This window comes from Phyllostomus hastatus, unplaced genomic scaffold, assembly GCF_019186645.2.
Source record: "Phyllostomus hastatus isolate PE091 unplaced genomic scaffold, TTU_PhHast_1.1 phas_contig_29, whole genome shotgun sequence".
In the NCBI taxonomy this organism is placed as follows: Eukaryota; Metazoa; Chordata; class Mammalia; order Chiroptera; family Phyllostomidae; genus Phyllostomus; species Phyllostomus hastatus.
The window spans coordinates 33,891,218-33,963,306 of record NW_025333835.1 but is presented as its reverse complement, the minus strand read 5'-3'; the positions used below and the strand labels follow the sequence as shown (position 1 = coordinate 33,963,306).

General features: G+C 33.2%; 1 non-coding gene across 1 annotated transcript; it reads left to right on the top strand.

Moving 5' to 3' along the window:
* Window positions 1–49,565: 49,565 nt before the first annotated feature.
* Window positions 49,566–49,697, top strand: LOC123818953. The gene has a single exon (XR_006785731.1). It is a non-coding gene; the product is annotated as a U11 spliceosomal RNA (small nuclear RNA).
* Window positions 49,698–72,089: the final 22,392 nt, after the last annotated feature.

Here is a 72,089-nt window from a genome sequence, read left to right as displayed (position 1 = left end):
GGGTCTTCTTAAATGACTTAAGAAACCTCAACGTTGTAACTACTAGACGGAAGCATCCTAAAATACACAGAATAGCCACCTACAACATAAAATTATCCATCCAAATAAGATCTGGGCTTTCTGTCATATCTGTCCTACTGCAGTTAATGAAAGACAGGTTTAACTAAACAAAATGATACTTAACTCATTCATTTATCATTTTGTCGCATTATCTTCAGAAAATATGTTTTATTATTATTTGGAGGGTACTTTTATATTAGCAGAATAATTCCACATCTTTGATTTCAAGAACATTTCAATCTAGTTGCTTTGTTCATACAAGAGTGTTTGAGTTACTTATTTTTCAGACCATAAGACGTACCTAGGTTGTAGTGGAGGAAAATAGGAAAAAAAAATTGTGAAGCAAAAACATGTGGTAAAATATTTAACAGCATAAATGACATAATATTTTAGCAATGTAAATGTAAACAGAACTCAACAACAGCATTAACAACCATCGTTCTTCCCAAATTTGCGGGGGAAACATGTCTCATATCCAAAAAATATAGTATATACAGCAATACATATTTATACCTTACAGTTAAAACATTTTATAGAGAATCAGTACTTTAGGAATGGACTTTTTTCCACTTGTATTTGGCCTTGTTGGTACAAATGTATAATACATTAGTTACCTACCATTTTCATATGATTCATTTCATAATTTTATCATCATTCTATCACTATTACATATAATTATTCTGATAAAATATATTTAATATATGTTAAAACTATTATTAGTAAGTCATTAGCCTATGACTTCAAATGAAAACATTTACCCTAATGCATTTGGGTAAAGAATTAGCAGTGTCACTCACAGGCTGTACCACATGAGACAATCAGCCCACATTTCTCTTTTAAATTCTTTATGTAAAATCTGACAACAGAAATGGCACTCAAATTAGAGTATTTGAGCACAAAAATTCGACACAAAGGACTCCAAGTTCACCTGTTATCCATAATCAATCAATTAATAAATTACTCAATTAGTCATGTTAAACACTAGCATAATCATCATCCTCAGCATTATTTTAAGTATAAACATTCACAGATTTTTATTTTACCTAATTAAATAAATTATATAACATATTTCTAAATTGTAAAATGTGCTTATTTGCAATCTCATAATTCATTTTCCCTCACTTTACTAATTTTATTTTTGTAACTCATTTAAGATTAACCATAGCTTATTTGATAACACACACACACTAGCAAGCATATAAAATTTTATTGCTTTTGAAGATGATTGAATTTTCCAGTCTGGTTTTGGATACTTCTTTATTTAATGATTTGAGTAATGACTTATGAAATGTAAAAAGTATCTTTCCTTTCTTATGGGGTAGACTTTTGTGTGTGTAATACATTAAAAAAATATTGTAAAGAACTGACAGGATGTAATTTGCATAATGAGGCCATAGGTATTCAGCCAGATTCTGGAAATACTTCTCTCTGGCCAGAGCAAGATGTGAACCTTAAACCCAGATGAAGAAACAGTCTCACTTGAAAGGGTGACAGTTTTCTTTCACAATATAATGCATGCCAACGTTATATATTTGGGAGAGAGGAAAAGTGTAAGGGGCTAGGCTCAGGTTTACAGCTAGTCCGAATCTCCCTGGAGGTGTAAATGGATTCAAGAAAAAATGGCATTGCCACTCAGTATCCTTCTAATACTTGTCATTGGATAAGAAGTGCATCTTTTTTGTTACTGGGTCTGTTTCAAAGCTGCTTTGAGATATAGACTTTTTGCTTTTTATATATTATAAGTAATATGAAGAGACACAAAATGAAATGCAAATTGTACTTCCAGTGACTCACAGAGATAAACTATTTCGTCTAGGTCAAACCATCAGTTTAGTAGTAATACAAGTATAATTAGAAAAGTCCCATGTAAGGAAAAGTCAATTATCAAGTAATTTCAAGTCTGAATGATCTGATGTACTCCTATTCCCATTTATCACCTCTATTAGTTTTTTTACTTTTTCTTCTTTTATTTTTAAAATGTATACTCAACTTAGACAAGAGTTTTATACTGATTTTACAGGGCTACCAGACGTGTTTTTAGGGAAACACGGTGTCGCAGAATGAAATCCTCTCTGTCCTGAGGTTAGAATGGCAGCCTCTGCTCTGTCGAAGCTACTACTACCTGCATGGGTGTCTGTCCCTGATAAAGCTAGCACTCAGTCGACACAAGTTAGCCAGTCTCAAAGCTAAAATGAGTTCATCGTTTCAATTCTTTACTAGGTCTCCTAGCGAGTCTGTCTGCCTAATTGAGCCAGGAAAAAACTATTATTCAGGACTCCCATGACTTAATTATATATATCAGAAACTTAGAAGTAACTAAAGATGTCAAACCTTCTTATAGGGCAAAAGAGATCATTTAATAATTTTAATGGTAACAGAAGAACAAAGATCTGTGCCTTAAAAATAGTAGAGATCGTTAAAATGTACCTTTTCTTTACTTTGAACCTGGCAGGGATATTTGTAGGGATAGCTTTTTCACTTAATGGCAGAGTCAAAAGGTATTAGATGTCATGGGAACATTGCAGCAGATGTAACTGAATGCAATGCACCCTGGTTTGCAGATAGATTGTACTATTTTCTGTAAAGTGGTTGGGCATTGATTCACCTTATGAGAGGATTCTAAACAACTACCACTAATTTATGTTTGTGTAATTAAATATAGATCATGTTGTGAGAGTTCAAATTTACAAGATACTGTGTACGGGTCAGTCATGCATGTAAACATGACCAGATATACATGTCAAAAGCAATTGTCATCATTCAACTGAGATGCACTCTCTATATGGCAAATACAGAGACTCAAAATCATTGTACAAGTGTATCACACAACTGTCTTTCCCTATGTATAGTACTGGGCTGGAGGACCTCTAAAATATTCACTTTTGGTTATCAATCATTTTACTGTTTTTATACCATCATTCAATTTAGCAACACATTACAAATTTGGGACCTTTATCATGTCAATATGGTTTACACCATTAAATTTGTGATGATGTGAAATAGCTTGACATTCAATGGTCTTCTGGTTGTGTAATTTAATGTCAAGCAAGTACTTGGTACACATAGAATTGGATTACAGTAATATTATTTGTAAGATGTTAACCCATTTTATAATAAGTTGAGAAATCATAAATTCTTCCAGTCGCCTTAATTGCCACTAATTTTATCCATGAAAATGTACCTTGCAAATTAGTTTTAGATTGTGAAAACTGAAAATATTGTTTTAATGTAGGTGGGATTCATTCTGAGGATTTTGGGGGGTTGGTGTTGATATTATACTACATCTGAATTTTTTCAGGGTTTTGTGCATTCATATTGGATTTTATAATGACTCGAATATGACTCCTACATCAACAGAGCTCAACATGGTTTTAGTACTATTCACAGACATTCATAAATAACATTCTAAAATTTTAGTATAAAATGATTGAAAATATAACTTTATTTGTTTTAAAAATATAAAATATTATAATATCGACCAGTAAGTTATCCTGAAAATAATGATATTATTTTAAATAGATGTTTATATTGTCTAAACTGGTCCTCAGTTTTCTCTCTTTATAACTTATTTTCCCAAAGTATTTTTAAATTTAAAAAATGCTTATATGCTTTAAGGACAAATTGAATGTCATTTTATTACAAATTTAATTTTAAACAACAGATTTATGTCAAAAATAAAATTATGTCAAAGCGAATCAAATTACAGTGCATTTGAATTTAGTGAATGCACATTTATGGGACCCAAGAATCTGTACCTGTGCTTTTAAGAACCACTTGGTTGCATTTTAGTTTGATCTCTTGATCCTTTAAGCTGAGAGACTAATTGCCAAATGGAAGAATAATACATTTGTCTCTCATGTAATAAATAACATCTAACCGATTCAAATCCATTTTTCACAGTAAACGCTAAGGTTCCTTGACGGTGTGCCTCACAAACATCACTACAGGATGCCAGCAGATAGACAGTCACATTTCATTTTTTTTTACTAAGAAATGTACGTTTTTATTGTAAATATATTCATGTTTTTGGAAGATGATGGAGGAAAATATATAAAATAATCTATACTGATTTTCAACACTTTGTGTGAAGTTTGTTATAATAAATGATTTAAGGAAAACTAATAGGTGAGAAGAACACACAGGGTTGGAATTAAAATCACACTTTTATGAATCGCATATCTTGCTTTACTAAAAACTTCAAGGACACAGGGGAGCAAGAGAGTGAAAATAAAAAGCAGGGAGGCAGGGAGTGGTCTAGGACCACAAAATCTGGTTTGCATGTCTTTTCTTTCCATGAAATAAATGACTTCTAAGAACAAACATAAGTTCAAACAATGTAAGAACAGTAGAAGAGACATTCAAATGAAATTTTGTAAGTTTGCCATATAGCCGGGAAGTGTTATATCCCCAAAACATTTATGCTTTTTTAACTCCAGCTTGTATACCATTTTTCAGAAAACCATTGCTTGTATCTCTACAGGTTCTGGATTATTTTATTCAAATATTCCTAAAAGGAAGATTCTGTTAAGAACATTATATAAATAAGGACTCTTGTGCTAGCAAGAGTTTACCCAGAACTCCAGTTATGCTGACAAGGAAATTAGATAGGTTTCTTGCCTTTACTTCTTTCTTCTGGGAACATATTCCTGGTAATTAGAAAATAAATGAGTCACAGGTCAGCTAATGTAACCCTTCCTTTTCTAATAATCAGGTGACTTAATATTATCAAGTGTATTTTAGTTGTATCATTATATATAACTATAAAATGATCATAAAATTTATTTACTCTTTAAAATATTAATCTATTAGTTTTTGAACAAAGAATTCAAAATCTACTGAGCCTTTCAGAATATAATTATTTCTAACTCTCAATTCTCTGCCTCCCCATGTTAATCTTAATTTATGAAGACTCAGACTTTTATTTTAATAATTGTTAACTTTCATCTTTTTTATTTTTATTTTTTAGATTTAGAAATTATTTATTAGCCACAGTTCCCCAATTATTAAAAATTAACATAAACATCTCTACCAATACAACATGAAAAGTATTCCTTTCTCATTAATTATAGAGACATCTGTTTCTTGGCATTCAGAATCACTTACAATGTTATCATTTCACATAATAAAATGATATTTAAGGCTTTTCTCAGAAGGCAAAATTCTTGAACATATGGTGACTCGATTACACACATTTATAAATATATCTATAATGTTATATATCTATTAGTTGTAATGTTTTTCCTTTCATAGAAGAAGTGAGTGTCAAATTTAGAAATAACTCAATATATAATGTGTTGGAAAACAGGGTAAATAAGAATTTATCTAGGGATGGAGAAAAATTGAAATGTGCCTCTTTGTTTTTTATGAACTTTATGGCAGTGACATTGGTGAATACAATTATATAGGTTAAAGCACACATTTCTATAATACATGGGCTGTGGCATTGTGTGCCCACCACCCAAGTTGAATATCCTTGTCAATTGTTCCCACAGATATCTTCTGTTATTTTATTGTTCAAGAGAAATAGATTTTTCCTTTCTAAATGACCTAAGATAAATTTATCAGACACTCTGTTATCATGCTCTGTTCTTTTCTTTATATACTCATAAAAATTTAATGGTGTTAGAAATATCTTAAATATGTGCATTAATGTAATATTTAATTTATTTATTATGTGGATCATCTACTAGGTAATAAATCTTTAAAACAATGGCCCATCAGAATGGATCCAAAAACTATGGTACATTTACACAATGGAATTCTATGCAGCAAAAAGAAAGAAGGAGCTCCTACCCTTTGCAACAGCTTGGATGGAACTGGAAAACATTATGCTAAGCGAAACAAGCCAGGCAGTGAAAGACAAATACCATGTGATCTCACCTTTAACAGGAACCTAAACAACAAAACAAAGAAACAAGCAAAATATAACCAAAGAGACTGAAATAGAGGACAGGCTGACAGTGACCACGGGGGAGAGAAGAAATTTCAGGGGACAATGGGAAGGGTTCATGGGAACAAATTTAAAGGACACATGGTCAAAAACTAGGGGGAGGGTGGTAATGGGAGGGAAGTAGGGAGGATTGGGAGGGTGGGCTGGATTGGGAGTAAAAGGGAGAAAACTGTACTTGAACAATGATTAAAATAAAATAAAAAAACAACAACAACAATGGCCTTAGTTTTTTTTCCTTACTTACATGAAACAGTACTTACCACATTGTATTTTTGAATATATATTAAAATTAATTAACAGATAAGCGCCTTTAATGGCTGCTGTGTGTAAAATAAAATGATATAAAATATATTGAAATATGTAAGTGTATACATATAATGATTTCAACAGAATAAACAATTGAGTGTTATGTAGAGTTTGAATTACATCCATATAACCAAACATAGGTAGATATTTACCCAATATTCTGTAAATGTGCTCTATTACCTAACTTAAAATAAGTTAGGTAAAATATGTAAAGAAATTTAATAAATTCAATAGTGAATTTAAAAAGTGATTATATTTTTAGTTTTAATAAAAATATAGTATTATATGTGAGGCACTTTTTGGACCTTGAGTATGAAATATAAAGAGATTCTATTTTTAAAACAGTAAGAGACAGTTAAGACAGATAAGTCCCTCATATCAATGAGTTTTTGTCTTGAAGTGTGTACTAGATAAGTACTTTACCAGAAGCTTTCATATGAGTGATCGATTCAAGAGAACCTAAAGAAAAACCAAAAACAAAAAATGATCAACTGTGTACAGTGATCATTTAATGATGATCACAACAACATTTAATGATGGTATTATTAGTAATTTAGGTAATTTATTGGTCATGAGTAGAAAAATCAATGTAGTTATAGTTATATAGGAAGGAATATTTAGCATATTTTACTCAAAGAAAGGAATTTTTAAATGTTGCTCTAAATCAATTATCTGTGTGCTGGCCTAAAAAGAAGAAATGTATAAAAATGCTTTCTTTTATAACAGAAAATATTATAAACAATTTGGAGGTTAAATCCATCAAAGTGGTGAATCAGGTCAATTAGTTGTTTGCATTATCACAGCTTTACAAAGGTGCAAGGCTAATTGGAATATATGAAATTATATATTTAATTGCTGTACTGTGTATATGAACTGAACGATACACATCATAGGAAATCACTCAATGAATTATTCTATGCGTGTGGAAACAACATCCAAGATATAGAATATTTTCAGTACCACACTCACCTTCTCTCCAGTTAAACCCTTACCAAAGAAGTAAACAAAATTAAAAAACAAAACAAAACTATCACTCTATAGTAAGTAAATGCTTTTGAATTTCATATAAATGGAAATATAAAGTGCATACTTATATTTTTGCATATTTTCCTCATGGTAAATATTTGGGGGTTCATTCATTGCATTGCTTGTATTACTATGTAATATATTTTTATTGCTTTATAAATTCAATTTTGATAATAGAGCAATATTTATTTTTTATTCTTCTGTTAAGCATTTAGGTAATTTCATTTATTTGGACAATTAAGAGTAGTCCACTATAAATATTTTGAAGACAGTTTTTGATGGATATAAGTATTAATTTCTTTTGGGTTTATTTCTGGAGATTGAATGACAGTAGATAATGTCATTCTTAGAAACTAAATGGGTTAATTTACATTCTATCAAAATTGAAAAGCAACAGTTCCTCCAAGTTCTTGTCAGCACTAATGATTTTCTGCCTTCAATTTTAGTCACTCAAATACTTAATTTATCATTTTAACTTGTATTTTTGATGTTATAATTTCAATAGTCTAGATATTTTGTTCATTAAATACCCATCTTTTGCCAGTTTTTATTTTTTAATTTTTTAATTATTGACCTACATGTTCATTGTATATATTCAATGTAAGTAATTTATATATATGAAATACATGAAGACAAAACCGTAGGCAGGCACCCAGCTAGTTTGAGTGCTCTCATTTAGTGGACATGAAGATGTAAGTTTGTTCATGAAATACACTTCAGCACAAAGCTTCAGGCAGACACCCAGTGAGTACAAATGCACCAACTTTTGGAATTTCAGGGATTTTATGCCTGCAGCCAGATTCTAGGTTCCCCCTTTCCAGGTCCTCCTCTCCTTTCCAGACCTTGGGATTAATACAGAGTTTCAAAGGCTTTCTTCCCCAGATAATGGAAATGATACAAACCGAACTTCAAGGTCCCCCTTCCTCTTACGGGATCACATGTTTGTTTGTTTATTTGTTTGTGATGTTCAGAATACCTGGAAATCTTATCTGACCAGGCTCAGGACTACTGAGTTAATTAGTGAGACTTGTTTCTAGCCTCTTTGTCTTAAATTCTTTGTTAGATTGCAATGGGAGGGGCAGGGGGGTGGCTGCTTTACCTCCCCTTCAATCATTCATTCCTAGCTGCTCCCTAACAGCCTCAGTCTCAGTCAGGTTAGTTGAGCTTGTTCCTGGATGGTCCAGTGGTGCAGTTCACCTGGCTGCCAGAGAACTTAGTCCTTCTGGAGCCCAGGCCACCTGTTGCAGGCCCAGCAGCTGCTGGACCCACCTGGTTGTTTGCTCCCAGGCAAGAGAGCCCAGGAACAAATGGGAGCATGTTTTGCCTGGTGAGCAGATGGTAACAGAAACACATATCGTTTAAAGGTAACCTATCTTGTTTATGTAGGATAAACTAGTAACCCAAAATGAAATTATATCATTTGAAAGGAACAAAGCAAAAGAGGCATACTCACAAACACACATAATCAGGTACTGTTTTGATGTTGCAAGCAGCCTCATAATTATGGGAGATAATTTTGAGAGAAGACATGTTTCTGAATAGTCTAAGATACCACTTTAAAACATTTCTTTTGCTAAACTCAATCTCTACATACACGTTTTATTCTCACTTAGGCATTTTCAAATTTGAGTGAGCACTGCCTTTTATTATGGATGTTATTTCAGTTTATGAGGTCAAACTACATTAGTTTGCATTCCAACACACTCTGAATAGCTGGGTGACTGGGAAATACATTGTCTAGTATTTTGAAAATTTTATCCCACTGTTTTATGGCTTATATTCTTCTATTGTTGATTTTCTAAATAGCATAATCATCATTCCTATAAAAGCTTTTTTTGTCTTTTTCCCTGTTTCTACTATGTCTACATCTATATGTATATTTTTATAGATACAGATATAGAGTTATAGAGAAAAATATCTGTTATTCTGAAAGTTTAGAAAAATTTTGGCTTAATATGTTTTTTTATAAGCATTTTTGCTTGGGTTCTTGGGGTTTATTAATGGAGAAATACATGCAGTTATGATTTTTTAATGTCAGAACTCCATTTAGACATACATGAGTCAATACATCCTTCATGCTGTTCTATCACTGTTTTATGTGGTCCATCTCTTTGCTGCTCTGTGATCCATTCTGAATAATTTCTTCAGTGCTAACTCCCTAATTATTTACATTTTTTCCTTTGACTCCATGAGTTTTTTTGGTTTTATTCATTTTTCAATCTTATAATTTTAATGAATATTAATTCACACATGCAGCTTTCATTGACCTTTGAAAATCTGCTTTTTTTAAAATATTTTTTTTTGTTTTTCATCGTTTTATATTTATGTAATTAATTCCCTAAATAGAAAACTCAGAGTTTTGGTTCTGTTCATTTGTGTTTTTTAATTTAATGCTATTTGGATTTTTAAAACAATCTTACAAACTCTGTCTCATCATCAAAGGTGTAAATTATTCACATAATATTATTTTATTTTTTAATTTAAAAAGGTTATTTTTGTTTGTTTTTTTGTTGTTACCTTTTCATCTATCATCTTGCTCTCTGTGTTTTGGGCCTAATAAATTCTTGCTCCACCCTTTTTGTCACAAATGCTAAGATTTCATTATTCATTAATATTTCATTATTTACATCACATTTTTTATCCATTCATCTATGGATGGACATCTAGGGTGCATATCTTAACTAGTATAAATAAGACTTCAATGAATACAGTGCATACGTCTTTTCAAATTACTGTTTTTGTACTTTCAGATAAATACACAGACTTGGATTCCCTGCATCACATGGCAGCTATTGTTAAGTTTTGTGAGAGATCTGCCTATTTCTGAAAATGGTTGCACCGGTGATAATCCCACCAACAGTGTATATGCCTTTTCTTTTCTTCATATCCACGCCAGCACTTATTCTTTGTTGACTTTTTTTTAATATATAAAAGCTATTCTGACTGGTGTGAATGACATGGTATCTCATTGATTGTGACATTGATTTGCATTTCCCTATGGAGAAGTGTCTATGTGGATCCTCAGCCCATTGTCCAGGGCTGTGGTGTGTGTGTGTGTGTGTGTGTGTGTGTGTGTGTGTGTGTGTGTGATGAGTTGTATGAGTTTCTTGTAGTTTGCATGCTAGTCCTTTATCAAATATATCATTTGAAAACATCTCCCAATCAATAGGCTGCTTTTGCTGTTTATTTTTTTTAATTTTTCATAACTCCATAGTAAGATAATGCATTTATTTATGTTAGTGATTTTGGATAGTGAGCTTTTCAATGCTAGAGTTTATCTTTGGCAATGCTGAGCAGCAGAAGGATTTTATTTATTTACTTATGTTGCCTCTGACAGGCAGCATGGGAACTAACAACATGTTACTGCTTTAACTTTAGCTTCAGTGTAAGGCTTTTCAGATCATATAGATTTTATAAACTGGATTTTAATATCCATAGAACAATAGGAGGGATAATTTGATGATATAATTTTGGAGGGAAATATTCCCCACCAACCAAATCCCAGATGAAGCAATTTTTTTCTTTCCCCCTCTTTTTCTTTATTCCCCACCCCCTCCTTTCTTCTCTGTCCTCCTTTTACATTTCCTATTCGCCTTTCTTCTGCATCAGTCTTTCCACTGAAAGTGAAATTCTTTTGGCTTGGAGCAGGATTGCTTACATCCTCTCTCTCTCACCAACGCCAACCCCTCTCCCAACACTCTGCATCTTCCAGTGCAGCTGTTATTTCAGCTCAAGATTACCAATGTACATTTTATTACCCTCCTGGACAATAGCCTAGACCCACTGCTATATGAATACTAGAGGGTATTTTTATATTATATTACTCAGTAAAAGAAGATGTTTATACCTGTTAAGAAAATAATTTTATAATACAATTTTAGGCAGTGTGTGTTTATTGAGGGAAATATTTTTATGCAAAACACAATTCAAATCAAGTTTAATATAAAGCTTCCTATAATTCTGATCACTAGCAGCTTCAGTGTTTTTCAAGTACTCTATAATAAGAAAAATGATTTCTAAATACTTTTTCTCTGATTGGCATTATATCATGTCCTTGCAATTCTGTGGAACCCAGCTAATGTTGGCGAGATGTTACTTTAATAATATGTAAATGGCATTTCTTCCTTGTTGAAGAGTTAGATATATTACTATTTTAATTTCTCTAGTACTTGTTTTTTACCACCATGTAGATAGAGAATTATGGCTGAGTTGCTTCTCTAGAATTTAAATGCTAGCATTTTAAAATAGCCAGCCAGATTTCCATCACATTGTATACTCTGGCCCTTAGTTTTGTCTTCACTGGAAATTTAAAATTTTTATCACTGTCCTCCATAATAGGGGCACTTGCACCTTATAAATGAAGAAATAAAGTCAAAAAGAAGTTAATTGCCTTGCTCAGGGCCACACAGTAAATCAATGATAGAAACTGTAATAAATGAATTCCTTGGTCACAAATAACCACACTTTCCTACAAGAACATAGAGCTGATGTAAATTAAACTTTAGTCAGCTTAAATAACAAAAAAGCTCTAAAAGCCAATGTGTTTTAAAGCATCTGAGCCAAGTATGAAACTGTTGAAACAAAAATATATTTTCTCTTTTATATTTCACTCCAGGATATCCAAAGCATTATTTCTGTTTAAAGCACTTCATTTTAATTGTAAAAAATAAGAGACAAAGGCCCATAAATTTTTACATGTTTTGAGGCTTAAAAATTAATTTGAATAACTCCTGTATAATTTTTGAAATCCTCTTAATTTAATTTAAACATTCCCTCCTCTCCTGATCCAGTCATACTTTTAAATTCTTATACTGTAACATTGAAATGCTAATATTTAAATATTAATATTTCAATGATAAAATATTAAATAACTATGCTTTTATGTATTTATTTACCCCCAAATTATTTCTGATAGAAATAAATGGAGAAAGAACAAAGACTCCAAATTTATCCCCTAGTTGCATATTAATGCTACAGATTTTCAAAGTCTGTATGGAGACATAACAAGAAAAAAAAATTTTTAACTGTGAAAACAGCTCTTACATGAACCCCCCGGGGGGGGGGGTGTACAAATACTATTACCAAAAGGACCCCCCACAAGGTTCACTATACCCGCCACCAAAGGAAAGATGTCTCTCAGTGCCAGAGATTTCTGAAAAGGAACTTGAAGTAGTGACCCAATTATTCATTAAAATAGTAAAGTCCTTTATGATACCCACAGACACACACAGTCCTTACTTCTCCCTCTGTCCTAGTCTGGGGTACCATATCTCAGGAAAAGAAGTAGAAGCCTGTGATTCAGGCTCTCAGCACCATCAGCTGTGTCACCACCAGGATCTGCAGTTAATCCAAAGCCATGTGGCACCTTCTCATGGCCCACCAGCAAGAGTTCTTTCACCCCTTTTTTTCCAGGCACCATCTCTCCTGCTTCCTAAGCCACGTGGCCAAAGGGAGCACCCCAAAGCCACATGGTCCTCAGTCTCGCCAAAGCTGCAGGGGTTCCCACTCTGCCAAAACCATGTGCTTCTCTCCTTCCAAAGCTGTGGGGGTCCCCAATCTGGCCAAAGCCGAGTGGTTCTCTCTCTCACCAAAGCTGCCGAGTCTGGGTTTAAATGCCCAAGCCAATCTTCCTCTGCAGCCCCATTTCCGACTCCTCCTACAACCAGTTGCACCTGCCAGCATTCTGGTATTATTCCAAGTTTACTAGGCTGCCATGGTGGGTCTGGGCAGGTGTGGCCCCATGTCATGGAGCCAGTCTTCTCCAAGTTCTCATGCAGGTGCTGTAACCAGGGGGAGCTTCCCCCCAGTTACATCTCGGGTGGAAGTCACTTCTATCCCCCTGGCTCAAGGCATGGCCACAGCTATTTAACATATCCTATCCATGAAACCAATTAAAGGTTACAGATATGTTAAATGAACATGCCAGAGGTTAGCTGCAAAGTTGTTGCTGTTCAAAACAGCTCTGCACGTTCCTGCTCCATGTGTCCCTTCCCCCAACTCACACCTGTGGAACGAAGGGATAAGGACATCCTATATATCTTTCTAATATGTCCTGGACACCTTGAGTTCTGGACCCCATTCCAAATCCCTATTTAGGTCCCCCCTCTGGGCTGCACCCTGTTATACCAAACACTCCAAAGGAAGGAACAAACAAAAACAAAAGCCTCCCTCTCCATGCTCGTGCTATCCTTAATGACTGCAGACTAGTTCTTAAGGTTTGTGAGCAGCTGCACTACCCAATTGGTGGGTCTCACGTCATCCCAGTAAAATGCCTAGGACTGCTCAGTAGCTGGAGGCAAAGTCTCTTCTGGGCTTTCTAAGAGAAGCTGCTTTAGTGAACCATAAAATAGAAAGAGAATGTAGTTGTTCATTTATCTTATCTGTTAATCATCTTGTTTGAGAATAACCTATTTCCTTTTTTAATCCTTTTTAATATAGCTGACTTATATAAACAGACACATTATAGCCATTAAAAGATGTCACAATATTCAGCCCCTGAAATAGGCACAAGGTTTCTAACTCATCATTGTTACATCTTTGAGTATAGGAGGAGTATGGCAATTTTTAAAAATTAATTCTTTGAGACATCATACCCTGGTTTCATATTTGCTTCCCTGCCTTTTGCTACCTTAAACCCTCTCCATTTTCAAAATGTTATTTAAATTTCACTTTATTCAAGAAACTGAAATTCTAACAGTCTTTCATAAAGCATACCTCTATTCCAGTAATGTCCTGCTTGTCTTATTTATCTGGAATTATATGGTTTGCTTGTTGTTATTGTTGTTGTTGTTGTTGTTTTCAGTTCAAACACATAACCTCTAGTTACTGTTTTAACTTATGGACAGCAGTTTCTTTGTTTCATCCTCGAGTTCTAAAAGTGTGTCAGGAGACAGGGTGCTCAATTCGGGATTCAAATGTTGCTCATCAGTGACATTCTGGCTGTAAACACAATGTCACCTCATTATAAAATCATTCGTTCCTGGCAAGTCTATCTGACCTTCAGATCTTTACCTCTTCATTTTAGTGCTCTGTGTTATACTTATACTAAAATTGAAAATATGCCAATTTTTCAATGTATTGCTGGCCATATCTCATTGTCAAGTGTTTTATGGTTCCTAGTCTTACATTTAAGATTTAAACTCACTTGAGTTCATTTATGTGTAGAGTGTAAATTAAGGGTTCAGTTTCTTTATCCTCTTTGAGTTTTTGAGGATCTGAGTTGTGTAGAAAAAAAAAGAGTGTAGTCTTATCTCTTAATTCAACTTAAAACTCCCAGTTACCTCTAATATTCATCTCAAATATGTAAGGACAATGAAAAGTTGCACCATTTAATAAGTTCTCATTATGAAATCAAGTATCAGGCACAGACTGTATTAGATGAATAAAAATTAAGCAAATCAAAGGCAAAAAAGAAATAAATGACACAAAATAACTTCAACTGACACTTTGCTGATGAGATTTGGCCAGCAATGCATAGAAAAAGTGGGATGTTTTCAAAGTTAGTATAAATGTAATGCAGAACATTGAAATTAAGACTTAAAGATCTAAAAGGCAAATGAACTTGCTAGGAGCAAATAACTCCATTAATGAGACAACACTTTGTATACTAATTGAATGCCACTGTTAGCAACCTTTGAGTTCTTTCTATAAACATGTACATACGAGCCCTGGCATTGTTGTTCAGTTGGTGAGAGCATCATTCTGATATGCCAAGTTTCTGGGTTCCATCCTGGTCAGGGCACATAGCGGAAACAACCAATAAAAGCATAAATAAGAGGACAACAAATCAGTGTTTTTCTCTCTCACATTCCCTAAAAAATAATAATTATACAAATTTGCAATTATACAATAATAAATCATAAAGATATAATGTATAGCATGGTGACCATGTGAAAGAGGACCCAAAATACCCAAAAATTTCTTGAGGAAGATGCGTGTAGGACAGGCTTCCTCCACAAGGTGAGTGTTCTAGGAACACATGTGTATCAGTGCACCAGCTGGCATTGTTGTGAGAGGTTGTGTTCGGCTTCAGTTAATTTTTTTAAAGTCTCTTTCACCATGTTTGCCCATTACATAATGGGTGATTTACGAGCGCATCTGCCCACACCGAGCTGAATGTTCAGCAGTTTTTGACCAAATGGCACGACCCCAATGCCCTACTCCCCCTATCCACTGGATCTCACCCCTCACCCCAAGGAACTTTATTTTGTTTCCTGGGATGAAAAAAAAGTCCTTATGGGGAAACTTTTGCCGATGTGGAGGAAGTGAAGCAAAAAATGGCAGAAGCACTAAAAGGCATCAAAATTGACAACCTCGAACACTCTTTGGGCAGTGGAAAATGGCTTGCTAGGTGTGTTGCATCAAATGGAGAGTACTTTGAAGGTGACTGAAATTTAAATGTGTAAGAATAAATATACATTTTAACAAGTAATTTGTGAGTTTTGTGGGTTCCCTCCTCATATTTAATAATATTGTATTGTATATTTGTAAGTTGCTAAGAGAATACATTTTGTAAGTCTTATCACAAGAAAAAAATTATAATTTTATGTGATGATGGATTTTGATAGAATTTTTATGATAAGAATTAATAATATAAACATTGAATTACTATGTTGTACATCTGAAACTATTATAATGCTAAATGGCAATTATATTCTAATTAAATTAAATAATAAAAATTATTATTTTGAATCAATAACACTTTAACTTTTTAATATCTAGTTTCACTTAGCATAGTTTTTAAAATAGCACAAGTTTATATTCTAGTGAAGACTGAAATATACTAGTATAAAAAGTTTAAAGTGACAGCTTAGTTTAAAACAATGTGCTTTTACTTCAATTTAAGGATTTTTTTGGGAAAACTTTTCATGATCAGTGATTTAAATCAGGAAACAACAAACTTTAGTTTTTGAGGACAATTAGTTTCTATCATAACACTCAATTCTAATTCCATAGTTTGGGAATAGCAAATGACAATATGTAAACAAATGAGCTGGTTGCAATCCATATCATTTTATTTGTTAAAGCAGGTGGTGGACCAGATTTAACTCATGGGTTGTAGCTTGTTCCTGGCAAGCCCCCAGTGTAGACCATGTGACATAATATATATTTATACATCTAATAAGTAAGCTTCAGAAATTATTTATAATACTTCTTTTAGAAACATGCAATATTAAGGATGATTCCATTCAAAATTTCTAAGAGAATAATTTAGAAATACAGTACAAATGATTAAATCAATACAATAATTGGTGCCACTGAGCTTTTTACAAAAGAATAAAACTATACTGGAACTAGTAAAGAAAAATAAACTAAGGAGAGCTATTAATTTAAAAACAAAGACTTTTTATCACAAACTTACTTATTTCAAAAACATTACAGAGCATGTTTTATAATACATGATTAACATCTTTTTCTTTAAGTAACAAACAAAACAAACAGTCATGAGAACTTCCATTTTTCATTCAGACATGGAAAGAGTTTGACACAATCAGTTACGGCTTTACAACAGAAAAAGAGAAAACTGAACAGAGGGAAAATTCATCAGATAATTAAGGTCTCAGGGCAACCTCCATCCCTGCAAACTAGAGAACCAGGCAGGTATAAAAACCACAGCTGATCTGGAGCAGCAGCCCACAGCTGGGGCCAGTACGGTAGGAACACGAGGAATTATAATTCATTAATCACCAAAGGTTTGGTGTAAACTAGTTGGAGAGATAAGAACTCTGAGGTGGGTCTTGTGAGTTTGCTTCTAGGAGCCACTGGAGGCTGACAAAGAAAAGCTAATTCAAATCTGGGAAAATGTCTTTATATTGGATTGGCCAAAAGTCCATTCATTTTTTCCATATGATGGCTCTAGTAGCACCTAATTGTCTTTGACTTCATTGGAAACAATTTTGTTAGGTTGTATTGTGACAGCTGTCACATCAACATACATTTTTGAAAACTTATCAAAACTAGTGAATTTTTGTGCAACCATTTTAATATTGAGGATGGAAAAGAATATGCACTATTTTTAGCATATTATGCTTTATTATTGCAAGAAAGTTTAAAACACAACTGAGCCCCTCCCCCCCAAAAAAAAATAAAGACTTGTGTAGTGTATGGAGAAGGTGCTGTGAATGATGAATGTTTCAAAAGTGGTTTACAAAGTTTCGTGCTGGATATTTCTCTCTGGACAATGCTCCACAATCAGGTAGACCAGTTGAAGTTGATAGTGATCAAATTGAAACGTTAATTGAGAACAATCATTGTTATACCACATGGGAAATAGCTGACATATTTGATATATTCAGATCAATAAAGTTATTGGTGAACATGAAAAGTGTGTCTTTTGTTTTATGAAAAAAAAAAACAAAACAAACAAACCATGAAGACTTTTTGGCCAACCCAGTAGATAATGATAAATTGACTCTAAAGGTGTATGAAAGGCAAAACACCAGAAAAATGATTATAATATTTAAGGAATTCAGAGCTGAACAACTGACACTATCTGACTTCAATCTACATCGATGTAGGCAGTATAATATGGGCAGAAAAAAAAGATTAATGAATGAATGAGAGAATAAAAGAGCCAGAAATAAATACACACAAATGCAATGAACTCTCTTTGAGAGATGAGCAGAGAAAACCCAATAGAAAAAAATATGTTCTTTCATCAGATGGTGCTGGTAGGAGTAAAGACTACCACAAGGCTTTCAACATAAAATATATCTTTGGGAAAACCATATAACATTTAAAGAAATTACATTAGTAATTTAAAATGTCCCCAAAACTGTTATTTTCAGAATCAGAGAATTCTACCATATGGTTTAAGAAGTAATACTGCCTGTAAGTGGTACAAAAACATGAAGCAATTTTTAATAAAATTGATGGTATAAACCTGGATGTATATCTTAGGATACAAAAAATATATGTGAAGGGACTTATTTAAAATGAAACTAAAAACCTGCCCCCAAAATCCATGAATATACAGGGTTCAGCAGAACTAAGGCCTGCTTGAGTGTGTTGGTAAGGTAATAATATTGATGTAATAATTTATAGTTGTAATTTGGTTATTTGACCTAAAATGTCATATGGTGTGATTGAGAGATATTGTTATGTTACAGAATTACATGCTTATGATTTGTAATAAAGTATTTTATAATATAAAAGGAGTGTCATTTATTCTGGGCACTGTATATGTACAATTTTATGGAAGAAAATATATTCTTAGCTGAAAACACTGTGACATCAACTAAAAAGCATACTTTTTATTTGGTTAAAGAAAAAATCATAATAATTAAGAGGGATAAGATTAACAAAATATAATTAAAGGAAAACATTTTCAATACAAAGACAAAATGTGTCATAAGAATGAGACAAAGTCCCTGAAAGAATATTAGGCAGAAATATGAAAATGAAAGTCACAAAACAGTAATTTCAAATGACCAACATCAATCTGAAAGGATGCAAAAATGCACTGCTGGTAAGAAAAATGTAGGTTAAAGTAAGCATGAGATAATCACGTCACACATATTAGACTGACAAAATTAAAGGGAATGATAGCCTCTATTGTCAACAGGAATGGAGGCAAAAATTACCCTCTTACGTTGATGTTAGAGATGTGAATTGTTAAAGAAGCATCTTAGAAAGCCATCTGGCAACGTCTACAAAACTTAAAAACGCATTTACACTCTGCTCCAAAAATTCCAGTTCTGGGAATCCATTTCTCACAATAGAAAATGCACTTATGTATGATTATAGAAGTTTAAGAATGTTCATTACCACATACTTTACAATGGCTAAAAAAATATATCTACCAACAAATAAAATAAACAGAATGGAAAGATCCACACACTTATAAAACCATTGAAAATAATAATTTGAAGCCATATCAATGTATTAATTAAATCCAGTTTGAGTGATAAATCTGAAAAATATGCATAGGAACTGTACAGCTTTTAATAAAGCTAATGATGGCAAACATTTTCATGTATACTATTACGTGACTAAAAAGCAAAATTAGTAAAAAGAACTAAAGATCACTTAGTTAGCCCACGTTAGTAGAGTGTTATGTGGACTTGTGTGTGGGTGTTGGAGGAAAGAGGGGAGACCAAGTGATAAGGGAAAGTACAAATTTTACAGAAATATGAATATCTATTCTAAAAAAATAGAAAATAAATGAGAAAAAGTTTATAAAAGGAACCGTTTCAGAGCATATGTGGTGTATTGAAAGGAAACTGTTTATTTTATTAGAAAAAGTGTCTTAAAAGTGTTAACAACAGTCTGGAAGTAAACATAGCATAGAACAACTTTCTTTTATTGCCAGATTGTGGGTTTCCTTGGTGACTATAGTCTTTAAATAGAAAATAACTTTTGAGCAGAAGCTTAAGTCTTCGAACAAAGGTTTAGTGAATTTTCACAAAAGCTTCTATATAGTACTTTAGCCTATATGTGCATAATTTTCCTGATTTTATATGATCTCTTTACTAATGACTGTGTTCTGAGAGCTGTCCACAGGAATTTAATTAAAACTATGTAAAGCTTGTGAAAATACCTACAAAGACAGAGCTAGCAGAATTACATGTTTTCTTCAGTTTTATATTACAATAGTATTTATATTTGATAATACTTGAGATTTTTATTTGAAACAATATATGGCATAATGATTATTAAAAATACTTTAATTTTCTTCAGCTAGGTAGCTTTAATTTCCTGGTTTACGAATTAAAATCATTGTGTTTGTAAAAACGGTACTTCAGAGAAAATCATCTGTCTTCAGTGGGAACATTAAAATTGTTTTGGCACTTAGAAGGCGCAAATGACCCAAGTAATAATCTTTTCAGGAATTTTTAGTTGTCCTTGACAAGGAACACATCAAATGTAATATGCAGTTACATCAAAATCTCATTTTCCAAAGCATAATTTTACAGATCCCACAGTAGCTCCTAGGAAAGGTAATAAGCAACATGGGCTTTAAGAAGAAGTATTGTCACAAGTGAGGTTCTTGTTAAAAATACATAAGAATATTACAACCAGACATATAAAACAAAAACATACACAAAAGTAACTATATAAGAATTCAAAGGTAGATTTTTAGACAAACCAAATTAGAACACACCGCCAATACCTAAATATTTAGAAAATAATAAAGTGACACAATATTTAGTGTTTTGAAATGAATATTTTATTCAATAATCTGTTAGTAATTATAAGCAATTGATTAAAAAAGTGTTAAAAATGCGAGAATGCAGGTTAACAAGATTAACTGTAATAGAAGATAATATAACATTTTCACCTGCCATTAATACGGAGTCTAAAAAGAGGTGGGTGAGGTTTTCACTATTACAGGAAGGTCTGACTATTTTTTTCCTTTATTTTTTTAAGACATTCCCACTGACATCTTTTGGTGTATCCATTCTGGAATTATAGTTAAAAAATATAATTTTGTTATGGAGTAATTGGTTGAAGTTGAACGTTGTATTCTAAATGTAAAATCACTAAATGAAAACACCTCTGTCTAACCAAGGTAGTCTAAAGTTTGGAGCATTTTTATATCATTTATAATTATAACAAATATCAGGAAGTTTGTACACTTTAATGAGTCTTATACACCAAGACCTGAGAGTCATAGTCCATAGCAATAAGTTTGATGAAGAAAGATGTTTTCAGGCAAGAGGAAGATCTGGGGATATTTATTTTTTTTAATGAGTGAGTGTGTGGCCCAAGCATAATTTTTAGAAAAGGAAAAAAGGGGGAAAAAGTGGGAAAATAGTATTTTCTTGCATTTAAAAGAAATATTACAGTCAGAGAAAAAAAAGACATTCAACTGGCAAAAGTAAAAAACAATCTCATAGCAGATCTTCTTTTATTCCCTATAATAAAATGCAAAGCAATACATACATTAACATATAAGAACACCAATATAAGGACATACTTAATACAATAAAACATTTAGGACAATGGATAAAATGTTGATAAAGTTAAAAGAAAACTAAAGATAAAAGTCACAAACAAACAAAAACCAAAAGTAGTAATGAGAAACATTTGTCCCGTTAGAACAATAGAAATATATAAGTAAAGATAACTACGTTGTTGAAATAAAGGTATCAGTGGCAAAATAAAACTCTAATTTGACAGAACATGGCAAAGAATTAGTGGAAAACAACAGTGAGGTAAATAAACAAAGATGGTGGATAAATAATTATAAAGTATTGAAAATGGAATGAGAAACTTCAAAATATACCTAATAATAATTCTAGAAAACATCATAAGAGGAAGAACATTATTTGAAGTTTATATTAGAGTTTTTTAAGGGAATATGAATGAAGGTAGGTGGGTCAGGGAAGAGCAATGGGGAAAAAGGTGGGACAACAGTAATTGAACAACAATACAAACATAAATAAACAGCCCTTCTGGTGTGGCTCAGTCGTTGAGTGCTGGTGAGCCAATCAAAGGGTTGCTGGTTTGATTTCCAGTCAGGGCACATGCCTTTGTTGCAGGCCAGGTCTACCATAGGGGATGCGTGAGAGACAACCACACGTTGATGTTTCTCTCCTCTCTTTCTCCCTCCCTTCCCCTCTCTCCACAAGATAAATAAAATATTACATACCCAGCTTATCAGTGTAGACACAATTTGTATATAACACACTAAATATAATATGAAAACTGAAGTGATGCATTGTTTTATGGCAGCTTAAAGAGTGTAAAAACTATGACATTATTTAAAAAGAAATTGAGATTTAAAAGGACATTGTGTACAAGTAAACATCCTTTGGAAAATTATAGTAATTATTAATAGAAATAAAATAGAACTAAAAATTAGAACACTAAAAAAAGGGGTGATACACAGAAAACAGTTTAGTCCAACATTTTAGGACAGAAGAAAAACAGAAAAATAAAACTTGATAAATATAAATAAAACCTAATGTTTACATTTCTTAATTTTTGGTGTTGAGTTACTATTTTTCATCTTAAAATAACAATTTGGAAAAAGTAATAAATGTATATATTTACATTTTTAAAATATTTTACTTATTTATTTTCAGAGAATGCGAGACAGAAAGAGTGCGGTTCCCTTTTGTATGCCCCCAACTGGGGACCTGGCCTGCCACCCAGGCATGTGCCCTGACTGGGAATCGAACCAGCAACTCTTTGGCTCACAGATCAGAGCTCAAGCCACTGAGTCACATCTGCCAGGTCACATTTAAATTTTTCAGTGTGGAAACATTATAGTGCAAATATTTGTAATATATATTAAATGTAAAATGTAAATGAAAATTCTATGGTTAAATGGCAAAAAATTAAAATTTAATAATATCTAGATTGTAAAACTCTAAGAAATGATAAAAATAGAAAAAGAAAAATCCTTTCAGATACCTATTCATCTCTATAGGGAAAGGTACCTGGTACCATCACTGGAATAAACTAGGTTGTAAAAAATTAGAAAAATATATGTTCAAAAGTGTTTTAAGATTTTAGGTGAAATGAAATAGTGTTCAATGTACATTGACTTGTCTTGATTAATGACATATATTTCTGGAGAAGTTAAATAAAAAAATAAAGAATATAAAAATTAAACAAAATTAGAAAATTAAAACATGAGTTATGCCATTGGAGAAGATGAAATATTTCAGGAATCTGACCATCTGTTTCCATAATAAAATAAAATATGTTGTTTGGGTAAAAACACAATGAAATAATTTGTTTAAAAAATATAGCAAAACCATATAAAATGTGTAACTCCCAATTATTCAACATAATTGTTGCATGTCCAAATGGATCATTGATCTGCATGTCCAAAACTGGCTCCCTTGTTTCGCAAAACAAGCCGTGTCTGATATAGTGAGAACTACCAGCTTTTGCCTAATGAATAAGAAGTCATCCTTGGTACCCAGTCTTGGTGCCATCTCAAAATGGACTCTTCAGTCGATACATCCCAAGTCCTCCTTGATACATCTCAGTTGTGTCTGTGTTTTCCGTGTGCCCATTTCTCAAACGTCGGCCCGTAGGATGTGTCACCTATAGAACTGCACAGTGCCACCGCAGTCCCTCTTCTCGCTCTTGAGCTTGTTCCACTTCAGTCACTGCACCAGACCATGGCTGATGAATTTCACTTACTACATTCATCCACAATTCTCTCCCCTTATTGATTCTTATGTTGTTCAAGTGTTAAACTGGAAGCAATTTGTGAGATCTTATTTCTTCACATTTTTAGTAGTAAGTCTCCACAGTGCCTCACAACACGAACACAAGCACACAGTTTTTTTCCCTCCGTCCCTCCCTCCTTTTCTCTGTGTTCTTGTAGCATGCTGAACAGTTTTAGTCACCTCTGGTTCTTTACATATGCCATTTTTTTTCTAAATTAGTATTACAGGTTTACCCAGCTACCATGTATCTTCCCCCACTCAGGTTACAGAATCTCTGATTCAGGCCATGGTCCACTATTTTTCTTACCAAATTACCTTTTAATTTTCAGATCACATTACGTATCCTCCTTTAAGTCCATCCCTCAACTTGAATTACATAATTACAAAGTCCAGAGAAACTTCTACCTGTGTTGCATATTACATTGGGGGATATGTTACATATATATTACATTGGGGATTTAGGTAGGATTTGGTATACTGGGCATTCAGTAGATATTTGTCTAAGCTTTTCTTCACCTCCATTATTCTTACAGTCAATTCCTCTCTATTTACACAAACAATTATTGTTTTAAATCTGTTCATTATATTCAAAGTCAAGATCTCCCTTACAAGTCCAGTAATTTTTAGGAGATAGCCATGCCTTTTATTTCATGCAGAATTAAATGGGTACTAGAATTAAACTCTTAATAGTTCCTACAAACATCTCAACTTCAATTGATATTCACACTTTCCTTCCTCCTCCCTAAAACAATATAGATGTTTCTTAAATAATTTCTATGTTTACTCTCTTTTCATTCCATCTCATAAGAACCAGATCTTTGTTTTCTTCTTTCTCATTAATGACCTAAGCCTCTCTCCCTCTTTCTTAACAATGCTTTCATCAAAATGACACCTTCTTTCCATGTACATCTTATTTTTATTTTAATAGCTTCTGTTGTTTCTGATCCTTTCAGACTTTCAGTAAAAACTGCATGTACTCTTAAGCCCAAATTCTATGCCTTTTGTTTACTATTCAGCCTTCAATATGAGTTCACCTCCCCTCCACTAATATTTTAATGAGCTTCTTGAAGTAAAATGTAGTGGTCATGTTTTAATCTCTATACCTGATTGGTAAGAGAGTATTAACTTTAAGCTCTTTCTGTCTATTGAAATGTTCCCTACCAACTTTCTGTATAAACATATTTACTCCTTTCCTCTGAAAATTCTAATTATCCTTACTCTTACCCTCTTAGAAGTTTTAAAATGATCCCTCGGCTTCCTTTTCTTCTTCTAAACACTCACCTTCAACCTCCTTAATTCCCTTGGCTTTATTACAGTTGTTAAACTGACAAGTTGTCAAGTTGTAATCACTACAATAACAGATGACAGAAGAATTGTAGAGGTATATATTAATTAGCTTCTGGTCAACTGCCTCTCTAAGATAAAGTGCGGCTTATATTAAGATGGTTTATATAAATATAGTTTGTATCACATAGTTCCAATACTGAAGTCCAGATCTTGGACTTTTGAGGGACTGATCAAAAAGGAAAAAGGAATCATGGACATGGACAATGGTGTGGTGCTTGTTGAGGGGAAGGGAGTCTAAGGGGACTAAATGGTAATGGAAAAATAAAACTAAAACATTTAAAAAATAAAATAAAATATTTCCTTTTTAGCATATCTCAAAGGACTGTGAATGAAATCACTTTTACTCAATATTTTGGGGAATGTGTATTTATCATCATCTGATCTCTATCTATGATGACATCTTTTCAGTTTTAATTTCAAATGTTCAACTATCCAACCATTTCTGTCATTTCTCTTATTTATTTATGTCACTTCTATCATTTATGAATGAGATAAGGAGCAATCATCTTTTGACTGGATTACTGAAAAGTCATACTAACATCCCTAATGGTGATCCCTAGCATCAGGAACTTAACCATTGTGTAATTGCTGCTTGCTAAGCACAATCTTAGGAACATATGTTAAACTTCTTCTTAAAAATGCAAAATCTTCCACAGAATACATTCTATTTTTACCATAGAGCAAGAAGAAATGTAAAAGGCATATCACAGTTTAATCTTAAGAATATGGACCTTGTATTATACTATCATAGTCTGCTTTTCATAAACCATTTGAGGTATTATATTGCTGCTTATAATCAGAGAGATATTGTCCAGGATGTTCTAGGCATGTGACATCACAAATGCTGACAGAGGCTTATATTAATAGACACTGATCCTTTTAAAAAGTGGGGATATATCACTGGAGACACCATAGCTATTGTATTATTGGATTTCCTATTTATAGTTCAAATGTGCATGACTCATGTGGATTTGACAACAGTGAAAGCTTTTTAACTCTTAGACATTATAAATTATAAAACACTCCTCAAACTTTAAATATACAGGGAAATACAACTACATGAGAATAATGTAGTGTTAAAAGTCATGACAGGTTCACAATTTTGAAGAAGGAAGCAGAGGCTCAGAGGAATGGCTATTAAGGGGTGAATTGTAACTATTAAAGTTTGCAATCATGATGCAATAGGAAGTAAACATGTTATGCAAATAACCATGTTATATGTAGCATGATTTCATTTCCAGGAAATAGAATTTAGGAAATTATATTCCTCGTGGGATATTTTTGCATAAAATGATCATGTGAGTTGACATATGTAAGCACATATATTTTTGTAAAAATGCCTATTCTTGTAATTGTAAAAATCTCTTTAGAAGTCCACCTTCCTTTGACAACCTTCAGAAAGCCCTTACCCTGAGAGCTGTTTTCAGCAAAGAAGAAGCTTTTCAGCGCAGGACCAATCTCTGAGCTCACACTGCCAACAGGTCTGCATGTAGTGAAAAGCTATTGCTGGGGAAGAAATGCAGAGGTCTTGAAGCTCAGTCCCACTGGCAAACAGAAGCCTGTTTTGTGAGAAAGCACAGGAAGAAAAGATCCCAGGCAGTGTGTAGGAAATGCCTCACCTTCCTGCAACTACATTTTACAGAGAGAACATGAAAAAGCCATAGTATATTGTCCCACTTTTTTTTGATCCCTGGATCAAAAATTCTAACTATTCATGTGCAATTTAAACCTTTAATAGATTAACAATATTACTATTTGAATATTCTGGCTACTATCTGAATATTTTTTGGCTACTTCTGCTAAGATCCACCCACATACTATGCTGGACTCCTTGGTGCTAACAGCACATGTTTTTATTAAGAGTTCTGAAGGAAAAAAATGAAAGGAAAGTCAAATGACTCATCATCACATTATCAACCAGCTGTCTGTCACTTATGTTCAAAAGCACGACTTTTGTCTTCCAACATTTGAAACTTTTAAAAGGCAGATGAAATTTTGTCCCCAAGTGTGTAAAAGCATCTTCAAAAATGACTTGTCAAGTATTATCAATCAATGCAAGTTCTCTGACAATTTTAATAAAACCATCAATATTTAGTGAGCATATATTTTGACCCTAGTTTTAATTTAGCTACCATTGGGGAGTTCTACAAATGATAATACTGTGTCCCTGGTTTAAAGAACTTAAATCTAACAAAAATGACAATATGAGTCACCAAGCAATAAAAAATCATATATATATATATATATATATATAATCTTATATCTATTTTAAATATTCTGATGCTTAGTAGAGAAGCACTAAGGAAGTGGTCAGTGACAGAGGCAAATGTCAGCATGCACTTGAAGAATGGACATAATATAAACATGTATCATATGTATAGATGTATTTAATTGGGGGAGTATGAGATCAAAGATACTAGCATAAACTCAGATAATTATTTATTAGGTGAATACTGTTCACAGGTTCCAAGATATTATATGAAGTATGCAGGGGCCTTATGTATTAGCAATTTCATGGGGCCAAAAAGGCTTACTATAATAAATACATTGTAGTTTTCTGATTACAACAATTAAAATGCAGTTGAAACACGCTATGTGAGTATTAGCACAGAGTGAGAAAGGAAAGCCAAGTTTCCAGGAGCCTAAAAACAACAGGAAAGGTTTACAGGATGAATAAATGTCTCCTTGAAAATGGCCTTGGCATCAGTCAGTTGTAGACAGGAAGCACAAAGGCAGAGGGGCGTGCCAGCGCACCAGAACATGAAGGCATCACAGGGAAGGCTGATCTGTGGGTGTTGCAGGTGTTGGTGTAAGGAAGCAGTCAGTAAAATGGAAATCCTAGTGACCAGGTGAGAACATTATTTCAGGTCATTCTGAAATACTTGATTTTGAATACATTTGAGAGTGCTTAAAATATTTTTGAGAGAGGGATTATATTTTTACTCTAAAGGTGGAACAACACTGCTTATTTTTTTACTTCCCTATTTGGAACAGTCTTTTCACATGCTCTTCTGCGAATGTTATCAAATAGAAATAAACATCACGTAGGTATTGAGGAACTGTTCTGTGGCTGGCTCTGACTGAGAACACTGCCTGTACAAAGAGAGTAGGAAGGAGGGATGTTTTTCTGTTCTTTGTAACGGTAATGAGTGAGCATTGAAAGGGAATAAACAACATGAGGGGAACATTGAATATTCAAGATGAGGTTGTATAAAAAGGAGATTTTCTCCTGCAGACTGTGAAGTAAAGTGTAAGGAATAACCAAGAAAGGAGTTGGAATCAGATGTTTTGAATTGCCATGTTTTCCCACAGATTTCACTGGAACCCGCCCAAAGTACAAGTTTATTGTTAAAATATCTCCATTAGCTTCTGGATTCAAAATACTTTTTTTTAACCCTGAGTGTAAACTGTCTTCAAAGAAACCTTGATTGAAGAGCATGTATAAATCAACATTGTATTTTCTTTAACAAGTAGTTATTCTAAACATATTTAGAACTTAGCTTGATACAGGTGTCAGAGTTTCTATGCCTTTGACAGTGCTTCCAAACACTATTTTTAGAACACGGTTAGGATTACTATCATTTTATGTTTGGTATTTCATGTTTGGCATTTCCCTGAAAATGTTGTGTCTGTTTTTCAACAATTCTGACATTAATATTTTAGCCCATCATTTCTCTGCAGTTTTTTGGCTTGTAAATAAGAAGCTGCAGGAAATGGGGAGGCAAACAAGATGAAAATCACCTCTAACTAGTACCCACTTAATCCTTTCAGTAAATTCTAGGAACTCAGGTAGAATTGGAGAAAAATACAGGTCACATGGCCACATTGCTTTAGGGAAAGAGAAGTTTGGCAAAAGAATGCACTGATGCAAATGATATGCAAGTTGGCACTGGCTTTTTCCGTATTTTATATTTATATAGAGAGAGGATATTGAATCCAGAGAGTGCAGAAGTAGCTATTTCACATCAAGGTAACTACAGAGAGGGGAAAAAACAATTTTTTGTGCATTAGCTCTACCTGCAAAAGTCAGACTGCCGACTTTAAGCCTCCTGGGCTAATTCAGTGGGTAAATAATGAATGTGCTTTTCTGTAATAATATCTTTATAATTAAGCATATAAATATGTAGTATTACATTGATTGTGATTTATCCCTTTTCTTTAGAAAAGACAATAGAACTATTGATTACTTTCACCTATTAGGAGTTATTGTGATTAAAAGATTATTTTAAAATATTTGTATTAGAAAATTTCTTCTTAGAAAAAAAAGTCAAATAAAATGTTGTATGTCAATAGATGCATACTTAGACATAATTCATGTATTTTAAATTATTACAAGATAGTAATATAAGATAGCATGATTTACTCACAATTAGAAAGGAAAACATATATTTGATAAATAATTTTTAAAATGTTGAATACTATGTATGACTGAGAAAATAAATCCCTTAAATTCAAAACAATTAAGAACATGTTTTAGAGAAGTTTTTTAATTAAGAAAAATAAATTGGTATAGTCCACACAGAGATTTACCTGTATAATTTCCATAATGATGACATGTAAAGCTTCTTTAAAATTGTTTTACAGAATTCATTTTACTGACATTGAAAAAATACATATTTTATTTGAGAGTAAACATCTCCCTTTCATGGAATTTTTATTAAATTCAGGAGACTAAATATATTTTTAAAAGATTAACAATTTCAGTTCACCATGTGGATATATGTGAAAATTTATTGATATGTATTAAATATAACTCATTATGGCTTTGTGATCCCATGCAATATAGATTTAATTCATTTACTATTTCATCCACTAATTATAATTTTACTTTTCTAATATTAAAATATTTAAAGTAATTGAAACAATGTTTCCTAACAATTATAAGTATATATTGACAAGTAATACCTGTTTATTATATTTTTAGGTTTAGTATGTGTATATTTTAACTTTTATTCATTTTTTAAAATTCTCACATTAGTATATGTTTATTGATTTTGGAGAGAGTGGGAAGGTGGGGGGAGAGAGAGAGAGACACACATCAATGTGAGAGAGAAACATGGGCCAGTTGCCTCTGACTGGGCATCAAATCCGCAACTTTTTGACGTAAGGGCGAAACCTCCAACCAACTGAGAAATCCGGCCAGGGCAACTTTGGTTTATTTTTAAGGTCTTATTGTACTCATAAGTTTTCTTTTGGTTACATTTATTTATATAAAGCTCATCCATTTCTAAAAAAAAAGTATTTTTAGAAAAAATATTGGTTGTTCCTATATTATAAATAATACATGAAAATTTTGATCAAATTCATAGTTTTTTAAAAATATGTACATATATTCTTAGTTTACTAAATATTGGCATATTTACTTAAGGATTATGCAAAGTGATACAATGTTCTAAATATAATAGAAAAATAACTTCTAATTATAAAACAGAAGTAGAACAAAATATATTTGATTTTTTAGGGAATGGTTTTAGAAAATTGTTAGTGAATTATTTGTAATAATTAATTTGTTCTCAAAATATGTTTACTGATTTTAGAAAGAGACTGATGAAGAGAATGTAATTCAGTGGAAGAGAGAAACATAGATGGGATGCTTCTGATACAGACCCTGACCAGGGACCAATCCCACAACTTATGTATGTGCCTTGACTGGGGATCGGTGTACAACCTTTTGGTGTATAGGACCATGCTCCCTCCAACTGAGCCATACCAGCCAGGGCTATTTGTGATGATGCTTAATATCCCTTTGTAGTACCCAAAACAAACAAAAAAACAAGTAGACTGCAGGTTAGTCAACACGCATTACAATCAAGAGTGATTTCACAATAGCAGGAGTGATCACATACAACAGAACCACAGAACTGGTTGTGTTCCAAATTCTCACTCTGATGCTATTAGGCTCACATATCTTTGGAAACATTAAGAATAGACACAGACTTGGGATGTCTTTTTATTCTGTTTCCTCAAAAGTTGTGTCTGTAATGAATTAACAATGAATGGAATAAGATTGTGTGTTCTAGAAGAAGTGTTCACCTGTGTTTTGATAGAAGCTTCTCAGTTAATTTCTGAAGAGGTGTCGACTCCTGTCTATCAGTCACACTGAACCCCTGGGAGAAAAATGCATAAAGAAAATGTTGGGATGAGCTTCTTTTTGCTGTTACATCACAAAATCAAAGTACAGCTGAGAAATATGGGCATTAGCCCTGACAGACACTTCTAAAGAGTCTTTCCCACAGATGTAAAGTTATTTAGGAAATGGGACACCAATTTTAGGATGAAAATAAGTTTCATCCTCCAGCTGTTCCAGACCCAAAGATATCAGGTAGTTGCTATATCTTAGAGATAAATATTTGATTAGCTTTCTAATATTTGCATCTTCTGCCAAGCTGCATTCATATTTTGGCCATGGAGACATGACTGGACATGTTGCTTAGGGACAGATGTCTGTAATATTCTGGTGGAGTATATTCACAGCGTTAACTGTGATGCATTTGCTGGGATGCTCTCCCTATGACAGCATGAGAGCTTGTCTCAGATTCCCAAATCCTGGTGCTTTCTCTTCATTTTTTAATAGTGATGAAATCTTCCAGGGATGTTCTTCCTTCCTTGAATATTTTTTTTTAAAAGCTGCTAAAGAGAAAGTTCATCTCTCTTTAGAAGGGACAGGAGGGTCCAACTAGCCTCAGTGCTCAAGGGAAACCAGCCTGGGTGTTGTCCCCAAAAAAAAGATGCAATAAAGGTTGATGTTTTAAAAATTATTTTCATTTTCATTATAGTTTCACCATTACACCATTAGGTATACATAAACATGTGACAGGGAGGCATACCTAAAAAGAACAACTTTTAGAAACTCACTCGTAGAAATATGTAATTCTGGAGTTTATTTGCTGTCATCAGTGTATAGCTTTTTATTAATTAATAAATAATGCCATTGTGTATCCCTTCCTATTAATAAATATTTCAATTTTATTTTTTCTATTAAAGAAATGTTGATTTGGAAATTTTTAAAAATATCTTTGTACATGTTCAAGAGTAGATTCAAGATGATATTTTCTTTGAAATTACGTCAATTTCTATTAGATCCCCAAACAAATAAGTTACCTTGGTGTTCAGTGTCAATGCTGAAAATTTAAATTATCAAATGTTTCAACTTTGATACTCTTTATTGAATTTGGGGTAAATTTTTGATATATTCTATATTTCACTAGTTCTCTTTTAAAATAGTATTTCTTTTATAAACATGCTAAGTTAAACAGTTCTTCAGAAACTTTAGGAATTTCAGCAATTTATTACTTAAGTTATTTATGCCTTACTTTTTAATTAACAATTCTAAGAGGGTTTCAATTTTATTAGTGTTTTCAAAGAGCAAGTATAATTTTGTTGTCCCTTCATATTGAACTCTTTCATATTTACAAATTTTGTTCTCAATCTGATTATTTTAATATCTGGGTCGAATTTTCTTTTTCTTTTCTAAATTTGGGAGAGGGATGCTTATTTCATTGGTTTCATCACATTACATTGGAAACAAATATAATTAAAGCTATGCAAGTTAAAGCAATATGACATTAGCGACATGCCACACATTTAAGGTGCCTTATTTTCAGTTTAATTACATAAATGTTTCCCAATTTTATCATTTTTAATCTGGGTACCTTAAATGCATATTCCAAATAACTGGGAATATATAATAAATTTTTTGTCATTTATTTCTACTTTGGCTCCAATAAATACCCTTGTAGTTCATTTAATTTTGATATATGCTCTGTTGCCATTAACTTAATCAATTTTTAGAAATACTTTCAGTACACTTTAAAATAATGCATGCTATACATTCAATGACACTTTAATTATGTTAATTTAATACATTTGATTTTGTATTGTGTAATGACTTACCAGTCTGTTAACACCATCTATTTTTTGTCAGCTACCAAGAATTATTTGTCAAAATTGTTCACTATAATTTGGAATAATATAATTTTATCAGTTATATGAATATTTATATGTTTCAAAATTAGGTTAAGAGGTAAATGTAAATTTAAATTTGTGTAATTCACTGGTACATTGACTTTTCTTCAGTGAAAAAAAATGCTTACTATCAACCTAATGAGACATTTAGTTTCAGTTTTGCAAAAGTCAAAGCTTAAACCTCTTAATTTTTTATTGTTTTTGGTTTCTATTCATTTATTCAAAGATGACACATATTAAAAATAACTATATGTTTTAAATCAAGTATAGCTAAATAAAATGTAAACTATATTTGGTTAACACATTTTTTAGTATTATTACATTATTGTATATCTATCTTACTAAATATTTCTAATGCATACCATATAGCTCATCGTAGTTAAAATAACTATGGTGGTATTAAAACAAAATTTTAGCCCTGGCTGGTGTAGCTCAGTGGATTGAGCGAGGGCTGGCAACCAAAGTGTCGCAGGTTTGATTCCCAGTCAGGTTACATGCCTGGGTTGCAGGCCATGACCCCCAGCAACCACACATTGATGTTTCTCTCTCTCTCTTTCTCCCTCCCTTCCCTCTGTAAAAATAAATAAATGAAATCTTAAAAAAAATTTTTAAAAAGCAAAATTGTATTTTTGTTTTTGTTATATGAAGTACTATGTTGACAAAAGTCTCAATAACAGCAACATTCATTGGAAATAAATACAGAGAAAATATGTTACCTCTTTGTCATCCACAGCAATTTTAGTGAAAGTTGAAATTCTCAGCAGAATGCATGAATGGACACATATGTGCTGATAAACATATCACCAAGTGTCTGTAACAACTGGATCTTTGAAGTACGGAAACTTAAAGAATTAAATATTCTTCCAACTCTACTTGATCAGCATAAGAAAATTCTGAAACCCTCACATACCAGTATGTGTTTTAAATAGAATTACATTTTCCCCAAGTTTTTCTAAATAGCTATTTCATTATTTAGTTACTTAACTGGAGCCCACCTCCCTCCTCATACGCACACTTTGCTTTAAATATACATGCTATCAAAATACTGATAGAGTGCTACAGACTGATGCTTTTTTCTCCCCAAATTCCTATTTTAAAACATCATCTTTAATATGATGTAATGTGGGGGTGGTGCCTTTGGAGGGTGATTAGGTCATGAGGCTGGACATTTTAAGGATGCACTTGGTACCCTTATAAAAGGTGCTCCAGATACATCCTCATTTTTTTTTTTGCCAGGTGAGGAAAGAGAAAGAAGACAGTCATCTGTGAACCAGAAAGTGACCTCTCACCAGACACTAGACCGGTCAGTACCCTTGTACTTGAACTTCCAGCCTCCACAATGGTGAGAAATCAGATTCTGTTGTTTATTTCCCTCCACTGTGTGGTACTTTTGTTATAGCAGCCAAACAGAATAAGACAGGACCTCAGCATGTGCATATCAGTTACAAAATTTCACACATAGGATAGCATGCAAGCTTAAAAGAAGGAGAAGACTGCAAATACTTGTAAGGAAAAAAAAAAGGATATCAGGCTAGGGTCTCTCTTCCTCTATCAACAAAAAGGTGAAAGAAAGGTGAAAAAACAAATTAGGTGGAATAAATTTAATAGAATTATTTATGTATTTGATGCCTTTGACTGATTTAGGTTATTTTCTTTGAAATGTTAAATTCTTTTTGATGTTGAGTAATAAGCTTTTAGAGATTGCCATGTCATTTTCAAGATGCTAATCGGAAATAGCACCTGTCAGATTTCATTTCTAAAGTGATTATACTTTACCCAGAAGCTGGAAAGAAGTCTCTATTTTCTAAGTCTCTAATTACTTAGTGACAGTGTTATATTCAAACATCTGAAAACTTAAGGAAATAAAATAATAAACTGAGTTAATTAACAACACATTAACTTTGGCATATGGACTGTTTTTGTAATTAAAATAACACTTTCAGCATGGTATACAAAGGATTAGATGAAATATTTCAATTACCATTGTCCACCTCGTAAGGTTTTATTTCCCATAAAACAAAACTGGGTTGAATATGTAATAAAGCACACAAAAGTAAAGAAGTAGTTCAGTTGTAAGTGCACTTAAAAAGAAACTCATCTAATTATGTAATAAAATTAAAAATCCATTGACATTATTAGAGAATTAGGTAATTAAATAATCACATTTCTCAATTAAATAAACTTATTAGTTATTAATAACATTCATAACCATAGTTTTGACCATGTTATATGAGGACATATGATAAGTTTGCAATGTCACCAGGATCAGATAGGAAATGCCAGGCATCATTTTAACCCAAGCCAATCGAAGAAGAAAGGACATGCTCTTATTGCTGTTACTGATGAAATGTCTTTTTCTAAGGGTTTCACTGTCTCTACTGTTTTGCAAATACCCTTGCATGTGTATAAACATGTAAGTGTAATTTAACATTTTCTTGGCACATATGAGGTACATTTGCCTTGTTTTACAGTAAGTGAGTATATGATAGCACTAGTATTTGCCTCCTTTAAACAAAGGGCAAATATTTGTATCTAGTTTATATAGTGTTAAAACAGTACAAATATAACTTGATTTTCAGAAGTAATTTTTTTAAGTCTATAACATATTGAACTAATCAAAGTACTGTGTTCTTGTTTGGCTCAATTGTCACAACCCACTTTATCTCTAGCACAGAGAACTCTGAAAAGGGTGTTGACATTTTGTCTATGAATTGATTTCTTCATACAATATCCGACTATGAAATTTCTGTGTGATGCATTTAGAATTACTGAGTTAAGTGAAGAAAACAAAATGGAAAATAAATGAAATGCAGTCCGTAAAAATATGTTAAGCAAACACATTTGCAGAAGCATGGTAAATCTGGCCGTGAGGATGGAAATATAGGTGTATAGACTGAAATAGTTTAATAGGAAAGATTTTACTTCAAGAACTTTTCTGTCATAAATATTCTTTGCAATGTTATTTTAAAATAATGTCTGTATATACTTTTTAATACAGCAATTTATAAGATAATTCTTATTTGTAAAGTAGAAAATAAGAGTACTCCTTCTTTTCCTGTAAATCTGTATAACAGATATTACTATCAACTCAGAGAATTTAGGTATTTTAATACCAATATGAAGAATCTTGTATCAAAGGATAAGCTCTCCTATATTATTTTAAAAGCACAAACATCTATTTTTTCTTGATTATGTCAAATATATCTTTTATTTATAGTTTCTCCTGGAACATAGGTTATAAGTATGAATAAAACTAATATATACAGAAATTATAAATTATGTCATGAGGTGATTAGAGCACCTAAAGAAAATCTGCCTGTTATTTTATTACATAATTATATTTGATAAAACAGAAAAATTAAACTGCCTTTCTATTCTAATGTACAATTATATCACGTGCTATGAAAATCCTCTCTTTGACAGGTTAAATTTTGGGGTTCAAATAATTCAGAAAGTTAATATTTAAAAGAAATACAAAAACAAAGAGAATAATAAGAAGAATGGGATGCTCTTTTCTTTAGCTTTCACATCCTTTTGCCCCAATAATTTGCTTCTTTCCCCTCTGTCACTTGTTTGATGTATATCCATAAAGGTAAGTGTACCCTCTCTAGACTGGAAAGCATTGGCATAATCCAGGAAAGTAAGGGCAGATGTACGCTTGGCAAGTGAATAAAACGGAAGTGAAATTTCTTCTCAAAGTGACACCCAGACCATATTGTGTACATTCACTGGATCAGTATTTATAACTGACTGCTATGCACTATGCCCTCTACTAAGGACTGGGGTTTGTCAGACAGAAAACAACGAAAAACGTCTGCCTTTCTGAGTCAAATAACTTTGAAGGAAAACAGTATCAATCTAGTATGTGTGGAAAATAGAACGAAGGGCAAGAGCGAAGCTGGGAGACTGACCAGGCCACTGTGGGAGCAGCTGTGGTGAGACATGATAAGAAATTAGGCAATTGTGGAGTTAGTTCTGCAATCATCATAAAAATTGGTTAGATGTGTTCTCTATTTGAGGAACTATGGGAAAAGGCAAGCTCATAAATATGTGCATAAATACTGGGGGTATAACCAGTAGGATACAATCCCATTTAATTGTTGGAAAGCCATTGTTATTTGAATTTTATGCAGTCTATTATTCCAATGTTTACAGAAAAAAATGTGTGTGTATATACATGTATATGTATAAATATGTATATATATAATCAATATTATCAAATTTATTGGCATTAAGTTTTTCATAATCATTACCATTTTTAAATGCCACTGTAGATTTATTTTTTCCAACATTTAAATAAATAGTCTAAATATCCTTCTTTATAAAATGCATAGAAATAGAAGAAACATATCAAGTCTTTTGTAATGTAAAATTGTGTTGAAAAGTGACCAATTACTCAAAGCAAAACAAAAAGTGTTTTTGAAATTCAAATAATCCTGACCTGAAGAAACAACTCATGTGTGAACAGAGATAAGGGGTATTCCTGGGATTATTTGCAAAAGCAAACAAACAAAAAACCTCATACATTTTAAAACCTAGCTTGGGGTCTGTATGCTACAAAGATTACATCCTCGTGGACATAGGTGGATGGCAGGGGGGAAGAAATTAAAAACAAGTTAAAAATAAATACTTGAAATACAATATTTTGAGAAGAAAAGTCCTCAAGAATTATTTTATGGTAAGTGTATATGTGTGTATATATATATATGTATATATTCACTTAATATATATAATAATAAGGTCAACTATCATAAGCATAGAAATAGTATCTACTCTCAAATGAGCAGGAAAACAAATAAATCTCATACATACTGATAGTAAGCAAGGTAATTTTGAAAAATGAAGAACAGAAACTACTACCAAACACAAAATAAAATGCTAGAAATATACCTTAATCTAAAAGCAATTCCAGAATCAATTCCTGAACTAGAAAATTATATTGTAAATTCCAGATACTCCACACATCCCATATCACCTAAAATTTAATTAAAATTTTTGTTTCTCAATATGTAAAGTATTTGGAAGAATGTTTATATCATAGGGGTTTATTTAGAATAGTGCCAGACTCTAATAACAGATATAAGATTAAAAGTGTATTATAATATTACATTAATAAACTCAGCAGAATGGATTCAATGAGGAGAGAGCGATCACACAGTAACTTAAAAGTGAAAGTTTAAAAATAAAGTAACCATGCAGATTAGAGTAACGAGAGTTTGGCTAATGAGAGTAAATAGAGCTCTGAAGAATATAGGAATAGGAGATATAAGGGGTAGCCACTACCTCTAATACTGAGAAAAGTAATGAAGAAAGACAACTCTGACTCTCAGGACTGAAATGCAGATATTGTTGGAGGCAGGATGACCATGAATCATTGATGTGAAGGAAGCAACATGCTTAATGCTGGTCAACTGCTGATAAGCCGCCCTTCAGAACACGCCTGAAAACCATCCTAGAAGACTAACAGAGAGCTGTCCACATCACAAGATCCTTTAAAGGCTGCCATTTGAAGATGCTGCAGCTGGTTGCTGCTGGCTGTCAGGTACGATGTGAGCCACATACTGGAAAAGCTGTGTGCACCACAGGTAACCTAATGCTGGAAAAGCTGCATTCACTGTAGGAGTTCAGTGCTGGGGAAGCCACACACTGTGGGAACCTGCTGAGCGAGCAACAAAACCAGTTGAGAAAACACTCATCTCCTGTCAGGTTTCTTTAGCTCCCTCTACTGACAGGGAGAGAGAGAGAGAGAGAGAGAGAGGACTTATTTAATAGACAAGAAAGATCCATTTCACAGAATAGGCAAAATTGAGTTTGGAGTTGAGAGGCAATAAGTTATAACTGACATTAAATTGAATTAAAATGTCATTAATATACAGAGCTTATTCATATTTCAAATATGATAGGCAGAATCTAAAAACAAATAGCTCAAGATTATTCAAAATAATCTCAAGTCTCTGACTTTGACGAAATAGCATACCTGTGATTCTATTTCATGGAAAATTACATTGTTCAGCTGTAATTAAGGGTACTATGCAGTTGACTGTGAATTAATGAAGAGAAAGTTTATTAATGTGAATTACTCAAATCACATTAGTCTTTTTAAAAGAGGAAGTGAGGGATTCCAAACTCGGGAAGGCCTATGTTTGGCGAAGACAGGACAACCAGGAAAGCAAGAGGCCTCTGAGGGTCCTGATAGTCAGCCAGGAAACAGGAGCTCATGCTGCAGAGACAAACAAGCAATGTGTTGCAAGCATTAACCTGAATAAGCTTAGAAATGGATTTTGCCCCAGAACCTGTAAATAAAAATCCATAGGAACACTCTGATTTGGCCTTCTGAAAAACATTATATATAATATATCTCCAAGATAGATTTGGGAGACTAGGATAATAACAAAGACATAGCTATCCGTTTGGTATTAAGGGCATGACACAGATAGAAACTAGAGTAACTTCATGGAGATTGGTGACTGTAGGTAGTGAGGACTTAGCACCACTTAAAAATGACTCTAAAACAAAGAAAATGCATGGGAGAGGTGGAGCTAAGGTGCGTATTTTTTATTTTGGAGATGGGAGATTTTTGACCATATTCATATGCTGATGGAAATTATTGAAAGGCAATAAAGACAGATGATGCAGGATGCACTGAGCGTAAGTGGAGAAGTGAGGTTTTTGAGATGATTAAAAAACACATGATTCAGAAAGTAAGTGGACAGCATACACAAAGCAACATCTCTTATGTAACAGTAGAAAAGACAGCAAACATAACTCTGAGTGCAGACGGGTTTATAGATATGTTTGAATGTAAAGGTGAAGGCTTTTCTCTTTGATGAATGGTAAGTGATTCAGCATATGAATAGAGAGCTTTGCTGATGCAGAGGAAAATCAAATATAGCAGAAGCAATAATCAAAGGCCACATTAACTAAACACTTTCTTGTGAGTTGTGGCTACAAATATACATTCAAATTGTAATAACCTTTTTTTGGAAGAAAAAACGATATAGAGTGAAATGTGGGCTACCTTAACAATACTTTACACTGCCATGGAGGATACAAAACATCAACAAAACATAAATATCAAAAATAAAAATGAACACCCATGCATAGCTGTTGCACAAACAATATTATTTATAATAGACAGTATTTTATAGTAATGCAACTTTTACATATAATGGATAATGTCTTGTTTTTGCAAACCCAAAATCCATTTCATGGTGGATTGCTAAGAAAGACCATTTTTCATCCACAGATAAATACACTAAAAGTAAATTCTAAATTCTAAAATAAGTAATGCTCAGAACATAGGCCATTCATGTATGGTTTTTAAATATATTTATTGACATATTTAAACTCTCCTTGAATTTTAGATGATGCAAAAAGACACCACATAGGCATTTTAAAGTGGTAATATAAAAACATGGCTGAGAATGGAAACAGTTAAAATAAAGATGGCTTCAATATACAGGAAGCTATATGCTCCAAAGTAAATATAACCTTGTGATTAATGACACAAGCTTTGCAATCAAATAGATCTCAGTTCAAATAATGCAAATATCCTCTGCTAACTGTGTCACCTTGGGCAAGTTTTTAAACCATACTAGCTTTGCTGTACTAATTTGTAAGATGGGGATAACATCGTCTGTCCTTTATGCAATGGTAAATGTAAATGGCAGAGTACACGTGAATGCTTATCACACAGCCTCTCACTGATTGCCAAGGAAAAGCATCTCACAGAGGTAGAAGCAGAAATGGTAGAAACGGAAGTATTATCAAGTTGTTCTAAATCTGTTTCTAAACATATTTTAAGAGAGTGTATTGGCCACATCGATTCTGTAGCATGAGGGCTACGCTGCACAGGGTTTCACAGACATTGTACAAACTCAGAAACCACAGCAACCCAGATACGCGTCCTCTAAATAAAAACCCACGTCTGTCATGGAGGCTTGAACTTTCTCAGAAGAAAAAAAAGTATGCCTATGCCTTTTTAATGAATTTTTTCTGGGCTCTTATTGTTTTTCATACTATAAGTATTGGCACTCTGGACTTAAGCACAAAATATTGAATTCCAGATTGTATATAAATGATAATAGAAAATCATTATTATTTTAAACTTTACTGCTGTTAAAAGAATGTATATAACCCTGGCTGTTATGGCTTATTTGATTGGATCATCATTTCCTAATGGAAAGGTTGTGGGTTTGATTCCAAGTCATGGAACATACCCAGGTTGCAGATTTGATCCCTGGACCAGGCGTGGACAATCCATAGTTGGGACATGTACAGGAAATGACCAATCAATGTTTCTGTCTTTCACATCGATGTGTTTCTCTCTTCCTTCCTCTCTCTCTAAAATCAGTGAAAAAAATACCTTTGGGTGAAGATACAAAAAAAATCAATGTGTGCAAATTTTAGAGTGTTTGTATATTTAAACAAAGCCCCCTAACTTAATTAAGTAAAAGTAAAAATAAGACTATTTGTTATGCTTCTAGACAACCACTTAAAGTCACCTGGACTAGGAGAATTTAGATAAAATTTTAGATATTCATTCTTTTTTTTAAAGATTTTATTTTATTTATTTTTAGGGAGGGAAGGGAGGGAGATATATATATATAGAGAGAGAGAGAGAAACATCAATGTGCGGTTGCTGGGGGTTATGGCCTGCAACCCAGGAATGTACCCTGGCTGGGAATCAAACCTGGGACACTTTGGTTCCCAGCCCGCACTCAATCCACTGAGCTACGCCAGCCAGGGCTAGATATTCATTCTTTATACTCTGTAAAGAGTATATTTAAAAATATACTCTTTGGATAATTGTACAATTACTGGAGATGCACTAATAAACAATAGATGCTAAGTTCTTTTATTCCTATGCTGATGTCAGGAATGGTCTTTGCAAATTCCAGTCTACATAAACACCAGCAGATTGATGTTTATCGCATGCTTGACAAATTCGGGGCTCATCAACATTCGTCTTTACACAGGGCATACAGCCAGCACCACCTGGAATACAGGAGATCAACTCTGCAATGCCCAGGAGGTCACTCCCTAGCCTGCCCCAACAGGTGTTCAGCAGTCGCAGGTTTCAGCAAGGATTTCAGTAATACTGGTAAAGGAAATCTTGCCTGTGGGCAACTTGTTAGAAACGCAGCCAGGAGCATGTCCGCATCCAGAGTGCCTGAAACAGACTGCAAAATTGACATGCCACAGAGAGGAAACCCTTGTTCTTTCACAGCCTCCCAAAACAGGTAGTGTTCTATTAAAAAGCTTCAGTGAATCTATATATTCATTGAGAGGAGAATTCCCATCTTCATGGTACTGAAACTTGAAGTGAACATTGCAAATGTCAATTAATTAGGTTATTTTTAAAAATATTTTTAGAGCAATGTTAGGTTCACATCAGTATTATTAGAAGGTACAGAGATTTCCCATAATCGCTCTGTCCTGCACAAGCACCAGCAGAGCGATACATTTCAACATGCCCCACTGGAGGGAGACGTCTGTTACAACTGATGAAACTTCATTAAGATATCATAATTACCCAAAGTCTATAGTTTACCTTAGAGTTCATTCTAAGTGTTGTACATTCTATGGGTTTGGACAAAGGAATGACATGTCTCTCTCAACATGGTATTCAATATTTGCCCTGCCTCCCAAGATCCTTTGTGTCTTCCTATCCATCCCTCTCTGCTTCTCAGCCCCTAGAAACTATTGTGATTTTTTGTTGTTGTTGTTTTTGTTTTTGTTTTTAATACAATCCCCATAGTTTTACCTTACCAAAATGTCATATAATTGGAATCCATCCATATGTAGCGTTTCTAGATTGGCTTGATTCACTCACTAATATACATTCAAGTTTTCTGTATGTATTTTCACGTCTTGAAAGTCATTCCTTCTTAGTGCCAAAGAACATTTTACTCACTAAATGGATACATACAATTTTGCTCAAAAAATTGTTTACTTAGATTTACTTTTTTAATTTTAGCATCTTAAGTTTTCTTTCTCTAGAATTTTCTACAGTGAAAATTTGTTGATGATTAAGACTTTCAGTTTTTGTTTACATGTGAATGCATTTTATCCTCATTGATGAAAAATAATTTTGCTGTGTGCACAAATCAAAAATGATAATTATATCATTTCTCATTGCTTAGCTGATGAGATTCTACCTCTGTCTGGTTTCATCTGTACTTATAAAGAGGTCTGATGTCATTGAAATCTATGTTATGTCTTTCATTTTTGACATAATTATGTTTTCCTTTATTAAATTATATGATACAAATTTAGTGTATGATATTGATTTATTCTATCTTGCTGTAAACATTCATGTCTTCTTTCAATTGTAGAATATTTGTAGGCAATTGTTTTCAAATACAACCTTTCCACAATTCTTCCTGTACCTTCTCTCTGGCTCCACCAACTAGACGTCTGCTGATTGTCTCATTCTAACTCTGGTTCCCCTTTATCCCTCTTTCACATTTTCTTCCTCTTTGTACTTTACATGATCTTTTACTTATTAAACCTGGGCATTTCCTTTATGTTGCATTGAATGAAACTGCTTAATATCAGCAATGAGTTTCAAAATTCAAGTTTCATATTTTTCATTTGTGAAATTTAATTATGTGTTAGAAACTCTTTGTCAAATACAAAAATAGCTGCTCAAATACTTTTTATCGTATTTCATTTCTCTAAAAATTTCTTTGGAAGTAATCATATTTTATTGTGTTCCTGTCCATTTTGTGGCTATACAAAACTTTATTTTAATCCTGCTGCCTCTCAATAATGATGGCTCTTTGCTTTCATCTTTGTGTGTGAGCTCAGCTTTATTTGTTCTTACATTGTAGAAATACTGAGTTCCTGAACAAGAGATGCTTTCTTCCTCTAAGTGCTTGCATTTGCTTGGAAGCCTATACTTGTTATCAACTGCGTTACATGAAAATATGAGATTCACAGTTTTCATGTTTCTGGTGCCCTGAAATATAATCTACAGCTAGCAGTTTATTATTGTCATGTGTTCACAAAACCTTTTGACAAGTTTACTGAGACTATAAAAAAAGTGAAAATGCAAAAATTTTTAATTATCAAAATGTATTTTATAAATAAGTGCAGGAGCCCACTCCCAAAGATTTGAGTCAACACATCTTGCTTTTATAAAAAAAGTATTTATAAAATTTGCTAAGTATTACCTAGTCAGTAAATACCATCTTTCAAAAATACACATGCCTCATATTTTGTGAAAAACATTAAATTAGAAATCAATAATAAAATATCTAATAAAAATGTACCATATGAATTTAATATTCACTCTTTCAAATATCTCAAAAGTGAAAGATTTATTTATACAATCTCCAAAAACAGTGTCTATGTGCCTGCTATGGACATTTATATACATAGAGGTCAATTTTGAAAGTAACAGAGAAAAGTAAAAATTAACCACATTCTACAGTTTCATAAAATTCTAGGTAATGAAGAACCTGTGTCCTTTTAGTTTAATACTAGATGGTCATCTAGAATGTAATTCAATGTCCGATAGATAATGCAGAATTCCAAAGAACCACTTCAGATAAAACCTGGTCTGTGAATAAAGTTTTGACTTTTCATATGTAGTATTTGAACAATCTAACCTCAGATACAAAGTAATAGATATTATTAACTTTGATTTTTTCAGCAGTGTCTCATATGGTTATTACCATCTCTTCATTCCTAAACAATTTTCTTTCCATTTATCCAGAGATCACTTTTTTTTGGTCTAACAATATTACAAATGAGAAAGAGCAAGATGTTCCAACTGATGTTAAACATTTTACACAGCACACATGACAATATAATGGCATACTTGATGTTCAGAGATTTTCTGTTCCGAATGGCATTAGTGCTACTGAATAGTGTTGTAAATAAGTAGCTGCTAATATTAAAGAAGCTTATCTCTGGATTATTAAAATACAAAATAATATGTCTGCTTGACATCCTATGCTCCCACACATGTCGTTTGTGCTTTTCTTCAATGTTTTTCTTTATTTTTCTTGCTTTAACCAATAGTTACCAACATAGCCACAAGAACGGAATCCTTGGTATTTCATATCTACCTCTTCATTTAATGAAAACTAGAAAACTTGCATTGACAATGAAGAGACCAACTGTTACTATAGCAATCAGGCACTCAATCTGAGCATCCCTAATTGTGGTACAACAAAGTAGTGGGGAAAAGGAAGAAAGGATGGGGGGAAAGATGCAAGGGAAAGATGAAGAAACAAAGGAAGGTAGGAAGGGTAAAAAAAGAGAAATTACATAATATTTACATGTGCTCAATAGGTAAGGCCTATGTGGATGTTGATATTAATCCATGCTATATTTTCTGTACATTTTACCTTATTTATAATATTTTGAAAATTAAATATTTGGTTGAAAGACACTTTCTTCCAGGTGCTCAACAGTTTGCAATGTGTTTTACATTTGCATCATAATAATCTTTATAAAAATTTCCTATACAGTAAAACCTGTATATCTATATAATCAAGAAAACAATATTTTATCACATTATCAGATTATAGGAATTAGGGCAGGGTAGCTTTGGAGATTAGAGATCTTTTAAATTTCTGTCTGCCACACCTTCTGGTGTGTGTACAATTCACCTTTCCTTTCAAGCTCCTTTTTGTTTTTATCCATTCTCACTATACAAACTTTTTTGAAAATTATGTAGACTTAACTATAAATACCAACATAGTCTATAGCTTCATAAATCCTGTATTAATTTTGATAGTGAAAGATGGTATAATATCTACTCTAACTGAAAAAAGTTAAGTATCTTAAATCTTACTTTAAATATAAATTAAGGGGTTGAACTTAAGGTTTTTGTAAAATAGAACTTCTTAACTTTTCCAGTTAAACTTTAGACCAATAGACCAATTTTTTGCTCAAAATTGTTCTTTATACAAAAAAATATTGGGTTGTGACTACATATTGTAATGAAAGTTTCAGTTAATATTTTAAAACAATTTCATTAAATTTAAATTAATTATATCTCCATTCTTACTTATTTCTAATCATATTTTCCACTTTACTATTTTGTTAAGTTTTAGCCTAATATATAAGAATTTAGAAAGGATGTGCAAAGCAGAGAGTGAAGGAATCTGGATAAATATATGAAAAGAAAACATGGTAAAGAAAATCTCAGATATCTTTTTTTATCAGTTTATAAAGATCTGTACTTTTTACATATTATGATAATGTTAATAATAATAAATTAAGTGATAATTAGTATCTATTGAAAATCTATGTGTAAGACTCTATGCTCTAATTACTACATATTTCATGTCTGTGGATTTAATATTTTATCCACAATTTGCAAACAACAAAACTACAAAGAAAGCCAAGTAGTATAGACAGTTAAATAACTATTCAGAATCCTAAAGTCTGTCTCCCTTTTTATATTTCATTTCCCTCTTTATATTTTCATTTCCCGTCATGAAATTGCTAGAGAAATAGCATGCACAGTGAAAGAGCACTAGACACCAAGTTAAGTAGTATCAGCACAAATCTCTGCTCTTCCAATCACTGTTAGGGTAGTTTTGGGAAAATTGTCTACATTCACTGTCACCATTTTTCTCACTTCAACAGGCACCGCCCATTCACCGGGTGTTGTGCAACCACAGAAGGTGGTGAAAGTGAAAGCACTTTCATGAAATGCAAATGGCAGTGGAACTCCATAATGTGGTAGTTATGGTATGAAATGCACAGTGATTAAAATAAAACAGGCACAAACTTGGCATTATCTTGATCACCCCCACTTCGCTCGCTAAAAGCATGTAATAAAATATCTCCTTGTACCTTATTCTTTTAAAGAGGAAAAAATATGATTCTCTTGGAAGTCATTTACATTTATTGTTAAATAGCAAATACTAAGGAGGTTAAAAATAAAAATGGAGCACAATGGAAATGAAAGAATCTTTAAATTAGGTGAGGAAATCTGGTTTGAGTCCTAGCTGTACTCATGAATAGTTATCTTATTCTCGGTAAATCATCAACTTGCTCTGCACCTGTGTTCCTCATATGCAAAACAGAAATGACAATATTCTTTCTACTTTAAATACTTCATGAATTTCAAATACTATAAGAAGAAATGTAATACTGGTTTGGAATACTATAAAACATGCAGTACGACTAGCAATGATACAGTATTATACTATACAATATGCTAATATCAATATATTATGAAACTATTTGTAGAACACAAATATGAAAACTGTGTAAGAGATATAGAGATATAGAAGTAAATCAACACTGAATCATATTTTTACATACAGATACACATATATGGTTTAAGAAGATGAGTGAAACAAATTCTAGCAAAAAAAGATGGCATACAAGAAGGAATTATAAATTATCTTAGTAAAGTATGTGATCCGGTCTGCTTTACTCTGAAAAAAGAATAGTAAACAACCTCACATTTTTCCTGGGGAAGAAGCAGTAGGCTTAGGAGTGAGAGGGAAGAGGAGGTGGGGTGAGAGAGAGAAAGGGAGACAGAGGGAAAGATGAAGCCATGAAATATCAGTATCATTTTCTCTGCAATTTAGGGAAACACAGAATATTAAAAAGTGAATGGACAGGAATCTAACCCAGACTAGAAAGATTAGTTTTTCAGGCAAGTAATTTCTAACTTGAGACTTAAAATACAATATTAAAGGATGTCAATCAAGAGAAGAAGGGTGAAGGAATGAATTAAATAGGTGGAACATTATGTTTTATGGCCTAAGAGCAAATTAAACCATTGCATGTTTAAAGATTCAAAAGAAATTTAGTATTGTCCGGGTTTGACTTTAAATACAAAGAATATGAGTGCAGAAAGATAAGAAGCGGCAAGTTATTACAGGGTCCTGATAACTCCTATTTAAATATTTGGATTGTATCATGTAAGAGAGGAGTTAAAGACCAAGCTTAATTTGGCAAATAAATGACCAAAAATTTCTTACAAAGTATAGGAGGAGTGTCTGGAAAAAGTCCAGCCATTATTAATATAACGATAATGGTTTGTGTGACATCACTGTAATCTGGCAGCCAAGGAGAGTGGACTGGAAAGTACATGAATGAACAATGATAACTTTACTGCACTATTTAGTGGGGGCGGTAGACACTCTTGAGTGGGCATAGTGAGCATGTGCACTGTAGGGCCCTTGTATTTAAGAAGACGGAGTAGAGCAATGGGTCTGCATCAGATTTTGTGTTAAGCTTGAATATTTCTCTGGGGAAGCTATTAGGATGATTCAGAAGTCCACAGCTATGGGCAACAGGTGGTTGGCACCTTTGTCATGACAACATGCCCTCTCATGCATCACATCTCATTCAGGGTATTTTGGTGAAGCATCACCCAGGTGACTCAGCCCCCTACAGCCTAGATTTGGCTTTTCTCAAAACTAAAATCACCTTTGAAATGGAAGAGATTTCAGACCATCAGAGATATTCAAGAAAATATGACAGGGCAGTTGATGGTGATTGGGAGAACTGTATGAAGTCACACAAGGCCTATGTTGAAGGGGACTGAAGCATCATTGTCCTATGCATAATGTTTTTTGTATCTTCTTTAATAAATGTCTTTATTTTTCATAGTGCATGGCTGGATACCTTCTAGATGGACTTCATGTAGAGATGGCAAATTAAGGCACAAAATAGCATGCTTCGCATTATGCCATCAGGAAAGTGAGACAACTACTGCACTCCTACTTAAATACGCAACTTGGAACACAGACAGTCAGTACCAAATGCTGGTGAGTCATGGAGCAACAGACGGTCTCAGTTATTGCTCATGGGCATGCAAAATGTCATAGCCACTTTTGAAGAAATTCTGGTGGTTTCCTACAAAACTAAAAGTAGTCTTACCGTAGAATTCAGCATTCATTCTTGACATTTACCTAAAAAGAGTTAAAGCTCGTTGTAACCCACCCCACATTCTTGTGCCTTTGTTTCTGTTAATGCTGACTCACTACGATGCAACTCGTAAATAAATAGCATGTTTGTGTAAGAATTCTAGGAACTAACCTCAAAAGAAGCAGACTCTGACCTTCAGGCATCTCAGCTCTTGGAGATTCGCTGACCTTCAGCTGTAAAACCAAGATGATATAAAACTAGGATGACCAAAACCAGACCATCACTTGACCAGTGTTAAAGTCCCTATGGGAATAAACTGTACTGATCTGCACATAGAGACCTTTTCAATTCCCTCCTCTTGAGCTCTTTGTTCTGCTTTCCCTTCCCCCCCTGCCCTATAAATACCTCTGCCTGTACTGAGATTTTAGGATGGTCTTTGGGAGTAGAGTCCCCAGCCTCTCCAGCTGCCAGTACTTGAATAAACCATATTCCCTTTCACAGCACCTGTCTCTAAGTGGTGGCTTCTGAAATGGCAGGCAACCAAACCCAGGTTCAGTTATCATGTCCACATAAAATCTTGCAAATGAATGCTGGGTGGTGGTAGGGGGATAAGTGGATGAAATGGTAATGGAAAAATATATAATAAAGATTAAATAAAAATAATAAAGATCAATAAAATAGTCTGTTACATTTAAAAGAGAAAAGAAAATATAGGGAAATTTTCTTATGACCTTAATATACATGGAGACCTTATAACCTAAATAGGAAGAGTGGTACACATAAAGTTAACCCTGACTTCATCAATGGAGTACATTAAGTCCTTCTATTATGTTAAAGGCTCTATGAAAAAAGCAGAGCAATAAGGGGGTGGAATGGTAATAAAAATACAATAAAAATAAAATGATTATCTTCATTTAAAAAAGAAAAAAAAAAAGGGCTTCTGTCATGAGTGGCACATAGGGCAGCTTGATTGCTCTACGTGCGGAATCGACATCAAGAGATTTTGGAAGCATAATATTTTGGTACCTGGGCAGCTAGTGATCATTGGTCCTGGTGCCCTTGAGATGATTAAAAAAAAAGATAGCGAGAAAAGGTATGTATGATGCATGTACTTAAAAAATTATACTGAGGCCTGGCTGGCATAACTCAGTGGATTGAGCACCGGCTGCGAACCACAGTGTCGCAGGTTCGATCCCCAGCCAGGGTACATGCCTGGGTTGCAGGCCATGACCCCAGCAACCTGACATTGATGTTTCTCTCTCTCTCTCTCTCTCTCTATCTATCTATCTATCTCCCTCCCTTCCCTCTCTAAAAATAAATAAATAAAATCTTAAAAAAATTGTACTGAGAACATTTAAAATACTCATATATTAGATATACCATAAATTAAAAATTGAGCCAAGTCTTGAATAACACTTCATGAAACAAGGCAGTCAAATGGGTAATATGTTTATGTGGAGTCTTAATTGGCCATTATAAAAACGGAAATTCAAACCATTATGAGAAATTAGTTTTTCAGAATAATTCAATATATTTCTAATATTGCAATACTAAGACACCAAGTTTTGGAGAGGAAGAAGAGCAACTGAAAATGTTATATATTTCTGGAAAATTGGTAAAAGTAATTTTGGAAAATACTTTTTTGGGGTAGTTATTGAATCTAGACATATCCATACCTTATGAAGTAACAACTAAATTCCTTGTATATACTCATCTAAAATGAATGTGTGTGATCATATGTGTGTGTTCAAATAATAAGCAAACTAAAGGTCCATTAATACATAAATATTTGTGGTTTATTACCACAATGAAATATTGTATTATTGCCTGAATGAGTAGTTATAAAAACATAATAATACAATAGAAGTAGACATATACACAAAAAGGTATGTATGATTCTACCCTGACATCTTTGTGAATTTCAAAATCAGGCAAAAACACTCTGATGACATTGATAGGAATATTGGTTACTCAGGGGCGGTGATAATAAAAGGACAGTAAAGAAAGGCTTCTATGGCTCTGACACATTTTATTTTTTAGATTTTATTTATTTACTTTCAGAGAGGGAAGGGAGAGAGAGAGAGAGAGAGAGAGAGAGAGAGAGAGAAACATCAATGCGCGGTTGCTGGAGGTCATGGCCTGCAACCCAGGCATGTACCCTGACTGGGAATCGAACCTGGGACACTTTGGTTTGCAGCCTGCACTCAATCCACTGAGCTATGCCAGCCAGAGTGATGTTTTATTTCTTAATATGTCAAGCTAGGCTGTGATTACACACGTCTTCAACATACAATATCCTATATCTGTGCACTTAATCTTTTACAAATGCACAAACATGCACACATACTGCATACTACATAAATGTTTCGACTAATTTATTGCAAAAAGACGTGTATATTCATATTTTAACCATTTAACTGACTCTTATAGTGGAAAGTACTTCTACTATAGACCTCTTAATATAAACTTAATTAAAATATATATCTTTTAAATATATATACTTATTTATACATTTGCTCATTCTCATTTTTTATAATTTTTATTCAATGAATTGGGATGATATTGGTTGATAGTTAATGTCTTTTTAATGGTTATTTTATCAAATATTTTATTTAATTCTTATACCCTGTGTTCTTATATTCTTATTCATGACTTTAATACAAACAAATACAAATGAAATGGTATTTTGTGATTCTAATGAAAAGGCATAGAGCCCAAATTAGCATACGACATTATTTTCTATTTGGTAATATGCAGGAGTTCCCACTGACAGCCTGAGACCCGCTCCCAGGGGACAGCCGTGCCCACCACCAGCCCAGTGAATGGGCCATCTCAGTCCCCCTGGCCAATAAGTCATAGAAATGGCAGGTGTTTCCAGCTAACATCTGATTCTTTCTGACATCTGGTCCAAATACAGGAGCAACTCCAAAAAAATAATTTCCTGATCAGACATTCCTTAGAACCTGAAAAACATTATTGTGAGCAAAATTCAACTGTTGTTTTAATTGACTAAATGCCATGTTACTCTACCAAAAGACTGTTTTATATATGGAAAATAAGGAATGATTTAATGTATGGTGCTCAAAGGGGTAGAGTGAACGAATAGAATTGTAGTGCTAACCTGTCTCTGTTTTCATTTTCCAGAACATTCACAGTTTCCACATTCTAGTCCTTGTTATGCTGTTTATGTGACTGAGTTATGCCAATACAATGTAGTAAAAATAATGTATGTCACCCTACTTCTAAATTACCCTTCTCGATATTTAGACATCTATTAGATGGAATGAAAAGGAGTTCTTGATTGTGTAGATTAGAATTTGTATAGGACTGTAGCATAAACAAGAAATGAATATTTTTAAGCAATTGGTATTTGTAATTGATTTATCACAGCAACTAATATGTCTCACTACAGTGAGCATGATTTTTGCTCAATATCTCCATTTCTGATCACAAAAACATCTTAATTTGTATGGTAGTGTTTACCAGCCATGTAGGTCTGTCCCCTCACAGTGCTAAAAGAGGTCAATTGTTTTAAAATTACAAAGTGATATTTGAAAGTGACCTTCATTTTATAAAATTATTCAAAGCTGTATCAAAAAATGCAATGTGTACCATTTTTACAACTTGTACTAAAAATCCTCAACTTGTTTTGATACCATTGTATGAACAGGAGAAAATGGCATGAAGTTGCACCTCCACATGCCCTTTATGTACTCAAAATGGCACTGCACATTTCAGTCACTTGATCAGGATATTTTGAGAAGAATGGGAAGGGCTGGGATCAAGCAAGTCCTTGTCGCAGTGGAAACACACACCACGTCTGCATGCCCAATCAGTTCTGAGCATGTGCCAATGTAGAACTCCCTGTATTCGGCCTTGGGATGTAACAGAAGTGAAAAGATAAAGACAACAAATGGTGGTACTGGATTAATTCTTATCCACTCAACAACAAAAAAAACTTTAAAAAATATGTTAGATTCACACTGATTTTTCATGTATCAGAAGAAATGAAGAATCGATTCATTAGAAGCTTTCCAGAAAAGTTTTGTGTGGACATATGGAATTATAATAAGTATCACATGAAAAGTATAACTTTGTGTCTCAGTCAGCTGGGTTTTTGTGACAAAAAAATTCATAGACTGGTGGCTTAAATAGCAGACATGGTTCCTTTCAATTCTGGACACAGAAAAGTCCAAGATCCAGGTACCTACAGATTCATTTCTTGAGGGTCCTCTGCCTGGGCCTGTAGCTAGATCTCTCACAAGTCACTGTGCACTCAGGTAATCTCTGTCTGCAAGTGCCTGGGAGCGAAAGTTCTCCTCTGTCTCCCTCTCCTTGCAAGGACACAGATCCCTTTGTGGGGGATGCATGCTCATGTATAACAATGCATGTATTGCATCACAAAAGCAGGCATAGACAATATGTAAATGAATTGGTATAGCTGTGGCACAATAAAACTTTATTTAGGAGAAAAAAAATTTCAGCCTGCAGAATCAGGCTCCTGATTTGTTTATTGACCCCTGCCTTAGAGGATGTCAGAGCAAATTCTCAGAAGTGTGAAGCTTAGAATGATATTTTAAAGCAGAACTGTCCCTCAAGACTAGGCAATTCATCATTTCCAGGAAGCTATGTGAGAGAGAAAAATAATCTTTTATGTTCTTAAACCATCCTATTGGGAGTATCTTATTTATAGTATTTTAGCTTATCCTGATCTCTTTTACATATATTCTACTTACAAAATTATAAAATTTTAAGCCATTTATCAATGATCACTTCTTGTAAGTATCCTATCCTTCTCTCAAACAACTTATTGCTCCATACCTTCTTTTTAAATGCTTTTAAAATGCTTTAAAATGCTTTTCCTCAAAAATATGTACTAAAAATTATGTTGTATTATTTTACAGTTCTCAGCAATATATACTAGGCACTTTCATGAGTACATGTGTGTTAAACTAACTATCAAAGCCAAGTGCCAACACATTTACTAAAATTGAAAAGAATTTTGTCACAATTTTATTTCAATAAATACTTTTTAGAGGTACTGGTTCCTTATTTTTAAAAGACATTTGTCAATTTTCAGTATTAAAAGAGTTGCACTATTCGTTTCTTTTTTTTCCCAATTGGCCCCCAAAGAGACCATGCATTTCTTTGAACCTGAAAATCATTCTGTTACCAGGAAGTATATCCAACAGAAAATTTTAACCCACCTCTCTATGATGTAGCTCCTAGGTCAATATAAAAAATGGTAAGGTTGGAAGCATTTTTCCCCTGTACAAAGATGGTATATATAATTATCATTTGGTTAAAATGTATAAATATTTAGTTAATTTTTCATTGATATAAAATTGCAGATATATACATTTTCAAGTACATCGAAATCTAATGCAACCATGAATATAAAGTGGACAGACCACTCATCCATAAGAAACATCAGAGCAGCCAACAGTTGACATCTGTCATGTTCAATTTTAAGTAAATTGAATGTTTCTAATCATTTAATTGTATTACATGGGCATTCATGAGAAATAAAAATTCAATAGTGTCATATTCATTTTTTCAAAGTAATAAAACTCAGTGATAAAAATGCAATGAAGCCAATTCTAGCAAAATATTTATTTTAAGATATTTCATATTAAAATTTAAGGTTATTTCTTACATATTTGTTTGTTTGTCTACAGGGACCCTTGGGGGATCTTCTGTTCCATTCTGTAAAATGAATTGCCAGGTCAACCAGCCATTGCAATTAACCAAAGAAATCTGTCACTTTCGGTTTGTTTATGAGGCAGAGTCCAAGGCAATTTCCCTGGTTTATGAATGACTCAGAATTATAATGATTAACCAATAAAGAACCTCACTGATGTTAGCATCAGCAAAGAATTGGGTTAGCCTGCTGCCCATTCCTTATTTTTTGGTGACAGAGTCACCAAGTATGTACAAAATATCAGTACATAGATTTTTAGAGGCCTATAACAAAACATATTTTAAGTATTTTAAAGAAGAATAATGTGTAGGGCTTTATATGTGTGATATTAAAAATGGAAAATAAATTTGATGAAAAAGCAAATGATCCCTTCTAATATTCACTTAATACTCTTGATGTGTTTCTGGAGTGGGAACATACAGAGTCAACAGACAAATGATGCATATGTAATTGATGGAAACATAGTGTTTCCATAGTGTTGAGTGTGCATCACAAATCAAAGTGATAATGATGAAAGTTACACCATTAATTTTACATATATAATTGCTGTATCAGTTTATATTGCATTAGTTGAAGGTAGGAGGTATTCAACTATATATGTTAATGAAATTATTTAAATTAAATATGTAATTGAGTGATAGAATATATTATTCTGGAACAAAATAATACTATATTTGTCTTGTGTTTTCATAAAAACTTAATAACTTTCATATCTAAAATCACATCCTCTTTATATTATTCTTCTTTATGCAAGTTATATGAATAAGAAACATTACTGTCATTTGATCTGAATTATTGTCATTGTATATAAGGAAACTGAGAGATGAGAAATGAGATAATATGAAATATCAGTATAGACTGACAGTGAAACATATTGTTATAATAAATATTCCATTCGATGATCTGTAGTGAGGGAAACATGTACTTTAAAATCGCTGTGGAATGCACAATAGAACAAATGAACTAGTCACCAAAAAATGTGATGTCATTTCAGTGATCCCCACTGAGCATGTTATACCTTTTATAACAAAGTAATAAAAGATATATAAACTATAAACTATATCTCTTATAACAAAGATATAGTTATAACAAAGATAGTTTATAAGTATATAAACTATAAACATATATTTTATAACAAAGATAACTATATAAAAGATATATAGCATAGTAAAAAACAGCATATATGATTTATATAGTATTGTGCAATCAAGTTACAAATTAATATATATGCAAAGAAAGATAATTTACATTAAGTATCTGGTGATTTTTAACATCACCAACAAATTAAAAATGATACAATGTCTCTTTGTAGACTATATGCTAATAAAAGTAATATATATTAATGAAGAAACACCATGAAAATGAAAAGCAGAACAAAACATTGTAAAACAACTTGGATCCTCAGCTACACTGTAAAATGAAAAAAAGAAATCTTCTCCTAAGTGTTTATATCTAAAGTACTTAAAAGAAGAAACACTTATTATAAAAATAGTACATTTCACCCCATAAACAATTTTGTTAAGACAAGAATTTTGAAGACTAGCTGGCTTCTACATGTGTAATTACTTCAATAGCATATTTTGAGTGGGACAAGCAAGAACAAACAGGCAGGATTCTAAAATTCTTTAGAATCTGACACAAAGTGTCAGAAACTAGAAGTGCAGGAGAATTGGGGAATCTAGTGTGTATGGTGTAGTGAGACCAGACATATGAGAATTATGTTCATGAGCAGTTCACCATGATAAACTCAATTGTCAAGCAACAAAATTCTAAGTTTTTTGTTTTTTTTTTTTAACTTCTGCACTATCATTGTGGGGAAAAGCAAGCTTAGTTTGGGATTCAATGAGAATCGAAATACAATCATACAATGCTTATGATTATAACAAATGGCCAGCTTGAAAACTCAGATTTTTTTTTGTAGAATGTAAAATACTGCCTCACACAGTTGTTTAGGCTGGGCTTTTTCCACACTGCTGTTTTGCAGGAGCTATATTGGTCCCATTATTCATATTTACTAAAGTTTTTTTTTTTAACCAGGACTACATTTTGGGCAAACATAAATTATAACTCAAACTGGTTTATTTAAAGATTTTATTTATTTATTTTTAGAGAGGGAAGGGAGGGAGAAAGAGAGAGAGAGAGAGAAACATCAATGTGCGGTTGCTGGGGGCCATGGCCTGCAACCTAGGCATGTGCCCTGACTGGGAATCGAACCTGCAACACTTCAGTTGGCAGCCCACTCAATCCACTGAGCTACGCCAGCCAGGGCTCAAACTGGTTTTAATAAAAATGAAATATATCACTAAACTGAAAATCTAAATGCAAGACTATGCTTAAAGCAGCAGACCATATGTGCTTTCTGGGCCAGGAAGAGTTACAAGGAAAAATCCATGCACTGATGAAGGCAGAATTTCGATGACATTTCCAAATTTGTGAACTGCCTCTCATTTTGAGGTTCTAAATACCAGCCATTTAGTCTGGGCTCCACGGATAAGAAACACTCCATGGGCTCAATGAGGAGGAAGATGGTGATGCAGAAAAGCCATGTGTCCAGAAGAAGTTACCCAGGAGTTAGCTGGAGAGACATGGCAAGTCACATAGGCAGTCGAGGGAGAAATCCTGACACCAACCCCTCCCTATACCAACAACTGACAGTGGTAGTGTGGGGACCTTAGCAAGCTACCTTGGTGGCAGGTGCTGGACATCAGCTCATAGAAAGTATAATTGGGATACAGTGCTCCTAAGCATGACTTCTTTCCATTAGATATTACAAAAAATTCAGTGGGTTAACAAATAGTATTTGCTGAGTTATTATTCTGCTTAACCCAGATGGCACCTTAAAATATTGACTGATATAGACAGTAAATATGTTCACTTACATCAATAGAACTCAAATAAGGGGGGCCTGGACCCCTGGACTAATTATTGTTATGAAGAGCAAATGAAGCAGTAATTCACCTAGAAAAATCCATAGATGCACTGAAAAAAGAGATAATATAATTTCTCTCCTAAACAGGTGAGAGAGAAGTATGAATACCTCCACAAAATCTCATACCTTATAAAATAAAAAGGAAAGTTAAGGAATATTTGAAAAACAATTAATGGATCAGCTGCAAACGAAATATTGTAAGAACTAAGCAGAAATGAAGGTCTTAATGTGTCTTGAGACATCCCTGATTCTTTAGAACCACATACAAGGTAATGAAGATATTCAAAAGTGCTAATTTCCTTTATTTCCTTTTTATAGTGAAGCTTATAATTAATAAGACATATCAGTAAAATTCATGGAATATGAATATAATTCTGATGATGATGATAATAAAATGATGATGATGATGATGACAACTGGAAAAGGAGGAAGGGGATGTGTGAGTGATTTATTTTAAAAACTTTGTTTTAACTCTGAACAGTTTGGTTCAGATTCAGTGGCAACTGGCAAAGAGAAAAGTCATGGGTTCAATTCCAAGTCTAGGCACATGCCTGGGTTGTGGGTTTGGTTCCTAGTTGTGGAGCATACGAGAGGCAACCAATTGATATTTCTCTCACACATCAATGTTTCTCACCATCTCCTCTCTCTCTAAAAATAAATAAATAAAATATTGTTTAAAACTTTAAAAATTCCCATATTAAATGAGATATTGCAAAATCTGTTTGAAGTCACCATAATGGATGTTAAGATAAATAATAATTATGAAGGACTTTATTGATATATTTTATATCATGCAATTTATCAATTTATACTAGGTAATTCAATGCATTTTGGTACACAGAGCTATGGAACTATCATCAAAATAAACCCTAGAATATTTTCATTCACTCAAAATAGAAAACATGCTCCAATTAGTTGTCATTCCTCCAACTCCCATGCCTAGTCAACCATTAACATAACTGTGTCTCCATCTACTCGCTTATTCTGGACATTCCACATAAACAAAATTATTTAATATATATGCTTAACATGTGTTTTCAAGCCTTGAGCATGTAACTTTTAGAAAAATAAAATTCTTTTTATATGTTTTAGATTATGATTGCACAATCTGGAATAACATGTAGAACAAAATATTAAAGAAATTAAGAATATGTTAATGCTACTGAAACTCTAATGAGATCATTTAATTTTATATGTCTAATTTTATTCAAATTGTTTTATATGAATTTTATCTCTGGCAGTTAACAATGTTAATATTTGACAAGTTTAATACTTTAGGTAATGTGTTTGCACAGTTTTCCTAATGGACCATGATCCCTTAAAAAGCCAGATACTGTGTCTCATTCAGAATTTCACTTCGCAACAGGAGAATTATGCTTTGTTCAAAACAAACACTAAGTAAATATTTATTGTAATGCTCAATATATTAATGAAATTACCTATAATGTATGCTGTTAATCAATCACATTTAGAGGCCATGATTCTCATACATTAAGTGTACAGGAATATCGCCCTGGCTGGCATAGCTCAGTGGATTGAGCATGGGCTGTGAACCAAAGTGTTGCAGGTTCGATTCCCAGTCAGGGTACATGTCTGGGTTGCAGGCCATGACCCCCAGCAACCGCGCATTGATGTTTCTCTCTCTCTCTCTATCTCTATCTCTCTCCCTTCCCTCTCTAAAAATAAATAAATAAAAATCTTAAAAAAAAGTGTACAGGAATATCTTCTTTTATTGTCTTTTTTTTTCTTTTTTACTAATTGAAGGTTTCTGGCAACCCTATATTCAGCGTCTTTTGGTGGCATTTTTTCAACAGCATTTGCTCACTTTCTGTCTCTGTGCCATATTTTGGTATCTCTCCCAGTACTTCAATATTACTGATATTCTTCTTTTGTTACTATTATATTTGTTATGGTGATATGTGATCAGTGATCTTTGATATTACTATTATAATGTTTTTTGTGTGCCATGAACCGTGCTCATATAGGATGAAAGTAATTGATAAAAGTATTCATTCTACCAACAAATGCTCCTATGGAAAGGACCTATTTAGCAACTGAAGAAAAATCACCCACAAATAAGGAAGTTAATAATTTCAAAGATATTCAAGATAATGTTTTTTTTTAAAGCAGCATACTTAGAATACAAAATTCAATGACTTCCAATTTGAAGGAAAAAACTGTTCTGCCCTTTTGAACAAAACCCATACATAATGAAAAATAACATAATAATGGATAACTTCATGCCCAGCTCCCCAATTATGATAATAGACATTTGAAAACCCAAACTGAAAAGGCATTACTTAAGACAGCAATTGAAATCTGCATTTATGGGATATATGTAATTGAATGTCTTCATAGAGTTCTTTAAAAAGCAAAGGAGTGAATCATATCTATGAAACAAGAATAGCTGGTATTAAATAAGAACCTGGAGTTACCAAAAAGAAATGATAGGACATGTAGGGCATAAAATGAAGATTGTTAAAATACGTTAAGTGATAATTTGAATGGCTAACTGGAGTAAGCAGAATAGATAATTCTTGCTGGAAAATTGAGTTGAAGATTTCTTTCTTAACAAGCACTGACAGGTAAAAATATTTTAAAATAACTTTAAAAAAATGACATACAGAAACAGATTATAAAGATACAATCTTCCATTTAATGAGGATTTGAAAAAAGAAAATTGACACAAAGAAGCCATACAGGTAGAAAATATCACTACATTTGGAAAAAATTAAAATACTAATTATTCCCAATGAAAAATCTCAATTACATAGGTAAATTCACTTATTTTTAAAGGTATATACATTTCAGTGAATTCTGTAATGTCAAGGTAAAAGAGAAAACCTTAATATGCCAAATAGAAATGACTTTTAAAATGAGCTTTTACCGAAATACACTTGTATTTAAATAAAGGTTTGGGGACAGAGTGTGATCAGGTGACCTTCGGTCCTTTGCTCACTCCACAGCAGGTGCGTCTCTTTTTGTACAGTCTCTGCTAGTCGAGTCCCCTCCAGCCCCAACTGGTGCCCAGTAGGCTGCTGGAGAGGTGAGTTCTGCAGGTCTCTAATGAACCAAGGAAACCTTCCATCCACAGTATCCGGGCCCAGGTCCAACGGTCCCGTATCCACTTTACCCACAGCCACCAAGTAGACCTGAGGTCTATCCCCCAGGATCTGCTGGGAAATCCTACCCACCGCCTCAGGGGTACTCCTCCAAGGATACCCACAGTATGGCAAGGTCGACCTTAGGAGCTTCCTAAACCACAATATATGTGGTGGAAGACCAAAGAAAGGATGACCTGGGCTCATCCACCTGCCTCACAGCCTGCTGGACGGCTCTCTGTTGTCGTTGTCTCTGGGACATGCTCCCCTGACCGGGCCGGCCCTGCTGTCCTGCCGGCTCTGCTGCCACCTCCCACGGGTCTGCGTGCCCGGACCTCTCCTGATTGCTGCGCTAAAGGGCTAACTCAGCCCCGACACTTTGGCCTTCACCCCAAGGGGATTCTAGGTCAGCGGGGGTCGCTGCTGTTTAATTAGGTGACTTCATGTTTCTAATGTTCAAAATCCATTCCCTATTGGCCTTTCACAAATGTGCTAAAGTGACTTTCCTTTTTTTTGCCAAAAGTTTAGTTATGAAATAAACATTTATAATTTTTAAATTATGCATTCATGGTAGTGGCATAATGTAACATGCAATTGAGTTCTCTGCTAATACCCTGTATGTTTCAATAAATGTGTCTAAACTTCAAAAAATATATATATGCACATATATATTTAAACTTCTATTTTAAATACCTTATGATGAGTACTAGTGGATGCAGAAAAACACATAGTGTTAACTAACTGTATAAAACTACAAAAGTAGAAACAAATTATGTATACATATATGTATATGTATTTGTATATGAAGTGATAAAAGGACACAGGATATGATAGGCACAGATTTTAGGAGAGTGTTTGTCTCTGGGAGAAAGGCAAAACAAAAAAATTATTAGAGAGAAACAAAGAGGCCATTCTCATAACAGGACTGATTTAATGCTTCCTGGGTGGGATGGTGGGTTTAACATTTCTGTTTTACTATTTTTTCAAAATTCCCATAAATATGAAGTATAACATTTCACTCTTATCCACCATTATATAATACAAATAAAAATAAAACATATATAAACAGAATCAATATAGTCTTTCAGTAGAGATTGATTTTTCGATTTTTATCTGTAACTTTAAAAGGGTAGAAGTTAATAGAAAATGAAACAGAAGGTTTAAATGACATATAGCACATAAAGAAAATAAATTTATGAGCCCTGAGTTATGATCAGTATACCACCTATTATTCTACTAAATAAGCCTCCATGATATTTTATCATGATATTAAAAATAAGTTTTTATTCACTTCCTTAATTTAAAAAATAGGGCCATGATGAAACATCATGGAACTAGATTTAGGACAGAAAGAAGAGTATTGACATGTAAGGAAAGGCTATTGGAATCTGTATTCTACTGCTGTATCTGCAATCGTGAGATGCTGTGGGCCCCATTTCCTTACCTGTGTAGAAGTAGAAGGTTGATAATCACTAATGTTTCTTCTGGTTGTATAACGCTTGATTTCAATACATGGGAAATTGAATATGTTATGAGCATTGTGGATCACAAGCTACGAACTGATTTTTTTTTGCAGTCAAAACAAGATTATTTATCTGCATTATGTTCTTATATATGTTCTAATTTAAAATGTCATGCACAAACAATTTATAAAGGTAAAAAGCTTTCAAAAATTTGCTTCTATATCTCTAGACATCATAATTAAATGTAAGACTCCAAATGTCTTTATATGTTATTCAATTTTTTTACATAATACTAAGTATATTTGTATTTTTTATTTGAATTGTTTCTTAAATTGTTCCTTTCCTCTCTCTGGAAACCTAATATAATTTAGCTATTTTCTAATGCTACTTTTGAGTTTCAAATTAATTTTGCATTTAAATATATTTCCCATAAAACATGGCATTTCTTATCTTACTTTGAAACATATGAAAACCAAAGTTTTAATAAAATAAAGGAAAATCTAGTGCAAAATCATACATAATGTCTATGTCAAATTATCTGTGACATTTGTTTGTATCTTCCAAATGGTGTTTAGGAATCATTTATGAGATTAATTCTTATTCTATGTTAGTAATCCCAGAGAAAGCAAAGCAATTTTTTTCCTAAAACTTCTATGTTAAGTGGTTATTTGTTTCTTTTAAATTTTAATGTTTTAACATACATTAGGTTTCTCATAGTAATATCTGTCTTACTATTTGGGGTAACTAATTCTTTTAAAATACTTTCAGATTTTCCCTCTCCTGACTTCATTTCACATCACCCATACAGAGTGAGGCAGATTGGTCGCAGTTCTGTTTGAAATAGAAAATGCCACATTAGCCTCAGAGTTGGGTTTAAAGCATTGACGTCACTGAGTGCATGTTGTTGACTGCTGCCCTTTCTCCATATTTGACCTGAAATCAATATCAAATTTTGACTTTCAGTAAAACATATGTTTTCATTCAATTAAATTGTATTGATTATGTATTGTAATGACTAACTTTTTTGTTTTTTTTTTCATTATAAAGAAAACTGTTATCCTTATAAGATTGGTTTCATTCTATAAATGTACATTTTGCAGTGTAGGCAGAGATTATATTCTATGTGCACAAAATCAATATTGTAAAAAAGTTGATCCTAATTTCTATATGAACTGCTGAAAACTATTTTTATTTATTCAAATTATTTTATTATTGTTCAATTGCAGTTGTCTGTATTTTCTCCCTACCCCTCTCCCCGACCCCCTCCAAACCCACCTCCTTTTCTTGTTTCCTCCCACTCCCCTTGGTTTTGTACATGTGTCCTTTAGAGTAGTTCCTGAAAACCCTTCTTCCACTGTCCCCTCCCTGCTCCCCTTCATAACACCATAAAAGTCCTAGAGGAAACATTGGCAGGAAAACCTCAGACATTCCACACAGCAACATCTTCACAGATATATCCTCTGAAAACTGTATTTTTAAAATTTACTATGATATCTTTTCATTTGGAGAATTGTTTATATAATTTTCAAGTCTTCCTGTGATGATAATAATTATAATTTGCTTTAAAATAAATAATGTGTTTACTTATATAAAAGTAATGTGGTATAAACTAATAATCATTTATTAATAATTTGCCTGTTTGTATAATAGTAAATGTGTTATAAAATAATAAATATTAGAAGGAACAGAAGAAACAAAGCCAGATAAATGCAACACATTTTTAACTAAGTAATGCGATAGATGTCATAAATTGTGCTTTCTTCTGTGTTTCATCACACCCCTTCAACCCTCCCTGTGACGCGTGATTTAAGTAAGGTCTTTGTGAATTGCCATGTTCTCTCTCACCTATTTGGCCCTCGCCTCTGCAAATGGACTCCAGAAAACACAAACATGGATACATACACACATATTTTATTACCTATACGATATAATTAAGCTAGTGACCTAGAGTAGTTATGACATTGCTTTCACGATTCGGTGAGTCATGAAGTTATGAATATTATGAGATTGATAAGTAAGACGTTTTCAAAAACATTTTTCATATATCTGCATCACTGTACTTTTTTTCATTTTTCTTAGGACATTAATTTAATGTCTGTTATATTTAAATGGAAATGAGATTAACACTCTTTGGAAAAAACCAGTTTCAATGTGGACGTTTTGGCATGAATAATTGATGTTTTATGATCTAAAAAGATATATTTTAGAAAATTTTACCAAACATTGTACTGGGTTGTGTTTGTTGTTTAAACCAATGTGATTTCAAACTCTGTTCAGGGATTACTTCTAGCAACTGTTTTAGCTGCATTATCTTGATGTAACTTCCAAGGAAATAGAAACTCTGTTTTCCTCTTGATTCCCCTGCAGAGTCTTTGGCAGACAACATGAGCGCTATAATCTGCTATAGAGCAATATTGTATAAATGATGTTTACCTGCATACATTTTTTATGGCCATTGGAGGCTTTGACTCTGCAGGGAGCCCATCTCTTTTTTACCCTGGGATCTTTTTTCATTGTGATTAAACAAAGGCCTTCTCAGGAGCACAGGTGAAGAAAAGGACTTGTTGGGCCTCTGTCACATCACGCAGGTGATGACAGACCCTCACCTATTTCAGGAACGAACTTGAAACTAGCCACAGGTGATTTCCCTTCCATGCTGAAGGGCACAGCAGACATTGTGTTTCCCACAACAGCAGTCTCCAGCTTTTTTGTTTAACTCCATGACAGAAAACCAAGGAAAAGCTTAAGATTTTAAAATATAAACAGACACACTTTTTAAAAGGAAGGTCAGATCGTTCTATTTATCTTCAAAACACATTGCAACTAGCATACTAACCTGTATTATTGATTTTATGGAGAAATTTGAATTGCTTACTCATCTATAGTATGAAAATAGAAATGGACGGATGATATAGATAGTTGGATGAATAGATAGATAGATGATCGATAGATGCAAAGCAATATACAGCTGAGTGGGCATAATACTAGGAAGATGAATTTCTAAACTTTATTAAAATATCACTCAACCTATTCCCTATATGGCAAACACTATTGCTGAAGCAACATTTCAGAAAAAAGAAAACTTTCAAATTTAATGTATGTAGAATTCAGTAAGTCCTATGTGCATTCAAGTTCCCAAGAGAACATAAAAATAATACTTTAGAATTCAGCATCAGCATCGGCATCATCAAAATTTAGTAGATTCTCAACATGTTGGGCATGCTTCTCTATTTTTGCGTACACTCTGGCATTTATTCAGTTTCACAGTTCTTTAAGGGAGTAGCAAACAGAGGGCAGAGATGTTAAGTAACCAGCAAAAGGTCACAAAGCTGGGACATGTGATTTATAATACAACATCATTTCATTGCCTTATGAGCAAGGGCATCACTCATGATTTATACCTTGTCATTTCCCTGGCTAGATTGGTTTATCTTTAAAATCTGGTATCAAAGTCTTACATTGATTCTAACAACATGAACTGTTTGTTCTCAAATTCTGTCCATTTCTAAGTGACACTAATAAGTATTGCATCATCAGAAAATTTGAGAAGCATTGTATTAAAGAATTTCCAATTCTTTAAAAATTCTTGAAAAATTTCAGTGCTTCTGTAATAGTTCCTTATTACAGAAATAAGTTAAGATATTCAGGTAATTATATGTGTGGTGATTCAGAGAACAGCAAGCAGTCTCCAGTCATATTTGACCACGGCAGCACATGTTTTGTTGTTTTTATAAAACATATTGTTTTCTTCATGTATCAGCATTCATTAGTTTTATAATTTTATAAAATATTGACAAAACAGTATAAAGCACAAAGAGTGGGCTGTTTTTCTCTATGCCACTTATTTCATCTAAAGTGTGGCCACAGATACTACACAAAACCAAGGAAGTCATTCACTTCACCTAATATGTATGTATGTATGTATGTATGTATGTATCTGCGTGTATGTATATGTGTGGATGTACATATACATATATGAAAAGTAGGCCAGTATAATGAACTAGTGGAAACAGTCCACCACTATACGAGAAAAAATGAATTCTAAATATTTTCTCCCATTAATATTAATTAAAGTAACCTATCATGCTTTCCTCTTATAGAGTGAGATGCATTACTCAGTCCTCACATATCTCTATGTCATATTGAAATAAATAGTGTAAACATGAGGCCCACACTCTGATAATAATATCAAGGAAATAATATATAATTCTAAAATTGCATGTTTCAGAAGTTGTTTATTTGGGCATTCAATAACTTATTAATTTATCTAATACATAATTTTCATCATTTATGCTATAGCTTCTACTATGCAATGATGAAAAAAGATGTATTAGAATGAAAATGAAAAATCAGAAATATAATTAACAGTATTTTGATGTTATACTTCTATTTATACAAGTATTACTAGTATTAAAGATTAAAATAATGGTGACTATTTCTTCAGCACTTACATTCAAGACTCTGACAGAGAGTACACCGTAAAGGTTAAGAGCATACACTTTGAGTCAAAGTGTCAGTATTAGAATCGGATATGCATTTTTATTAGCTATACAAGCATGAGCAAGTTAATTCACCTCTCCACACATTGATCTTCTCACCTATTACATGAGAATAATAGCAGAGCTCTACTGAGAAATACATGAAATGATACATTTACATTTTTAAAATTATCAACTGAAAATTACTAAGCATTCAATTAATGTTAGGTATTATTTACACCAGTAGTCTTCTGATTTTGTTAATATACCCTCAAAAAGATTTCAAAAGTTTCCTCTCTGTATTTTTTAAAATTGGTGAACATTTTTAAAAATGTAATTAAATTTGTAATTATATGCAGAAGTGGATAAAAAAGTTAAATTTCTGTATATTATTAGAAATAACAACATTGAAAATTTGAAAGGAAGCTGTAAATGTGTGCAATATCAATAAAATCTCATCGCATTTTGATACCTTACATCATCCTTAGCAAAATAAACAAGTTATTTAGGAAATTATTTTGAATGAACGAGTACACAGAAATGGAAACTGTTTGAGTATAGCCGTGCCAATCAATCTCTGAACTCCAAGGTTATATGCCAAATGTTATATAGTAACCTATCATCAGACTGTATGCATATCGACCTATCACCTGGGAGCTGAGATGCAGCCTTCCTTTGAGTATGTTGAAACAGAGGAACATATAAATAAAAAATCAACAACTTCAAATCCACACCTACATGCCACCTTACTTTCTAAGAATTTAAATGGTGAAAATCTCTCAAAACAAAGCAGACTTCCATCTGTTTAGTCCACAAATCTATTTATCTATTAATGTATGAAACTAATATTTTTATTGTTTATACCCTTTATCATTCTTCATAAGAGAAATTTGAAAGGTTATAAAGTTCTGCAGTTGCATTACCTGAGAAAATTCATGAATAAATTTTGTATGCATATATGAATCTATGTGTTTATTCAAATATTATACATCTATTTTGCATTTTGTATGATATATGGTTATTTTTAAAAAACATTAAAATTTCATTGTATATGAACTCTCAGAGATAAAAGATATATAGCCAATTATTATTGAAGACGGAACATGATATGAATATTAATTAGTTGATATCTATAAACAAAATCCAGCACATTCATATATCATGAAAACAACAAATAAACATTGAGTCCCTAGTATGTTCCAGATACTTAACTATTATTCTAAGTTCATATATTACCTAAAATTCCTTGGGTCTCAAACTAGCACTTTCTTTGTTTCCATTGCGTTGTATGGTGTGGCTCCTGAACGTAGGAGAGCAACTTCTATCAAAAAGCATTTCATATTCTATGAAATAGAGTGGAAAATTAGAAAAGTTTTCTAAATAGAATTAATAACCTTAGATCTTGTTTGTCTTTGAAGAGATGTCTCCAAACACATTTTCACGTCCCTGCCATTCCCGTCTCAGTGGCTGTGGTCAAACTTCCTGGGAAACACGGCCAAAAATGGCTAACCACCTCTCCCAGGTAACCTGGAAAAGGAAGACTTTGGAATAGTTTTAGAGTTTTATTTACATCTCTCATTTTTCTCATTCTGCTTCTTATTTATATTGGCTTATCTTCCTTTGTGACATTCAATTACATTTTCTATTATTGTCTCTAGTCATGGATACCTAGTATTTATTTTGATTGATATCTGGATCTTGTCTGAATTTTACATTTTACTTTGACCTTCATTCAAGTTTTATAAATATCACTCTCTTGGGAGAACTTGCTTTTGCATTATTAAAACTTTTTTTAAGTGCCATCTTTAGTAACTCCTTACTTCCCCATTATTACTAATCAGGTCAATTTATATCACATAATACTTTCTAAGTATAAATATATACTTAAGTGCATGTGATTTATAAAGAATAATCACTTGAGAAAAAAGAATAATTGCTTGGAAATAGTTTTCTTTCCTGCTGTTAAGTTAATCAAACACAATGACCATTATACTGAGGTGGCTCTAATACACTGGCAGCCTATAGAAGCCAGCCAAAATCTATGCCTATAAAGGCCTCAAGGCTACAAAGTCAAAACCAAAGGGCAACTAGTCACTAAAAACAAAATTGACTCTAAGCTACAGCCAACCAATAATTTCCCTTCTTACCTTATGTTTGTTTTTTTTTTCCCCATAAAAATCTATTCCCACAGTTCCTCTTGGTGGACCATTCCTACTACTTTTAGGTTGATAATGCCCTATTAAGTGGATGTTTGCTCAAAGAAACCCTTAAAATTGTAATAAGCCTCAGTTTGACGTTTAACATTATATTTGGTGAACATTGAAAAGGAAGAGTTGTTTTTTAAAAATCTGGGGATTTATATTGACATCTTAAAATATTAACCTTGTTTTAGAATGTATTCTAATAAAATGCCGCATGATGTGCATTATCATTAAAAATGCTTGAACTTTGCTTAACAAACATTTTCTTAATGTTTTAAAAAACATACGAGAATTTTTTAGGTGAAATACGTATCTTCTTCCTATGTTGTGTAGCTCTTTTAAGTGGTGGTAGGATAATAGAGACTAAAGGTACACTAACAAGATATTGGGTATTTGAAGTAATTTATTTGAGCCTTAATTTTCTCTTTTTTAGAATAGTTACATGGCCTAAAATTCCCATTCTTCTTGAAATGTTAGATATTATTATTATTATTTTGATAATGGGCCATTGAAAAGATTAACAACTTTTATGAGTCCTACAGAAAGTTTATTTTTTAGGGAAACTTTCTTTAATTAAGATCATGGCATAAAACACAGCAAGTTTGTACGCTGCTGTCCTGGTGAATCTGAAATAACTCTTAATCATTAATCCATCAAACACACAGATGTGAAAACTGAAAATAGAAGAAGTTAAGCAACTTGCCCAATGTGACAGAACTAGACAATGGGAGAGATGAAAATCCAAACCTGTGTCCCTTGCCTTTGTACTCAGGAACAAATACTTAGAGTCATGAAATGTTATATCTCTTTCTTTGTCTTTGGGGGGCAAACCTTTCATTCCTTTTATATAATGTCATCTAAAAATGGCATTCCATCCTTAAAACTTAGAGACAGTCCCTGGAAAGAAGTCTCCTAAGTAAAGGCTAAAATGAAAAAAAAAATGCACCAGTTGGACCTACGTATTAGAAAAAATTAGGAAAGTAGCTGTTAAGAACACACAAAAAATGTTTTTTGGCACATTGTAAATAAAGATTAAAAGTTTAAAGTGTTCTGAAAAATGAATAGCCATCTCTATTTCAAGAAGATTTGGTAGCAATAAATGAAGAGCAACCAAATGAAGAGGCAAAGCTGATTTATTTAGAGCTTCCTATAGGGAGGAAGTCATCCCCCTTCGAGAGTTGTGGTGGCTGACAGGCAGGCGGCAGAGTGGAAAGGCTTCATAGAGGTGAAAGGTTTCAGTTTCAACCTGGTTGAAGAATGGTGGCACGGGGAAGCCAGGGCCGTGCTAAGCAGCAGCGGAGAAGCCTATGTAACTAGTTAGGGGTGCATATTTGGCTTGCTCTGGTTGGTCCTAAAACGGAAGTACAGACAAAATTGGGGAAACTGTTAATTAGGAACAATTATGTTAAAGAAGTTACTGTTCCCCTTCCTGGGTTTTCACTAGAGATAGCAATCTGGCTTTCTGCAAGTCTGATTCATAGCAGACTGGCTTCTTGGGTTGTTTGTTACAGACAGGAGGTTTGGTTTCCCAGGCAAGTTGCTGCAGGCTGTGGGTGAAAGTTCTGTGTTGATATGTGGCCTGGCAATTGTCCATTTGCATTAATATATGCAGTCTCTGGATTCACAAACAAGTAACCTTGTTGCAGAGCACTCATAAAACGCATCATGCTTAATTTCTATGCTGGAAATATAGTGAAGATAATTTTGGGGGTGCAAACCTTTCCTTATCATTTTAACATTACTAAAATAATATCAGATTAATATTTAAGACATTCTGATCAACCCTGGAATATAAATTGCAAAAATACACCCTACACAAATATATAAACCAAAAAAGAGAATAAAGAAAAAGAGTTATTTCCATAATATGGGAAGAATAAAAAGGACCTAGGTTTAACAGACATGTGGGGAAAGTTTTCAAAGAGGGAACAGAATCACTTTTTTATAATTTATTTCAGAATTACATATGTTCTATAACACAGCCCTAATATTTGTTGATTATTTAATGATATTTTAGGGTTAATGTCTACCACATAATCCCTGAAAAATAGTTCATCAGAATGTCAATAAAATATCAATTTATATGTACTCTTCTAATGCCAAAATGTGACAACACTTCTAAATTATCTAAATAAGAACTTGTTTTTAACCCTATATAAGGGTTTCGACTGCAGTAACTCAGAGCCTGTAAAGGGACTCCGCTGTAAATGTGTTTGAGAGTCCTAAATTTAATCTATGACATTACAATTTATTACATTGATGACTTGGTATCCGTTAACCTGAAATTGACATTTTATTAAAAAGTTGTAGAATCATGATGATGTGTCTATCCCATATTTATTCTTATTGAGAACCAAGCAGGAACATGTACATTTTAGTAACAAAGTTGGATAATCTACATTAAATAATCTAGCCATTCTATAAACAGCTTAAGGTTGTTAGAACTATTTAGCAGAAAGATCAGCTCATCCAAAGCTAAAGACTGAGATTGCCAAAATTATAGCAAAATTTATTTAAATATAACCTGGAGATTTACATCATTTTTCAATAAAAATGTTTTTGGGGATAGTAGTAGTAGGAAAATGGAGACAACTGTATTTGAACATCAATTAAAAATTATTTAAAAAAGAACAGCCAAACTAAAAAGCATCTGTATGACTAAAGAAAATATCAACAGCCCTGGCTGGTGTGGCTCAGTAAACCAAACGGTCATGGATTTGATTCCCAGTCCAGGGCACATGCCTGGACTTCAGGCCAGGTCCCCAGTAGGAGGGAGCGCCTGAGGCAACCACACATTGATGTTTCTCTCCTTCTTTCCTTCCCTTCTCCACACAGCATGGGTGGAACGGGAGAATATTATGCTAAGTGAAATAAGCCAGGAGGTGAAAGACCTGGCTTATTTCACCTATGATGCAGACACCAGCCCCCAGTGTCTGCATCATTATGGATGAAATGAGATATTCACACAGACTACCAGGTCTGGTGGAGGAAAAGGGACAGCATGGCTTTTCTCTCAAAGGGAGCAAAAACCTTGGCCCTTGCCACAATCGGCCTTTCTTGGGTTTCTCAGCACATTACATGATGGTCCTCATTTACTATGCACAGGTTCACTTTAGGTGATTACCTTTTACAGAAAACAAAGGAGCCAATGCTACTAATCACATCACAGAAGAGGGATATTTGCAAATGAAAAGGCAAAAGTAGTTGAACCAGTTATACTCATCCTTGGAAGGTTTAGTATGGGGTTTAGGAAGTTACTTTGCAGTAAATGTCCTCAATTCAGGGTGAGAGAGTTTTTTAGCAAGAGCAAGACTCAAAGTGGCCTAGGCATATTGGAGGCCTGATTCCCCACAGGAGAACCTATCTGTGGGCATGGGTCCTGTGCATCTCCAAGTGGGAGCTGGACCCACACCATGCAGAATGGTCTCCTACACACCTGTAAAATCATTCGGTGATTTCATATGATATCACTTCTAAGTGGAACCTAATCAACCAAACAAATGAGCAAAATGGAATCAGAGATTTGGAAATAAAGGACAGACTGACAGTGACCAGAGGGAAGGGGGTAGGGAAATAATCA